Source organism: Bos javanicus, chromosome 4 (genome assembly GCF_032452875.1).
Source record: "Bos javanicus breed banteng chromosome 4, ARS-OSU_banteng_1.0, whole genome shotgun sequence".
Classification (NCBI taxonomy): domain Eukaryota; kingdom Metazoa; phylum Chordata; class Mammalia; order Artiodactyla; family Bovidae; genus Bos; species Bos javanicus.
The window spans coordinates 12,340,493-12,412,581 of NC_083871.1; the positions used below are offsets into that span (position 1 = coordinate 12,340,493).

The 72,089-nt window shown below is 39.7% G+C and overlaps 1 protein-coding gene and 1 long non-coding RNA gene across 2 annotated transcripts; one reads left to right on the top strand and one right to left on the bottom strand.

The window, feature by feature from the left end:
- The first annotated feature begins 14,095 nt into the window (after nucleotides 1-14,095).
- On the top strand, nucleotides 14,096-50,769 carry COL1A2 (collagen type I alpha 2 chain). The gene is made up of 52 exons (XM_061413462.1): nucleotides 14,096-14,340; nucleotides 15,530-15,540; nucleotides 17,371-17,385; nucleotides 18,030-18,065; nucleotides 19,282-19,374; nucleotides 20,657-20,704; nucleotides 23,776-23,820; nucleotides 23,909-23,962; nucleotides 24,054-24,107; nucleotides 24,428-24,481; nucleotides 24,931-24,984; nucleotides 25,520-25,573; nucleotides 27,090-27,134; nucleotides 27,431-27,484; nucleotides 27,587-27,631; nucleotides 27,993-28,046; nucleotides 28,632-28,730; nucleotides 28,852-28,896; nucleotides 28,997-29,095; nucleotides 29,587-29,640; nucleotides 29,795-29,902; nucleotides 30,274-30,327; nucleotides 30,429-30,527; nucleotides 31,451-31,504; nucleotides 31,945-32,043; nucleotides 32,418-32,471; nucleotides 33,170-33,223; nucleotides 33,376-33,429; nucleotides 33,956-34,009; nucleotides 34,994-35,038; nucleotides 36,404-36,502; nucleotides 37,685-37,792; nucleotides 38,556-38,609; nucleotides 39,527-39,580; nucleotides 40,297-40,350; nucleotides 40,452-40,505; nucleotides 40,602-40,709; nucleotides 41,071-41,124; nucleotides 41,962-42,015; nucleotides 43,009-43,170; nucleotides 44,141-44,248; nucleotides 44,914-45,021; nucleotides 45,366-45,419; nucleotides 45,509-45,616; nucleotides 45,763-45,816; nucleotides 46,422-46,529; nucleotides 47,001-47,054; nucleotides 47,177-47,284; nucleotides 47,835-48,093; nucleotides 48,509-48,693; nucleotides 49,355-49,597; nucleotides 50,308-50,769. The coding sequence occupies exons 1-52, from the start codon at nucleotides 14,271-14,273 to the stop codon at nucleotides 50,452-50,454; spliced, it is 4,095 nt and encodes a 1,364-aa protein (XP_061269446.1). The 5' UTR covers nucleotides 14,096-14,270; the 3' UTR covers nucleotides 50,455-50,769.
- LOC133245837 (uncharacterized) lies at nucleotides 24,634-32,344 on the bottom strand. Its single transcript, XR_009735780.1, has 2 exons — nucleotides 32,176-32,344; nucleotides 24,634-25,851 (listed from the first exon to the last, which is right to left on the bottom strand). It is a non-coding gene; the product is annotated as an uncharacterized LOC133245837 (long non-coding RNA).
- Nucleotides 50,770-72,089: the final 21,320 nt, after the last annotated feature.

Here is a 72,089-nt window from a genome sequence, read left to right on the forward strand (position 1 = left end):
TACTTGGGAGTTACTGAAAATATATGTGAAACAACATACTATTTTTTAAAAGGTGTGCAGGAAATAAGAGTATATTTATATATACTATATTTATATAGTAATTTTGCATTAGGAAAATACCTTCAGTTGATTGTGAGATCACTCTGCCAACTCTTTATCGTTCACTACAGTACATCTCTGAGCCCATTCTTTATTTTTAAAAACAACTTAGGTAGTGGAGATTCCTTAATGTTCTTTGGAAAACTGGTCTAAAATGTTTTAAAGGCCATTTGACTTTTGTGTGTCATGAGTCTCCATTAAACTCTCTTGAACAATTATTTTTTTATTTGTAATCCTTCAACTTACCACTGTCATTTTCTAGCTTTATTTTCTACAAATATTTTGGAGATGAAGTCTATAGAAAGAGAAGATTAAAGTTCTAAGAACTGATGAACTGTACAATTTCAGACCTTTGCCACTGACTGGCCACGCGACATTGATGGAACCACTTTATGTCTCTGGAATAACTCCATTACGCCTTACATGAAGTGCAGCAATCAGCACTATAAAAACAGAACAAATGGTCTCTTCAATCCCTCCTTGCTCCCTGCTCCTGCCATGGGCTTTCATAGCCACTGAGGCGTTTTCTGGACAGTTTTGTCCGCTTGAAGAACATTTTGTATCATTTGAGACAATTAAGGATAGCTCTCATTTATTTGCCATATTTTTTTTTCATTAGTCTATCTTTCTCGTGAGACTGTGAGCTTCCTTTAAAAAAAAAAAATTATCGAGGTAAAATTCACATAACATAAAAGCAACCATCTTAAAGTGTAAAATTTAGTCAGTATATCCACAATGTTATGTAACTATAACTATATACTACATAGTTCTGGAACATTTTCATCATCATCAAAGGAGACCCCATACCTGCTAAGAAATCATTCTCCATTGCCACTACTAGTGTGTTTCCGGCCTCTGTGGATTTACCTATTCTGGATATCTCAAATAAATGTAACCAGACATTATACAAATTTTGGTATCTGGCTTCCTTCACTTAGCATATTTTTGAGGTGCATCTTTGTTGAAGAGTGCTGAAGTGGTTTGCATTCCCTTCTCTAGGGGACCACGTTTTGTCAGAACTCTCCACTTTGACCCGTCTGTCTTGGATGGCCCTACATGGCATGGCTCACAGTTTCATTGAGTTTGATCCATGTGATCATTTTGGTTAGGAATAATCCTAGAAAAGACCCTGATGCTGGGGAAGACTGAGAGCAGGAAGAGAAGGGGCGACAGAGGATGAGATGGTTGGGTGGCATCATCGACTCAATGGACATGAGTTTGAGCAAGTTCCAGGAGATGGTGAAGGACAGGGAACCCTGTAGTGCTGCAGTCCATGGGGTCACAGTCAGAAACGACCAAGTGACTGAACAACAACCTTTTAACTATTGTGAATAGTGCCTCTATGAACAAGTTCATTTCTTAAAAACTGGAATTTTTTACCATGACTTCCTTAGTGCCTGGGAAATGGGTTAATCAAAAGTCTGTGGAGTACACAAATATAAGCTAATATTTTAATAGATACACAGAGACAGGCTCACACACACGTATGCCACAAATCTTGCTTCTCCTCCTATCTTCCTCATCTCAGGAAATGATACCAGCATCTACTTCGCAGCCCAAAGCAGAAACTCCTCCCCCATTTTCTATATTTAATTAATCACCAAATGCTAAGGATTCTAAGTCTTAAATCTCTCTTCAATCTGCCCTCTTCTGTCTTCACTGCTTCAGCCTGCGATTAGGCCCCCAGCATCCCTGACCTATTACAATGCTTTTCTAAGTGACTGTCCAGCCTCCAGGCTCTTTCCTCACTGCTTGGTCCTCCTAATAAAACATAAATCAGATGGTGTGAGTCTTCTGCTGAAAACCCTCCATGGAGCAGTTCTCTGCAGACTATACACTAAAAGAAGACTCCTTCAGATAGCACAAGATGCCCTTCATAATTTCTCTTTATCTTATCTATAACCTTATTTTTCCAATACTCTTTAACTCTACTCAAGCTTCTAACTCTGAATATGTATTTTCCCTCCCTAGACGTTCTGTCTTCTCTTTCATGCCTCCATTCACTCAATAAATTTAAAGGATTACCAACTCTGCCTCAAATCATGCGAGGTCCTGTAGTCACAGGGGTGAATAAGACAGGCTAGGTCCCAGCTCTCATGGGACTCACCTTATGGAGAAGAGACCATGATGATTTAAGGTGGATGCTTACATGTTATGGAATCTGTCTTATGTACTATAGGAGATTTAACAGTATCCTTGGCCTCTATCCACTAGGTACCAATAGCACACTCCACACTTTGTTAATTGTTATAGCATTAATTACTTTTAAGTACAAATTATGATAAATGTCACTTACCTCTACACATGTTATACCATCTCCCTGGAAAGGGTTTTCCTTCCTTTTCTGTCTGGTCAATTTCTCGAAGAGTCAGTGCCCACATTCCCTTTCCCTGCTCAAACTTCCCAAGTGGAATCAGTTACTTCATGCTCTTTGATCCTCCTTATCGCCCCTCTTAGACCTTGCTAATACGTTGTTCACTGAATAAATGCAGTAAAAGATCTCTGTTTTCATGAGATAATGCCTTACTTTCTCCAGTTATAAAGTAATTCCTCCCTGTGAGCAGACTGCCCCTACTCCAAATTTTAGTAAACAAGGGATTTCAGTTGATATGGATTGAGTTTTGTATACTTTTCCCCAACCACAAGAATGTTAGTTCCAGTATAGAAGAATTATGAGTTACTCCTGCTGGGGATAATTAGAAAAAGGAGAAATTGGGTGTTGGGACTAAAAAAGTAAAGTAAAGCAGATGGCATGGCAGTCACAGAAGTTTTTGCCCAGAGGCTTTAGGAAAGAAGGGACTCTGAGGAGATATAAAGCAGTACCTTAAAATGGTGCTCCTTCAACTGCAAGGAGGAGGAAGTGATCTCTGTGTGAAGGGCCTGGTGGCATGTGCTGTGGAGAGCTATCCCTGGGACCCAGAATGCAGGAGTCAACAATTCGAAATTATGAAATCTGAAAGGCCTCACACATTTGGATGCAGAAATAGATATGGGGCGGTGGGGGTGGGGAATATCCTTTCATATGCATATTATCTTCAGCAAAGCAAAGCAAATATATGGGCATTTCATTGAAATGGCAGAGGAGAAAGACCCTGAGAAATTTCTACTGAGCAAGAGATGGTAAATGGAAACACACTGTATCATAACCCTTACTAGTAATTTAAGACATGAAGAATGCCACTGATACTCTCTTCATTTAGCATGCTGTCAGCCCAGTCCAGTATTCTTGCCTGGAAAATCCCATGGACCGCGGAGCCTGGTAGGTTACCGTCCATGGGGTCACAAAGAGTCGGACACGACTGAGCGACTTCACTTTCACTTGACGTTTTAGAGATGAGTCAAAGGTTTATAATGGCTTGCCTTTAACCTTACTGTCCCTCTAAAATCTTAAATACCTCAACGAAAATATCTCCTTCCCCTCACAACTGGGGAGGGTCCACTCTATTTGTGATGTTTCCTGAGACTGGCATCTACAGCTTATCCCTTTATCCCTGTATCTGCACCGGGCACAGAACTGAAACTATCACTGATAATCGAGGATGCGATCCAAATCAAGATGTGGTTGGTAAAACCCACCGTCTTCTCTCAGATGGAGATCTAAGAGAAAGGCGGAGATTGGGAGCAGGCGTGACAGCAGTGGGCTCAGCTGCAGGCAATAGCTGGAAGCTGGGAGGCGGGAAAGCACAGAGATAACTATGCCATGCTGGGCCCAGCCAGGCACGCCAACAGTGAGGGGAAGGAACGAGGGTGTTGCAACCGGCGCTAAAGTAGAGAGCCCCGAGGAAGCAGAGCCTGGCAAGCAGGTTTGCCACGGTAACAGACATGAACGTGGAGATGGGTCTGAAGTTCAGGGGCAAGACTCCTGTCTCCAGGGTGTCGGGAAAGGCTGGGTTGCCAAGATCCTAGCCCAAGCCCAGTTTCCAACACTGCATCTTGCCTAGAAAATTGGTTTGTTTTTTTTGAGAGACTTGTCGGTTTTTTTTCTTCTTTCAAACTTTAAACTTTTTATTTTGTATTGGGGTATAGCTGATTAAGAATGTGCGGTAGTCTCAGGTAAAGAGTGAAGGTATACATATATATGGTATATGTGTGTATATATTCATACACATTCTCCCCCAAACCCCACTCCCATCCAGCCTGGCACATAACACTGAGGGTTCCATGTGCTATACAATACATCCTTTCTGACTACCCATTTTGAATACAGCAGTGTGTACATGGCCTTCCCAAGCACAGACAACAGGTTTCTTGAGTGATTGAATGCACGAATGAGTGAATGGAGTGAATAAAGCCAATTAGAGAGGAAATCAGGGGCAAGAAGACAAGATAAGAAGAGGTGTTCTCAGAATGGGCTTACCATGGAGACTGGGTTTCAGATGCATGAAGCTCAGCTAAAAGAGTGCCACAGAGTCAAATCCAATGAATGGTAGTTAGAAAATGCTAGAAATGGAGCTTCTTCAATTCATCATGTGCAGGGACCCGGCCTGTTTCCAGAGTCTGGACAGGACCGGCTTTGCAGTTGTGCCTAAATGGTTACAGCTGTAAAATAAGGAACCTGTCAGAAAACCCAGCAGGGACTCACAGGCAAAAACAATGACTTCCGGGATTGTTTTAGCCCAATATATTGCACATTCTGAAATTCTGAATAGGGAGATCTATCCTCTTAGATACTCTCTTGGGTGCTTAAGAAGGAAAGTCCATTTTTCAAGGCTGTGGAGTGCCATTTTAACTCAAGTATCAAAGCATGACATGGGAAAGAGGGAATAGAAGCATATGTCTATGACGTCAATATAGAAATCAAACATTGCAAAACATCACCTGGGCTTTGTCAGGGTCAGGGGGAGCATTTTCTAGAATGAGTAATGGATTTGCAGTAAACCATGAATCTTTCCTGTCTCACCCGAACTATTTAATTACCCAAGGGATTACACCCCAAGTTCACAGAGTGGTGAATTCCAAGGTACTATAACAGGAGAAGTTAATTGGTCCAGAGATGAACTGATGTTACAAATGAGAACTTCATGTTCTAACCATTAGGCAAATCACACTCAGGTTTCTTGCGTTAAGGTAATATAACCTTTTAGCACAAATTTTTCCACTCTAAATGTTGTGCTACCCAAAGAGCCTTAAAGTTTGGAGCAGAAAAAAAAAGGCTAAACACAGTATTCCTTTGATGTTAACAGTATTGTGAATAAAAAACAATTAATAGCCTTTCAGATACCCATCCTCTTGAACCAAGGAGAATCAAGAAAAGATGCACTGTCAACAGATACATTAGAGAGCAAAAATGGGTGTGGTGGAATACAGTATAATAACGCATATATAGGGAATTTAGAAAGATGGTAACAATGACCCTATATGCGAGACAGCAAAAGAGACACAGATGTAAAGAACAGACTTTTGGACTCTGTGGGAGAAGGTGAGGGTTGGATGATTTGAGAGAATAGCATTGAAACATATGTATTATCATACGTGAAATAGATCACCAGTCCAGGTTTGATGCATGAGACAGGGCGCTCAGGGCCGGTGCTCTGGGATGACCCTGAGGGATCGGATGGGGAGGGAGGTGGGAGGGGGGTTCATGATGAGGAACACATGTACACCCGTGGCTGATTCATGTGAATGTATGGCAAAAACCACTACAATATTGTAAAGTAATTGAGTGAGTGAAGTCGCTCAATTGTGTCCGACTCTTTGCGACCCCATGGACTATAGCCCACCAGGCTCCTCCATCCATGGGATTTTCCAGGCAAGAATACTGGAGTGGGTTGCCATTTCCTTCTCCAGGAGATCTTCCTGACCTAGGGACTGAACCCGGGTCTCCCGCATTGTAGGCAGATGTTTTACCATCTGAGCCACCAAGGAAGTCGTAAAGTAATTAGCTTCCAATTAAAATAAATTAATCAATCAATTTTTTTTAAAGGATGTGGTGGAAGCTCTTTGGAATCTGTCTACAATGCAGGAGACCCCAGTTTGATTCTGGGTTGGGAAGATGCCCTGGAGAAGGGAAAGGCTACCCACTTCAGTATTCTGGCCTGGAGAATTCCATGGACTGTATAGTCCATGGGGTCGCAAAAAGTCAGACACAATTGAGCAACTTCCACTTTCCTTAACTGGACTTTCCTACTTTACTTTCCTGTCATACTCACATCTGTTCTCTACAATACCAGAACTATCTAATTCAAGTTTAGGGGCTTCCCTACTGGCTCAGTGGTAAAGAATCCACCTGCCAGAGCAGGAGATACAGGTTTGATCTGGGTCAGAAAGATACCCTGGAAAAGGAAATGGCAACCCACTCCAGTATTCTTGACTGGGAAATTCCATGGACAGAGGAGCCTGGTGGGCTACAGTCCATAGGTTCACAGAAGAGTGGGACACGACTTAGCAACTGAACAACAACAACAATTCAAGTTTAACCATAACAGTCACATTCCTCAATACTAAATCACCCGGAGGGCTATTAAAACACAGATTGCTGCTAATCCACATCCCAAATTTCTGATTTGGTAGATCTGAGATGAGGCATGCAATTTTTCTAACAAGTTCTAAGGTGATGCTAGTATTATTGATCCAGGGACCACACTTTGAGAACCACTAGCCTGGAGAATATTTTTTTCTTTGTTGAGCCTCAATTTATACTCTGTAAAATAATAAGTAATGTTCAGATTGTTGTAATGGCTAAATATTGCAAAGTATTCCAGACAAACGCTAAATGTGATTTTAATCTGAAGAAAAGAGCAGGAGACTGTGAATCAGGAGACTCCTGGTTACGGGTCTGCCATAGGCTAGCCAGCCACATAACCTCTCTAGGCATGTTTTCTCACTTATAAAATGTGTTAATTCATGCAGCTAAAACTTATGGAACACCCACTGTATAACTGACATCTGCCAGACATTAGAAATATGGTAGAAAAACAAGCCCCTTAATTTGAGAGAACAGCACTGAAACACGTATATTACCATGTGTAAAATAGATGACCAGTGCAATTTTGATGCATGAAGCAGGGAACTAAAGGCCAGTGCTCTGGGACAACCCAGAGGGATGGGGTGGGGAGGAAGGTGAGAGGGAGGTTCAGGATGGGGGACACATGTACACTGATTCATGTCGATATATGGCAAAAACCACCACAATATTGTGAAGTAACTAGCCTCCAATTACAATAAATATTAATTTAAAAAAAAGTCCTGATTCCACACACTATAATTATGATTATGATTTGGATGATATCCAAATTGTCTTCCAACTGTAAAATTGGGTGGCTTTATTATTTTAAAAAAATTAGCTTTTTCCTATTCTTCAATAACTTTGTCCTTCATAAGTCTGACTTAAATAAAAATTTTATAAGCTATCAAGGAGTAATTAGGTGTTACTATCAGGCGAGGTGGCCAAAATATAAATATAAAATATTCATATATTATTCAAGTAAATTTCGCATGTTGATTACCACTCTTACCTATTAATAAAAATAAAATTTTAAGTGTGTGGATTAAGTGGCAAACCATCAGTGAAGAAAACAACTGGAATTTACATTTAGTTCCATATTCTCCAATTCATTTGCATTTTTCAAATGTATATTTCAGTTCAGTTCAGTTCAGTCGCTCAGTCGTGTCCAACTCTTCACGACCCCATGAATAGCAGCACGCCAGGCCTCCCTGTCCATCACCAACTCCCAGAGTTCACTCAGACTCACGTCCATTTGAAAACATACAACAGGCAATGGATCCAAGCCCAAGAATGGATGTGACCCATTCTAGCATATCTGGGAAGGCTTAGACAAGTCTGTTCACCTAAATCTCATTTCTTTTTACTTGTAAACATGGGAATAATAAAACATACCCCACCAAGATTTAGATAATGATTTTTGGAGGTTTGAGATAATTTATGTAAAATTACTAGCACAGTACTTAATGCGCTGTATAATAGGTGGTTATAATGTCACATTAACTAGAAGATTATCTATGCAAGTATAGAATTCCAAAGGGCAAAATCAAGTTTAGACTCTATAAAGAGTCTGTCAGTAATACCAATAACTTTATTTGCTATTTTTAAATGAAATATAAATTATATAAATTCTAAATGTGGTATCGTATATAATTAAGTCTTTATCATTCTTTTCTGTATGTAATATGTCTCAATTCAACTTAATGGGTGAATCAATCAATTAACAACACCCAGAATCTTCCACTGCAACTGAAGTTAAAGTCTCCTTATTTCTTCCAGCCACTAGAAAAGAACTGAAAATTTTAAGTCTGGAAACCAAGATAATCAAAGTCCCAAAAAGCCAGAGTGGACTTTTGGAATGCTCCAGCATTATGGTGCTCTTCAAATTAGGGACGGATTTGGAACTAGCTGAAGAAATGTAACACCTAATTTCTCCTTGATAGCTTATAAGAAACCACCTCAAAGAAAAAGGTGGGCTTAAAAGCTGAAATTTACATAGCCTAATATATTCCTCCGAATTACCAGGCTTGGAATAGTCAATAACAAGATGCCACAAAACACCTACAGCCACACAATCTGTGCATTCCAGAATATGAGTTGTGCTTAAGTAAAGAAGTGATTATTTCATATTTCTAAACGTGAAAAATTGGAGAAGGCAATGGCACCCCACGCCAGTGTTCTTGCCTGGAGAATCCCAGGGATGGTGGAGCCTGGAGGGCTGCTGTCTATGGGGTCACACAGAGTCGGACACGACTGAAGCAACTTAGCAGCAGCAGCAGCAGCAAACATGAAAAATAGGGCACTGAATCCCAAATGAGCCCCTCAGATTAAAGTGGGATTCGAAAACCATGATATAAATTGACTCTGTCTACACATTTTAAAGGGATCTCCTGAAAAAAAAAACAAAAACAAAAACTGATTATTCACTACCAAGTTTAAAAAAAAAACAAAACCCTGCAAGTCCTTAGGTGTTCTTTGCTTCAGTGCTGCTGCTGCTGCTGCTAAGTCGCTTCAGTCGTGTCCGACTCTGTGGGACCCCATAGACAGCAGCCCACCAGGCTCCCCTGTCCCTGGGATTCTCCAGGCAAGAACACTGGAGTGGGTTGCCATTTCCTTCTCCAATGCATGAAAGTGAAAAGTGAAAGGGAAGTCACTCAGTCGTGTCCGACTCTTAGCAACCCCATGGACTGCAGCCTACCAAGCTCCTCCGTCCATAGGATTTTCCAGGCAAGAGTACTGGAGTGGGGTGCCATTGCCTTATCCGAAATTCTACTCTAGATGTATTTATTTCCTCATTCTTCCACATTCTCTCAGTAGGATTTCATTCCATTGGAACCACCCTCACCAAGGACACCAGTGATCTCCAATTTGTTAATTTGTTGTCTTTCTAGCCTTACTTGGCCTTTCTTGCTCTCCTCCCCCAGACAATCTGTTTCCTTTCCTTCTGTGATGGAGACACTATGGTTTTCTTCCATCCTATGTGGATGTTCCTTCTCAGTCACCAGTATGGATATTCCTCTTCTGCTGTTGGCTGCTTACATGCTGGAGCTCTTCAAGCTTTTGTCCTAGGTTTTACTGATGTCAACTTCCATTTGCATGTACAACCTGGGGGATTTCATCCACTCCTGTGACATCAGGAATCTGCTGACTCCCTTATTCATCAGTCTAGGCCATGTACAAGTTTTGGATTTCAGGCCTAAATATCTAACGAACTATGAGACCTATCCACCATTGTGGATAGGACATAATCACCTAAAACTGAACACAGCCAGACTTGACCTCTTTATCTTCCCCCTCCTTCACTCCAAGTCTCCCCACTCAAATGTTTCCCTGCTCAATAGCTGGTACCTCCAAGGCAGTCAGTTGCTCAGGCAAGAGATCTCCTGATGCTCCCCAAATCTGTCTCTCTCACTACCCACAACCAGACATCAGTCTTTTTCTTCTACTCCCAAATGTTTACAGAGCCTGCCAACTTCTCTCCAACTCTGCCAGCCCGACCCCAGGCCACCATGGCTATCCTTCAGAACTCCTCCTGCAGCCTCCTAACTGGCTTCTTTGTCTCCACTGAGTTCTCTTTCTAATCATTTCCCTACACTGCAGCCACAGTCATCCTTCTTAAAAGCACTCTCTACTTACACAAGTTTTCTGCTTAAAAATCATCCAAACACTCTCCATAGCATAGTTGAGAAAACAAACTCCAGAACACAGCTGAAAGGGTGCTTTCTGATCTAGTTCCTGCTGAATCCACTGGTCTCGTTTCCAGCTCCTTCCTCTGCTCTCTCTCCCTTCGCCAACCCACTGTGCTGAGAGGCTTCCATTCCTCAGAACTGCCAATTTTGCTAATCCCTCTGTGACTGGGTCTCTCCCTCATCTCTTCTGATCCTATTCATATTTAAGGCTTGAGCTTCTTGCATCCTCCAAGAAGCCCTCTTTGATTTCACCCACCTAAGTCTGACACTGGTGGAGACTGAGGACAGGAGAAGGGGGCAACAGAAGATCGAGATGGATGAGATGGTTGGATGGCATCACTGACTCAACGGACATGAGTTTGAGCAAACTCCCTGAGATGGTGAAGGACAGGGAAGCCTGGCGTGCTGCAGTCCATGGGTGGCAAAGAATCAGACATGACTGAGCGACTGAACAACAACCACCTAAATCTAGGTTAGGTGTCTATGTAATCCTCCCATAAACACCCGGAAGCACCCTGTGCTTCCCCATCACAGAGGTCCCTGCACTCGCCTCTTGATCTCCAACAGATGTCCTTGCCCCTGAGGGCAGTGACCGTGTTCTGTACCCACCAGTTAGCACAACGCCTGGTTCCAGTACTAAATAGTATTTCAGTGAATACTCCTCTGGTCCTGTGCAAATAACCAAATGTTCCAATTGTTAAGATGTAGGGCAGGAATCTCCATGTCTTCCAAACAAATGTCACAGAGAGAAGTCAGCCCTCAAACCTCTTCAGCTGCCACCTTAATGATTAGCTAATACCTTCTTAGCAAAAGACCATCCTACCTAGAAATAGAATAAGATCGTGTAGTATTGGTGCTTTCCACAGAGTGAATCCTCAGAAATGTTTGTAAGGCAATGTCAGTTTGAAGCTTGATCAAAGGAAAAAAAGGAATAAAAGCATAAGACAGCATGGTCTTATCAGGCTGTTTTACATTTTTTTTTTGCATGTTTTTAAAATTATTTTTAATTGTAAGAAAATTGCTGTACAGTGTTGTGTTGGTTTCTGCCATACAACAGGATCAGCCATGATTATACATCTACCACCTCCCTCCATTCCCTGCATCCTCCCCTTCCAGGTCTGCTCTGGATTTTTTCAATCAGAGGGTCTCTTGACCCTCCTCTTGCCAAACTTTATGGTGTGGCCTGATTTGTAAACTGAGAGCTGTAGGGAGCTGAAGGGATCATCTTATTTTCAATGGAGAACCATTTAGGAATAGGAACCCAGGTGTTAACTGCCTAACAGCAAAATCCAGAGGTCTTTGCTATCTAGCTCCTTTCTTCTTTCTCTCCCCTCCTCTGCTCTCTGCCTGGATCCTGCTTTAGTCTCTTACTATTTTTTTTCCTCCTACTGGTTCTCCAATCCCCCCACCCAGTCACCTAGGCTTCCCTTCACTCAGCCACATCATCACAGCCATCCCCAAGACTCTCAGTTTAGGCTTTGGGTCAGTTTTCTTCCCCGTCCCACCCCACCAGCCCCCACTCCCATTCATTCACAAAGATTCTCCTTTGTTTGGAGGCACAAAATAGTTAACAGACATCTGTTTAGATTACAAATCTGTTTAGATTACAAATGCTTACATTTATAAGCATTAAAGAACTCCTCCAATAACACAAACATTTAATTAGCTATCTTCCTCACTAAGTGGCAAGAAAGAGAAGGTCAAAATAATGTGTAAAAAACTGCTGGAACAAAAATGTCTCCCTCTTTAAAAATTCCCTTTCAGTTTTCTCCATCCTCATTGTTTCCTCTGGATCCACGGCCTCCCACCAAATGGCTGACGACTGCCAGCTTCAAACTCTGCCACATCAACAGGGAGGGAGCCGGGCAGCGTTAGCTATTTGCATCAGGTTCCAGGAATGCTTTTCCAGTTATCAGTTTACTCTGCAGAGAGATTTTTCCTTTAGTTTATAAACGTGTGCTCGAATTTCTCGAATTCTCCAAAACTTGCTGAGAATTTTGTTATCCTAAAAGGTAAATTATAATCACATTTCCCAAACAGTTACTGCAATTTCAAAAAGTCTTCTAAAGTTATCTCCCACATCAGTGCTCTTAATTAGAATAAGAGGTTTTTTGGGGGTTTTTTTTTTTTAGTTTTGGGATTTTTCTCTTTTATTTCCACTAACTTTGTAAGTTTAGAGGAAGCAACTAGTTTAAGCAAAGTTTATTTTATAGCAGCTGCTGATAGAGTTAACTTAGGCAGAAATTCTTCCTTATAGGAGAAGGGTGGAGGAAGGAGAGAAAAGATGGGGGAAAGCAGGGAAAAAAGATTAGAAAGGAACTACAGCCTACTCATTTCTGTTTGGTGGAGACAGAATTGACCTAAAGATGCCCCTTTTGTGCTCCTTTCTGTGAGAGAATGGTCGTCTCATTGGGGGTGCTGAGCAAGCAGGGACGCAGCCCCAGACCAATGGCCTTTCCTCTGGGCCTGAAATGAATCTCAAAAGGGCTGGGGAAAGGGCCGTCTGCTGACGGTGACTGCACTCAGTATTCTGGATTCTCAAGAGTTCCGGTGTCTCACTTCCAGTGCTTCAGGGTCAAGGTCCCACCTCCTCCTCTCCCTGGTGGGTGAAGGGGGTTGGGTGTGGGGGAGAGATCTAACATCCACGCTGGTGGGAGCTTCGCTTGAGGTGTGACCAGAGCAGACAGCCTATATCCCAAACTCAAATTAGAAGTCCCTCTAGATGGCCTAGGCTTTTTCTCCAAGGTGTGGAGAGGAGCTGGGAGGTGCTTGGGCGTTTCCTGGGCAGAGAAGGGAAGAGGGATGGGTGGGTTTGGGGGACTCTGAGTTTGGGCTTGGGATGGAGCTGGTAAATCCAGACAAGGAGTCTGTGGAGAAGAGGAGGGGGACACTGGAAACCTGAAAGGGAGAGGGTGGACTTTCCATGCAACCTCAGGAAGAGACTGCGAGTGAGAGAGGAGTCCAGGTCCGTCAGTTACAATCACTTCGCAGGGTCAGATAATCCCCAAAGCCTCGGTTTAGGATCAGCCTCAGCAAAGAGTGGCCAGGAGGTCTAGGATTTCTCCGATGTGGTCGATCTGGTCTGCTGGCAAAGCCCATTCTCCCCGGTGCGGGAGGCCACGCTGCCACTAGCGCACATCTCTCCCTTTCAACAGTGGGTCTCCTCGGGACTCCAAGTCCACCCTCCAACAAACGGAACCCCCCTCTCATCCTTCCCCGGAGCCAGACGAGAGAGGGAGCGTTACTTCTGAAAAAGTGGGCGCACACACGCCCCAGAGTTGGAGAAAAACGGGGCGGGGGTGAGGGGCAGGGTGGAGGGGGCGGAAGGAGGGCGGCCTCCGGGTGCGCCACGCTGTCGGACCCGTTCTGGGTCCTCTGCCCCCAGGGCCCTCCACCCTGCCGGTGGCCCGCAGGGCACAAGGTAGGCAGGGCTGGACAGCTCCCGCTTTGATCTCTGGGCTCCGGTCCCTTCTCCAGCTGCCGGGCTGCCGCCGAGAGCTGCAAACTCTGCCCACGTCGGTGTCAGCAGAGCCCTCCGACGTGTCCATAAGTGTTTCCAAACTTGGAAAGGGCGGGGAGGTGGGGGGAGTTGGGGGGAGGAAGGCCAGAGCGGGGGATGGGGAGGGCGGAGGTATGCAGACAGCGAGTCAGAGTTTCCCCTTGAAAGCCTCAAAAGTGTCCACGTCCTCAAAAAGAATGGAACCAATTTAAGAAGCCAGCCCCCGTGGCCACGTCCCTCCCCTCGCTGCACTCCCTCCTCGGCGCCCCCGCAGTCTCCTCCCAGCTGTGGCTGCCCGGGCCCCCAGCCCCAGCCCTCTCATTGGTGGAAGCGCTTTTGGAGGCACCCTCGGGCCGGAGAAACTTGGGCCGTATAAATAGGGCAGATCCGGGCTTTATTATTTTAGCACCAAGGCGGCAGGAGGTTTCGGCTAAGTTGGAGGTACTGGCCACGACTGCATGCCTGCGCCCGCCAGGTGATACCTCCGCCGGTGACCCAGGGGCTCTGCGACACAAGGAGTCTGCATGTCTGAGTGGTAGACATGCTCAGCTTTGTGGATACGCGGACTTTGTTGCTGCTTGCAGTAACTTCGTGCCTAGCAACATGCCAATGTAAGTGCCTTCAGCTTGTTTCGGGCAGTCTGGGGAAGAGGTTATAGGGGTGGGCAGGAAAACCTGGTCTGAAATGGAAAACCTCGCCAAGTTCCAGGTACAGCTAGGAGGGCAGGCTCTCTGGCATGTGGAGAAACGCTGGCATATAAGAGAAACGTGGAAAATACTGTAGAAATAAAAATCAAAAGAGGCTCTCGACTCTCGCCAAAAGTTAGGGAACTTTTTCTCTTAACTCGGAGTGAGGCTGTGAACTTCATCTGGATCCTCCAGCTAGTGAAGCTCAAAGGGATCAGAGAATCTTTTTCTTTAAGGATGAGATGTTATCTGACATGACCAAGGAAGCCAAAGGCCTCCACCTAAAAGGCCCCATAACTGCACTGATGCCCACCTCTGTGAAACCTGAGGCCTGGTTTAGAAAACCCTTTAATTAAGTTATTAAAAAAAAAAACTCACGCCCTAAAGACTTTTCTTTTCTGGGTGTTTTAAGACTGGTCTGGATGATGGTGACCATGAGGCGCCCTCTGGAGGGAGGACAAGGAGAGCACAGGGGACCAGGGCTTAAGGCTCGCGGAGTCACCATTTAAAGACTCCACAGGGTTATACAGAGAATGTCTGCATTTCTCCTTGAACCCAGTCCCAAAAGCTAGTCAGTGTTTCCCGGCAAGGAAAATGGATACTTTCTGAAATGTAATTAGCTTCTCATTTCATTACCTGATCATGGAAATGGTAATATGATTTAGCTAAAATCTGCCCTGCCTTTTGTTGAGCCTGAGAGTTATCTCTTTAACATGTTCCCAGTGACAGGCATTCTGAACTTAGCAAGTTGGGAAATTATCAACACTGATCTGGGTCTCAAGAGACCCAGGTTTTTCCCATGACTCTGCCAATAATTTATCATGTGACTGTGGACAAGTCAAACTGAGCCTTTTCTAAAACACGGCATAGAAACTGGATGGACTCCAAGGCTGCTTTCCAGCTGTAGGTTTTATGACCCCATTGGGTATCTGGCCACACCCAACACTCTAAAACTTGGCTCCACCCATATGCCACGGTGTCTACCATTGCATCATTACTGATGCATTTGTGTGTGTGTGTTTTCTCCCTTCATCAGCTTTTAGTATACACACTGTGAATACTAAGGAATAATTGCATTGAACTAATTCACATTACCAGGTGCATTTTTTATGAGATCTGAGGGTGGTAGGGGAAAAGGGTCTTCTCCTAAAGATGAAAATAAACCTCGGGAAGTTTGAAGGTACAAAGGACAATTCAACTTCTCATCAATATCCAACCCCAGTCTGAATAAAAGTTACCCAACACACATTCTTCAAAATGGCTCAGTCTGAATAATTAGAAGGCAAATTTCCAAAACCATGAGGACTTCCGTTAATCAAGCCCAGGCATAATTATTCTTCCTACTGATGAACACAATGAAGTAAACATATCATTTTTCTAATTTAAAAGTAATTCTCATAAATTGCCCTTAAATATCAGGGCTGGATGTGGTCCACCCTCCTGAATTGTGACTGCTACAACAGATGTTCTCACTCCAAATGACACACTTCTTGGCCACCTAATTAAAGCAATTTTTGGGGTGATTCATTTTGTTGCCAGCTTGGCCACATTTATATCCTGTGTTAGCCTGTAATTTTTATACTGTAGGAGCGGAATTCAGTCTTTAAGGACTTAAAGCAATTATGGCAAAGGGGGAGGATACTACTTTGGTGTATTTTTCCCATTATTTTTCTAGATCTTTAATGCAGTTTTTTCCATTTATACAGAGCAATTCTTTCTCAGGGCCAAAAGTGATATATGTTGGTAAAATGTCCTTACCTAATTTAAGTGAACCTATTTAAAGCAAAACTTCAGGTGTATAAATGAATCCATTTTCATGGTGACTAATTCACAAATTAGTCCTTTTGAAAAAGGACATTAAGAATGGTACAAACACTGTAATGTTAATGTTATATAAAAAACCAAAATCTGCTTTAGGTAATGTAGTTTCCTAAATTTCTCCCCTTTTAAATTTCTAAGTATCAAAAATTTTCTAAACTACAAATTATTACTCATCAATCTGCTGGTTTTGCTCACATTCAGTGAGTCACTGTGCAATTTACCATCATAATTACTAAATATTACAAGTATCCTTTAGACACATTAATGTTTCACAGCATTTATAAAATAGTAAATAATTAACAATTTAATTCAAAGTATATTTACACATTAATATTTAAAACAAATGGTCCTGTTGATCCCTGCCATAATTTTGACCTGCATAATTTCCAAGTCATTAGAATATTCTTAATAAAAAATACAACTGGTCCTTTAATTAGGTAAGTCAGTTTTATAGACAAGTATACCCATTTGTTAATCACTGCTGGTGATCAGTGAAATAATACTAATAATTATTTCTTTTTTCCCTTTTTCTCTATAGCCTTACAAGAGGTGAGTACAATTATTTTTAGAATTTTTAATTTTAGACTTTGATTGCCTTGGCCACAGTAGTCGTCTCTGGGGAAAGAAAAGGAAGCTATATTGGTATTGACCAACCTGAATTTCCGAAAAAAATCAAGAGTTAAGGTAGTCCAGCCTTTCTGGTTGCCTTAGCAAGTACCCACCCCAGTTTCCAAAATGGGCGGGGCTACTGAATAAGGCCACCCTAAAACCTACACCCATAAGAAAAGAAGAATAAATAATTCAGTGGAAGGTTGGGTGTTAGCACCAGCTTCCCCGGAGTTAGACTTCATCTAGCTAGAGAATTTTGTCACTCCCTGGAGTCATCTGCAAGATTGTTATGAGCAAATTCTTAGCTCATGAGCTGAATTTGAGGTATAATTATAGATAAGTATATATCTGAGATCTGTACATATTTTTATTGGTAAAATGTAAATTGTACTTTGAAATATTAAGATAATAATAATGTGCAGTATGTATAATTTGTAAGTGTATTTGTATACTACATGGAAATGGGAGCCATTTTTAAATTTATACAGTTTTCCTCATAATAATCTTTTACTTATTCTCTTCTAGGCAACTGCAAGAAAGGTAAGAGTCTAATATTTCTCTGTATCTGAAATGATCAGAGATAACTTAGAGTTTAACTAAACTTATGGTACACTACAGAAGGAATACACCTTGTCAAGATTTTGTGCATATGAATATGCATTAGCTAAACCATAGAATGAAGTAGCTTTGATATGTAAGATAACAAAGTTTTATTATCTTCCAGAGTCATCTCTAATTATATTTATATTATACAACTGGTGACTTACATACTAAAGGAAAAGAAAAGATTTATTTTGTTCTAGAGACGAACTGAGTATCATATTAATTATAGGTAGTAGACAAAAGTTTATTTTAAAGAGCTTTGACTATATAAACATGCTGTTATTGATGTTACAAAATGATAATTTTATCCACAGAAATTATCTTTCTAAAAATAGTGGTTACAATATTGGCCCTAATGCTGGAGACTATAGCCTCCAATCTCCCAGCGTAAAACAAAATTACATGTAATTATAATAAAAACAAAAAACTTTTATCTATTTTATTGTGCTATTTTTATAGCTACTATCTAGTAACATTATGGTTAGATCAGACTCCTGACTAATCATTATCAAGAATGCTTTGCTCATTCACTGGAAATTGCTTAGACATTTATTATTGTGCTGTTTGTATCTTCCTTATAGGGCCCAAGTGGAGATAGAGGACCACGCGGAGAAAGGGTGTGTAATTTTTGAACTATTAAAGAGCTTTGGCCCATATTTTAATAACTACATATTAGAAACTACAGGAGTCTGACAGTTTATAAAAATGTTATGTATCCAGATAATTGCCTACCTTTTAAGCAGATAATGCCTTACAGAAAGTGAATGAGCATTATTCTACATAATCAATATTATTTTTAGGTCAAGATTATCCTTTAAGAAAGCAAACCTATTATAGATAGCCATATTCTTTGCATGGTCTATCTTTCTTTGCTTGAAGTTGACATGTCCAACACATAGATGAGGGAGAGGTGCCTACCCACTACAACATGACCCTTCCCTTTTTCAACATGCTTTGTTTACTTTTCAAGTAAGATCTCTGATGTAGGCTGAATGTAATAGTGAACCAGCAGTCAACAACATGTTTCTGTTTAAATTAATAAATGTATAGGTTAGGCTTGCATTTTTTTCATGGTATTCTTAGATCTTGCTATATTTACGTGGTATCAATATATAAATACCCATACCTTGTAACCATTGAGAAGTGCAGACTTCAATGTATTCCACTCCAGCAATTTATTACAGGTAGGATTATGTCAGTAAATTACTTTAACATAAATAGTATTAATGGTAGGAAAACTGCAGGATTTTCTATACTGTGATGACTATTAAGTATCATTTCATCTACTTTTCACACATAACATACTAAAATAATTGAGTAAATTCATCAATCAGAAATTGACCGTCAATATACATAGTATATCTGGAGAAGGAAATGGCAACCCACTCCAGTATTCTCTTGTCTGGAGAATCCCATGGACAGAGGAGCCTGGCGGGCTACAGTCCATGGGCTTGCAGGGTCGGACACGACTGAGCGACTTCACACATACATAGTATATCACTGTGCACTGTTAACCATATGAATTTATAGCTATAAGTTTTAGCTTTATTTGAATACTGGAGCTCCTTTATGCTTCAATAACAAATGGCTGACATAGTCCTCTTCCAAGAGGAACTATCCTGTCCTGTGTCTTCTTTGGACACCAGCTACTAAACCTCCTTCTAAAACAGACCTGTATCAATAGTGACAAATGTGGCAGTTTAAACGTCCACATCACGTGTACCTTCTGACCAACTTCTGACCTTGTCGCATGGATTCTGAGGGCTCCTTTCTGAAGTACAGGTCTCCATGGAGTTTGTCTAACCCTGAGGTAATTCACTTTTTCCATCACAGGGTCCACCAGGCCCACCAGGCAGAGATGGTGATGACGGCATCCCAGGCCCTCCTGGCCCCCCTGGCCCTCCTGGCCCCCCTGGTCTTGGCGGGGTAAGGTGTCTTTAAGTATCGTTAACTTCAGTTTCTTGTACCTGTATTGGAAGAAGACTCATTGGGGGATTTATTTTTAGTGGTTTTGAGGGAGAGTCTGCTATTTGGATATTAGTATAGTATTTTATTTCATTTCTTTGGTTTCTTCATTCAAGATTCTGCTTTGGCACATCTCTTTGTGCGCCCTTGTCAATTACAGGACAGCTCTTTGTGTTCACTGAAGGTGGCTGCAGCCCTCGCGACCATTATTTAATTTGGGAATTTAATATCTTTTATCAATGGGGCACAAATAAGAGGTGTTGCATAATTAAAAAGTTTGATTAGATTGAATTATAAATGAAATCCCTGATCTTAAGCAATTTCACAAACATCCTACTCTTTTTATTCTCCTTGGCTTGAAGTCTGCAGAACCAACATTCAAAGCCATTTTGGGTTTAATTTGCTTGAAACTAATTTGAGAAAAGTACATTTCCCTTTTTCATTAATATCTTCTTTTAGCTTTATGCTTTAACAATGGTATGAGCGCCAAATGGCCTCACTGCAGGAAGAAAAACATATTTGCTTAATTGGTTAGCACTATGAATCAGAAGCCTGATTCTAATACCCAACTATATGCCAGTAAAATAAGACCTTTCTCCCCCAAAGATCTTATTATGATTGCTTATCTACTGAGTGCATTAAAAAGCACCTTCTTTAATAGATCTACCACTATAAGAGAGATCTTTAACAGTAAAGCTATTACTGTGAACTATTTTTTAAAAGTTTAATCTTCCAAGGGGCATTTTAATTTAATTTTGCTCTAAACTTGAATACTCTTTATACTCTTGTTGAAACTACAGCAAGAAAAAGATCCCTTAGTCGTTTTGTATAGTTCCAGAGGAACAGGGCAACAGGTGGAAATGCAAAGTTGTTCTCTTGGTTTCTGCTTTAATTTATCAGGGGCCCCCACTGACTTTTAAAGTTTAGAAAGCTCTCTTCCTCAATGTACAGGTAGAGGGTGGGGACTGAAGTGAGAAGGTTAACAGGGAAGGAAAAGTTTCAAAATAAAGTAGGGAAGTTCCCTATTTCAAACTTGGGGTGGCCCTAAATTTTAAATTCTTAAAATTTTTTAGGAATTTAGCTCAGTAGGGAAGTCTAAATTAAGAATGATGTAAAAAATACTGCTCCCTTTTAAACATCAACAGAAAAATCTTTAAAAGTAGAATGAGAAAAATGAACTATATGGCCAATAGTTATTTTATATATATATATATATTTTTTTTTTTCTTTTTCTCCCATCTAGAACTTTGCTGCTCAGTTTGATGCAAAAGGAGGTGGTCCTGGACCAATGGTATGTTTATCTCTAATTTTTATCTTAGCCAAAAAATTACTAAATAGGGAATTTACTTTATGTTTAAAGTTCACATAGCCATTTATTTAGCTACTTAGGTTAATAGTACTCAGATCAGATAAAAGCAGTAGGTATTTTTGTATTCTAATCTATAAAAATCTAAGCTTAGGTAAAGGGGTTCCATTTTCTCTACAAACATGCTTCCTTATGATAGATCAGATATTTATTTCCAAGAAATAATCTCTGGAAATAGTAACCGTAATTTAAGCAAACCAATTTAATTTAGAAGAGTGATCACTCTAATTAACTTTCTTATACCCTTTAATATTGCACAGAATTTTAGGCAACCAATAGAGACACAGAACTATTAAGTTCTATGAACTTGCTGGAAAGGATCAGCAAGTTCTAGTCTAGATCAGCAAGTTCTACTCTAGCCCATTCATTTTCTCTGTGTGTGTGTATTAGTCAGTCAGGCGTGTCTGACTCTTTGTGACCGAATGGACTGGGGCCCATCAGGCTCCTCTATCCATGGAATTCTCCAGATAAGATTACTAGAGTGGGTTGCCATTCCCTTCTCCAGGGTATCTTTCCAATCAAGGATTGAACCCAGGTCTCCCGCACTGCAAGTAGAGTCTTTACCATCTGAGTCACCGAGGAAGCTCATTTTCTATTTAGAGAGTTCAAGGTCTTTCCCAAGGACATACATGTGGTTAATGACAGAATGTCAGGCAAGATGTCTGATAGTCAACATCATAGCTTATGTATCTAGTACTTGAATAAAACATTACATCATTCAACAAGTATTTACCAGTTATCTTCGATGAGACCCAAACTCTATTATGCCTTTGGGATACAAACAGTGACTGTGACAGATTCTCACCATCTCTCAAGGAATTAATAACATAGGAAATGTTTCTTTTTATCCATTTTTGATAAAAAATTCTTTTTAAAGTCTGATTAATTATAAATCAGTATAGGAGAGAATATGACTGTGGTGATAAAAGTCTATCTTTTACAAGTAAACCTTCTCACAAGCATTAGTGAGTTTTGTTAGGGAAAAAAAAAACTGATAAGAAAATGCAAAATATATACTCGGATGTATAAAACAGAGGGGGAAATTGCTACAAGTAAAAACATTAAGTTGATTAAACACTGCAGTTTAGTACGTAGCCACACATACTTTAGTGATTTTTTAATTAATTATTTGCAAACAAAAGTATTTATCTGCCCAAAGTTGAGATAGTCCTTAAAATATAAATTTTACCTGGACAATGTATACAACGCTCTGTCTTCAAAAGATGTTCTGCCGTAGCTAATAGTCCGCAATAAACTGATACACCGTAAGGGCAAGACAATATTTTCTGTAAATTAAAACTCTCACTTGAGAAGTAATAGGCCTTTAATTGATGATTTCCAATTTCCTGATTTTGCTGGTAATTTAAAGCATTCATAGCTGAAATGAGGAAGTAGAGATTTTCTCTTGGCTTTGTTTATACTGGATATTTGAAATTAGCCATTTCAGCTAATGCTGGACATTAAAAGCAGTACCCATATCTCAAGAAGAAGCTTAAAAAAAAAAAAAAAACTAACTCATTAATTAAAAAAAAAAAAACACCTACATAAGTCTGGTAAGTTAATATGGATTTCAGATTTCCCTGACTTCGGAACATCTTTCTGGTGGGCAGAAAGCATTATGTTTTACTTTTAAATATCAGTGAAATATAATTTAAGCTTGCACATTGACAGGCATTCACAGATATATGTAATCAACAGATATTTGTTTCACAAACAGACAAGATAGGTAGCAATAAAGCATTAAAATAAATTTCCATGTTGGAAAATCAATAACTATAAAACCCCAAAGGGTTCTTCTCTGAATTAATGAGTAATCATCCTGTACCTAACAGCCTCCACAAAATAAACTACTTTTTATGGAAATGAAATTGTTGCAAATACATGGAAAAATGAATAAATATAATTAAAAATTCATGGTGTCAAGGAAAATTATTTTTTAATATACCCCTGAAAATGTTATTTTGACTGAATAGTGACAGTGTTTCTTTTAACATGGAAGCAATTTCTAAAACCAAAAAAAAATAATTCTTATAATTAAAATGATGTGTTTTTAAAAAAATCCGTATTGTTTCACTCTGGGCATTAATACAGTGGGGCAGACTTGACTGCAGAGTCCCCATAGACAAGTTACCTGAGGCTTGTTTGTGCAGTATTTTCAGCATTAGAGGCACGGCCCCTACAGAAGAAATTGCATGGGCCTTGCAAAGGGGGCTCACAGGCGTATGCAGCTCCCAAACCAGCGACGCTTGGTCTGAATCTGTGTGCTACAGAATGAAGAACCAAGGGGAGAACAGTCCGCTGCCATTTGGGCCATATTTTCAATAATGATAACATATAATAGATTCTTCCAGTAGGACATTTCAATAGTATTTTATTTTTCCTTCACCCCTTACTACAACCACTCTTGTTTGACATTTTCACCAGCCACTAATAGCTTTTAATGGAGCCTTAAGATTATAACAAAGATTACAACATAAGATTATTAAACAAAAGATTATAACCTCCCTCTAATCATTAAGAAAGAGTTTCTATCCTTTGCAATTTATGCCCCTTGTGGCAAGAAAAACACCAGTTTCCTAGCTAGGTATGATATGAGGAGATGACATATGATCAAGGAAATCCAGATGGAAATGCTTCACTGGCTGAATGCACGGTAGTTGTATATTCTGTACCATCCAAAGACCGAGTCACTTCATTTCATTAGAAGAATCTCAGTATGCCCAATTACACACGAATTTAAGGAACTGGTGGCCACGCCATCTAACCAAGTTATGGTCTAGATTAGGAGAAGAGGTGAAAGCAAAGGCAGAGAAACAGTGGAAGAAACTTGGGTCAGTAAATGCTTCCTTGGGAGGGACAAAAACTTATGAAATGAAACCAGGACAGTTCTGTTCATTGGTGCATCACAGACTGTGGCACTGCCGAGCTCGTCCTGTCTAATCCACCCCGAAGCCAGGATGACTTGCCAGTGCTAACTGTGTCTGTCCTCTTCACAGGGGCTGATGGGACCTCGCGGCCCTCCTGGGGCCTCTGGAGCCCCTGTAAGTACTGGGAGCCTGTACTCTATCTTATGTAAAGAAGACAGAATTACATAAAGGCTTGGAGTGTGACTTACTGTGTTTCTTGTAGGGCCCTCAAGGTTTCCAGGGACCTCCGGGTGAGCCTGGTGAACCTGGTCAGACTGTGAGTACTTTTCCCCCTGTGTGATAAGTATTTTTTTCAAGAGGTTTATTAATATAGCATTAACAAAATGAGGGGTCTTCTGTTTTCCCAGGGTCCTGCTGGTGCTCGTGGCCCGCCTGGCCCTCCTGGCAAGGCTGGTGAGGATGTAAGTATTTACTCGTAAGCATTTCTAAGTGTGCCATTTAAATACTCCTGCCTCAAATAGAATTTCTAGATTCAAATGAAGTATTCTGCCAAAAGCTGAATATGCCTGATGTAATTCTCCCCATATGGAAAATAATATTTTAATGAAATAATGATTAATTTTCTTGCATTTAAGGAAATATCATTGTTAATTAGATACGTATCTGGATCCACTTTTTTATATAATGCGTTTTTCCCCCGGTTGTAAAAACCAAGATGTCCCCACTTTGATCTGATAGCTTACTAAGAAAAGGTTGACCCTGTGATGCTCTGATGTTTTAGGGTCACCCTGGAAAACCTGGACGACCTGGTGAGAGAGGGGTTGTTGGACCACAGGTAAGATTCTTTTTTTATAACAGCATTTAGTCCAAACATCGGAGGTATCTCATGTATAAAATAGTTGCTAAAACTAGAATCAGACGAAGTGGCAATGTAGATGTCGTACTTATGACACTCACTGGGGGCATCCAACAAATAAAGGAGCCTAGTTAAGAATGCATAGTTTTTATTAATGCTGATAATGTAACAGTAATGACAGTAAGCCTACTGTAAACAACTAAATTGTGGGTTCTCAGAGTATCATAGGATTAGTTACTCAAATTATAGCATCTTAATCACCTCTCTGTGCTTACACATAGCATCTTAATCACCTCTCTGTGCTTACACATATGCTAGTCTTTGATTCCAAGCTTGGACTTTGATGAGAAGAAACACTTTGGAAGGAAGAAATCAGGATCTTTTTATTTAGGATAAAAATGTCATCTGTCATCTGTGTTTCTTTTTAGGGTGCTCGTGGCTTTCCTGGAACTCCTGGACTCCCTGGCTTCAAGGGCATTAGGGTGAGCACCGTCTTTACCCACGAAAGAGAAAATGTTGATTACTTTTAGTAAACCCCTCAGATACCTTTAAACTTCTGGATAACACATATTGGTTCCAAATTCCTGGAATTTGCCCAAGTGGAGAGAGAGTTAAAGAGTAAGGTGGCCAGAAAGTAAAGTGGAATGTAGCTTTTTTTTTTTTTTTTTAAGTCTGTTCATAGCTTCCAAGAAATGAGGATCCTACAGAGAAAACTGTATAAAACGGGTGCAACTTAAGAGGTATTTAAAGTCGTCCGAAGATCATAAAATTATTAATGATGGAAAGTACGTGAGAGAGCATCTAGTTCTTCATGCTTCTCTTTCAAGTGAGGGAGGTTTAGTGACTTAGCTAGGGCAACAGAGGGAGTTTGTCGGGGGCTGGGGCACTGGGACTTCTTATTCTCCTGAAGCAGTCACAAGGTTCTTAGAGAAACAGTAACTGCGAAGATAAAAGATGTTTGAGTTGACCGATCACTGTAATGAAATAGCATTTTAATAATGAGGATTTGCCTTTCAGGGTCACAATGGTCTGGATGGATTGAAGGGACAGCCTGGTGCTCCAGGTGTGAAGGTAAATACTAAATCAGAAGTCCTGTTTTTAAAACGATTGTCATTTCCTATCACCATCAAACAAATATGTTTTACTGAAGGCTATTCATATTCATAAGTATATCTGATTTCCTCCTCAATACTTTAAATCCCTCAATGGTCAGGACTATGGGATTCTATAACAAAAGGCCAATTATTAATAATATTCATTTAATTTAATACCTATTAAATGATTGAGATAAAAATAATGTCAATAGTTTCTTCCTCCATTTCCTTTCCTCCTGTAATTTCAGTTGTTCTCTGCAGCCTAAATAAAAGTAAATAAACATATAATCAGATATTAGAACACTGTGTTATTTTAAACTGTAAATTCCCCTTTGCCATGCACTAATTAGATAGGTACATTCATGTCACAATACACTTTTCAACCTCTTTCCTGTGATTTATCTGCGCACACTCAAAAAAATTTTAATTAGGTAATTAAAGTCTCAGAAGTGTGTTATCTCTCGGCTGGGCTCTTCTCTGACAGCGTTTTCAACTATAAAATGTTCTCTCTCCTATTAAGGAGATAATGTGATATTAAAGTGAATACCAACGTAATTACAAATTAATGAGTAACGAATACTAGTGGGACCAGAAATGAACATGAATATGGAGAATATGTTCTAACTTTGCAGCTGCCACACAAATGGATAAGGTCAAACTTAGCCTCCCTGGAGCCTAAGATAATAGCTCCGACTACTAATCACAGCACCATCAAATGCTAGGGCTGCGAGGAGCCTTGGAGACGCTCTCATTTTGCAGATGGGGGAAACTGAGGCTTAAAGAGAGTGAGTGACTTGCCCAAAGTCACACATCTAGTAGAAGGGCACAGGCTAGAATTCCTGACTCCCACTCTAGGGCTTACTCACAAAGAACACACTTCAGATAAAAATCCTAGAAATGAAGCCTCTTAAATGGTCTCACAGACCAGGTTTCTTCTATATCTAAATTAGATTATCTTGAAGGAAAGTTCCTTTTCACGTGCCATAGTATTAAATTACCACCACCACCACCACCACCATGGTTTTTACTCAAGAATGTAGCTTGGAAATAATACAGCTCTATAAAATATTAGGAAACTTCAGATTTTCATGCATATTTTATAAAAGTAAAAATATTATGTTCAAAATAACTTTAAAGAGGGTAAATGTGTTGCAAGCAATTTACCGTATTGTCTCTTTTTATGTTATCGTTCTAATATATAAGCCTCGTCTAAATGATATCCAAAATCTAAGGGGAAAACTGGGGAAAGGGTAAATAACACGCGACCACGTCTCCCTAATACTGTGGTATCTTATATTATCTAAATAAAAACCCATATTTTATAAATTTTTAAAACTTACGTGATTGGCATAATTGAGAAACAGTCTATGTAAGAAATGTGACATGAATACATGAATGGTTGAAACTGAAGTGATGGTGTAAAAATTACCCAATCAGAAAAAAGTAATATACATATATAATGAATAAAAACTCAATCCTTCTTTTCCATGTAGGGTGAACCTGGTGCCCCTGGTGAAAATGGAACTCCAGGTCAAACGGTAAGTATTGATTACTTTACTGTAAATAAAAAATGTGTACACTCTTTGCAAGCTGGAACTTCTTTAATGTTTTTGCTAATTACCATTTCCCTTGGCATTGTATTCTTTGATATTTTTCTAATAGGCTTCTGCCTAGTTAATTGAAATCCATTACCTTTTAGTTGGAATTAGAACAAGACCTATTTATTTCCAGTGGATTCTTGCACATGTTAGAAATTGGAAAAAAGCAAATGACGCCTGTGACTTTTCCCTGAGTTAGCAATTCTGGATTTCATTGGAAATATTTCTGCTTCTAGGGAGCCCGTGGTCTTCCTGGTGAGAGAGGACGTGTTGGTGCCCCTGGCCCGGCTGTGAGTGCTTCCAGTTTGGTTCTTTTTTATTCTTTCTTAAAAGCTTCTAATATATGCCATTTAACTTTGCACTTGACTTTTTTTCCTCTCTTTTCTTCATAGGGTGCCCGTGGAAGTGATGGAAGTGTGGGTCCTGTGGGCCCTGCTGTAAGTTTTGACACTGAAGAATTTGGAAGGATTGGGAGCGTGGGATGGAGCTGTCTTCTTTATTAATTCCTTGTGAAATAACGCCATTTTAGACACCTTACCAAATGTTCTCTGAAGGGTCTGTTTATAAGAACTACTATCCTCGAGGCTTGTAATTGGTATGTAAAATAAAATCTACCTCACCTGGGATTCTTGGAATGTCTTCCCTCTGATAATATACCATTGACAACAGACTGGCTGTCAGTTTGCTCTTGGCCAATGTTAACTGTGGCCACACCACTCTAAGCCGCTTCAGTCTTCTCTCAATGTTTTGTGAATTTACTGGGAGGAAACTTCTCAGCACCGTCTCCTGTGATTTCAGGGTCCCATTGGGTCTGCTGGCCCTCCAGGCTTCCCAGGTGCTCCTGGCCCCAAGGTAAGAACGCCGGTGACCACTGTCGTTACCTGAAAACTTTTTATTGTGACGTGAAAGAAAGGGACTATGTTTGCAGGTAGCCGGTTACAGAAGAGCAGCTTAATTAGTCCTTCCTTCAAACTGGATACAGAACAGCTGGTTTTCTCTCTCTAAACCTGAAATAGATTATCTTTCTGTACTCTGAGCACAGTGGGCATAGATAAAGATGGTGGCATGGAAACTGATTCCATAGGGCTCCTCTGGCGTACTCTCTCAGACGAGCTGGAACTGACCAGTTGAGAACCAGAGTCTCTACCAAGAGAGACAGACGTAGATAGCAGATAGCCAAGATGGTCAAACCGGGCCAGGAAAATAGAAATGCAAACCCACAACTGTGGTGCATGCTCAGTCACTCAGTTGTGTCCAGCTCTTCACGACCCCTGCCTGCCAGGCTCCTCTGTTCTTGGAATTATCTGTGGTACCAGACCTCATAAGGGAAATTATTGCAATTCTGAAGAAATGTCATGAAACTTGGTGACCTAAAAGCAGAGATTTGCTGTCTCATTTTTTGCTGACTGATGCCTCGGTGTCTATTCCTGCTTTTAGGGTGAACTTGGACCTGTTGGTAACCCTGGCCCTGCTGGTCCTGCGGGTCCCCGTGGTGAAGTGGGTCTCCCAGGCCTTTCTGGCCCTGTCGGACCTCCTGTAAGTAGCCAGTGTCGTTAATCTAACCGAGCAGGAGGAAGGAAACGAAAGGAGTGAAGGCAGGATCATAGAACGGAAATACCCCTCTGAACCGTATCCTTCTCCCTTCTTTTCCTTACAGGGAAACCCCGGAGCCAATGGGCTTCCTGGCGCTAAGGGTGCTGCTGTGAGTATACGGCTAAAGCGCGCCACTGTGGCTGTCAGTGCGTTTAATGGGCGCTGTCTCTCATTGTCTCGTGATGGACCTTGCTGCCTTTCTTCCCCAGGGCCTTCCTGGTGTTGCTGGGGCTCCCGGCCTCCCTGGACCCCGGGGTATTCCTGGCCCTGTTGGCGCTGCTGGTGCTACTGGCGCCAGAGGACTTGTTGTAAGTGGTCGTGGCTGATGCTCCCCTCATTCTGAAATGCCGTCCCTACCATCCTTTCATCCCCGTCTAGACTTCCACTTGCCTTCTAATCATTCTCTTTCTTCACCAGCATTTTTAATGTGTATTTTTCCTATAAGTTCAGGCACCTGTATGTGTACCGTCTCCCCGCCTCTCTCTCTCACACACACACACACACTGTGTGTCCCCTCTCTCTCTCTCTCACACACACACACACACACACGCAGACACACCCACCCCTCCTGTTCTCCTGGAACATCACCCAGAGGTCAGGGAGGCACATCTCTGTGGTACCCGTCTCATCCTCTCAAGTCAAGACTATTCCCCTGTAGGCCGTTCACATGTGAACTGAGCGTATTTCATAGAGAACTAAAGCTCGCGTCACCTTGACTCGTGAGCAGTCCCGATGTTTGTCTCCCAGAAGACTGTGACAGATGTCTGTCATTTGACCGCTGTTTTGTATTGGACCCTAGGGTGAGCCCGGCCCAGCTGGTTCGAAAGGAGAGAGCGGCAACAAGGGAGAGCCTGTGAGTAGTTCTGTAGTCACAGTTTTAAGTAATTACTACTTTTTCAATCCAAAAAGTAATACTGTTGTTTTTAAGTTATTGCTTTTTCTCTAGCTGGATGTAAAGACAATTTTTATTTTCCTGCGTTTCCTTTTTTTTTTTTTTAATTAAATAGGGTGCTGTTGGGCAGCCAGGTCCTCCTGGCCCCAGTGGTGAAGAAGGAAAGAGAGGCTCCACTGGAGAAATCGGACCCGCTGGCCCCCCAGGACCTCCTGGGCTGAGGGTAGGTTCCAAACACTCTTGACACCCAGACACGCCAGAGGCACTCCTTCACTGGGAATTGGTTAGAATTACCAAGTGCATTTTCTAGATGAAGGAGGCATCTGCTTTCCATCTGCTGTCTTAAATCACTGACTCTCAATTTGATATGTTATAAAATTGGTCTGGAAACAGGGTTGACCTACTTTTGCAGAATGCTTCTCCCACACATTCCTTTGGGGTTTGGAGGAAGTTTTTTGGCTTGGTTTGTTATTGTATCCCCCGCTGAAGGGCATCAAGATTTCTTGCATGCGTGCCATGTTTCAATAAATTCTGTTCTACCTAATGGAAGAATTTTCTCTGATTTTCTTCTGTGTTTTGTGTACTTTCTTACAGGGAAATCCTGGCTCCCGTGGTCTACCTGGAGCTGACGGCAGAGCTGGTGTCATGGTAAGTTGTCCATTATACATATCCTGGAAAGGAACTTGATGCTTCTGGTGGTGGGTATGACACTGGCTTTAACAAGCTCCCCTCCCTCTTCTTTTAAATAGGGTCCTGCTGGTAGCCGTGGTGCAACTGGCCCTGCTGGTGTGCGAGGTCCCAATGGAGATTCTGGTCGCCCTGGAGAGCCTGGCCTCATGGGACCCCGAGTAAGTTTCAGATTGATTCTGAGAAAGTCACACCTGGCACTGTTTCCTTTTTTAAAGGGATGATTAATATTTGAAGACAACAATAATTTTTAAAAAACCAAAAGTTAATTTGTTAGTAAACTTGCTGACAGTTCTTTTTTTAATTTAACTTTATCAAAGCCAAGTAGATATTTTGACGAATTTAGTTAGTTCATAAATGTCCTATTTATTACTTGATACAATGGCTGTGAGGTTTTTGGAAGAATAGATTTATTTTAATATATCCAAATTAGGTTGGTTCTCCTATCAGCATGAATCTTTTATCTCAATTTGTGAGTTTTATATAAGGTGTTCACGAAATGTATTAGGACTATACATTATCAGGTTATTACATTCATAAGTGAGTCATTTTTCTAGCAATCACAAAGTGCTATAATGTATTCAGCATCACACTAGCCATGGAGAAATGACCTTTGGAGCCGTAGACGCTCTAATCCATAGCAATAGAGTAATTTTTTGCCTCCATTATCTCTTATGGATGGGTATCAACTGTAATTGTACCATAAATAAGTAATAAAGACACCAAACATAGCAATAAAAAAAATCCACTTTGAAAACTGCTTACTAAAAGTATTTGTTTTTCTATTACAAGATAGAAAAACATATACGTTTTGCCCATATGGTGTTGTTCAACAGTTTCTTGAGATATCTTTAAATGGGTCAGATGCACGAAAATTCAATAAAAGGAAAGGCATTTAAAATAGAATGAAGAAAGTTTTCAGAGCTTTTTCATACCTCCTGGCTAGGGCTGATATCCCTAATTTTTGCCCTAAGGCAACAAACAAAAATTGGGAGAAAAGTGCTTTTGTGACATTTCAATTCATTGGAACCGTGAGTAGATGTGTGAAAGTGCCAATAGGAAGGCATCCTCATTTGTTTTACAGGGTTTCCCAGGTTCCCCTGGAAATATCGGCCCAGCTGGTAAAGAAGGTCCTGTGGTGAGTATCACTTATATTTTCAAGGACACTTATTGCACCCTTATCAAGTCTATTCTGTAGCTTATTTACACATGAAGACGTTTATACTGAAAATAAGTATCAGCCACACATATGTCTGGGAATGCAAAGTAATAGATTGTAATTACAGAGTCCAAATGAGCACAGGAGGCAAAAGGAAAAAGAAACAGGGCAGGGAAAATGGAAGAGGGTGATAAGGTTTGGAAAAGAAGGAGAAGGGAGGGATTGTGTACAGGGGAGATTGACTTGGGTGCGTGTGTACTGACATCCTATTTGGAAAAGGAAAATGGATTCATGACATCTTCTAGAAGAAGTTCTATGCATTCAGAAGATGATTCTTTTCATCCCATGGCAGAATCATAAGCTTGAGGTTGTGAGATCCTGTAGATGCTGAGTGAACACTAAATAAACTCTGGTTTCAGGGTCTCCCTGGTATTGACGGCAGACCTGGGCCCATTGGCCCAGCGGGAGCAAGAGGAGAGCCTGGCAACATTGGATTCCCTGGACCCAAAGGCCCCAGTGTAAGAATCACCACCACCTCCTCTCCCTCAGCACTTCTTTGCGTCACATTTCATCAAAACTCTCATTTCTGTCTGGCATCAGTCCCCTCTACCTCAAGGGGTCCCTTTCAACACAAGAAAACTGTAACTTACCACTTAGCACATTAAAAGTTGACCTCCAGTATGTCATTGTGAAAACTCACATCCTGAGTTGCTTATGTCTGCGGACACAGCTGGACTTTATTGTAATCTAGATCTGCACAATGATGGGTCGTGCCTTAGATAACAGAATTCAAGGATGAGGAAGCTAAAAAAAAAAAACCAAGATATTCATATTTCAGAATTGTCATGGTTAATTTGACATTAAATGTATGTTTTTTAAATGTTTATTATAGGGTGATCCTGGCAAAGCTGGTGAAAAAGGTCATGCTGGTCTTGCTGGTGCTCGGGTAGGTGTTCATTTCTGTGTGACTCTATCCACGTGGTATTTATTCACACAGGATACACTCCTTGGAAAAGACCCTGATGGCAGGACAGATTGACGGCAGAGGAGAAGGGGGTGACAGAGGATGAGATGGTTGGATGGCATCACTGACTCAATGGACATGAGTTTGAGCAAGCTCTGGGAGATAGTGAAGGACAGGGAGGCCTGGCGTGCTGCAGTGCATGGGGGTCACGAAGACTTGGACATGACTGAACAACTGAACGACCACAACACATCTTTGAGGCCATTACATATCATTCCATCACTTTCTTTCTACAGTGGTACCCCCAAGGTTCCTTTTACAATCAAACAATGTCTTTTCTCTTTAACCACACTTAGAAGGCAGTGAGCTATAGAACAAATCAGAATGTATACTAAGTCAAAAATATTTATGGATGCTTTTGGCTTTTATTTAATTCATTTTGTGATTTAAAAGCTATGAATATGCTAGTAGCATTCTCTAGCCCTTCATCCATGGATTTCCCATAAGCCATATCAAAAAGTCAGTAGGCAGTATTTGGGCCTTGGTTGGGGACCCACAATATATTTAACTCATGCAAAAATGTCAAGCTTTGTTTTGAGGAAGTCACACGTGCTTTAGGGAACCTTATATTGTCTGACTCAGGAGTGACTGACACTGAGCCTTTCTGCTAAACATTTTAGGGCGCTCCAGGTCCCGATGGCAACAACGGTGCTCAGGGACCCCCTGGACTACAGGTGAGTATTCTCCCACTCTTGTCCTATTCTGCCCTAAAATGAATCTAATCCCGCAAAAATGGCCATTTCTGTTTCTTCTCCAGTCTGAAAGTTATGTAGCTAGAAAGCAAGGGTGGCATGTGCCTCTATGTAATCTTTCCTATCACTTTCAGGGTGTCCAAGGTGGAAAAGGTGAACAGGGTCCTGCTGGTCCTCCAGGCTTCCAGGTAAGTCAGCTAAAACATTCAGACTAGGGGTCCGTATGATTACTTTGGTCAGACTGTCCAGTGGTAAATCATTACACCACTCTCCCCTACCACACAGAACATGATTTCAGAACTGAAGCAAATAGATGGCAAGTGAGAAGCTGCTCACAGCTTCTCTGTGTAACACAGGGACCCCCCAGTCTGGTGCTCTGTCATGACCTAGAGGGGTGGGATTGGGGTGGGAGAGGCAGGGTGGCTCAAGGGGGAGAAGACTTGTGTATACTTATGGCTGATTTACAATGTTGGCAGGAACCAACACAGCACTGTAAAGCAATTCTCCAATTAAAAAATTTTTTAAAGAACTGAAGCAAAGAAGGGTACATGTTTTTCAAGGCAAACTTTTCTGTAATCCCTTCATAACAGTTATGAAGGGATTACAATATGGTTAGTGATCATATTGATATTAGATAGTTCCCCCCAAAACCAATTATTAGACAATCCCCCAAATATAGTCATAAAGATGGAGGTTTGTATTTTTTTCATCTAGGGTCTGCCTGGCCCTGCAGGCACAGCTGGTGAAGCTGGCAAACCAGGAGAAAGGGTGAGTAAAACAAGTGATCATAAATTTGCCTAAACTTGGGACTTTTCCTCTGTTTAATATCCTACTGCAGTGCAATTATGACATACAAAAGGAAACTTCATATTTCATATGTTAATGATAGTGTTCCACGTATGTTGGTACTGTTGGAGAGAATGAGCCAAGTTACTCATTTTCATTCAAATTACTTTGTTTTAAGGATTGAATGAAACATCATATTATGGAAGTGAAATATATCATGAACATTCCATTTAATAGCCTTACTTTTTTGTATTGTTCTTGGTAATGTTAAAATACAGATTATTTCCCTCTCCATAGAAAAGAAGTAAATGCACTGATTTTCCATCAAACTAGGCCCTGAAAAATTGCTTTTAATGTTTTTCTTGGCATTCAGACATGACACTGCTATTCACAATCAGGGCATGAGCTCTGAGTCATTTTATCTATAATTGTGATGAATGTGCTTCAATTCAGCTACATTCTGCGGCCTGCTCTCCTTTGTCAACAGTGGGGCACATTAAGGAGACAGCTGGTCAGTAATAAAGGAGATACACTTGGGTATACAATTAACTAGGTAATGGGCAGAATATGATTGTTTCTATTAAGAGAGCAGTCTGTTATATAACTAAAAATAGGCAATGTCTGATACTGTTCATCATCATTATTTATTATATTATCAAAGGAGAAGAGTCTTTTGTCACCTTTAAAGAAGCAATACACTAAATAATGAGAAACTAAAATTTTCTACCAGGTTCTAGGGGAGATCTATCTTTCGTATCAGTGGAATTCTCACTTTTTAAAAAATCTTTCCATACACCACGGAAAGTTTTCTTGTTCCTAACAGCCTGTGTACTTATACACTCATGGAGGTAGAGCCCATTTGGCTTTATTTTACTCTTTCAAAAATTTTCTAAACATCGTAAACATGAGTGGATCTAGAGAAAATACGAAAATGTCATACTTTATTTATTCCCATGTTTTGCCTAGGGTATCCCTGGTGAATTTGGTCTTCCTGGCCCTGCTGGTGCAAGAGTAAGTATTACTTTCATAAACTCCTGGCAATATTTTTAAAAGAAATATTGTGCTTTCTTCTAAAAACTATTGATGACCTTGTAACAACAAATTTCTGATACTCTTCTGTAGTCAAATCAATTTCTAAATTGATAATAGACTTTTGTGTCTAATTGCTCATATTTCTTATTAAAAATCCACAAGGTATAAAGAACAAAAGTGAACTAATATGTGTATTATATTCAGTGACTTATACACACATGTGAGGTATGTTTATATGATAGTGGCTTGACCTGAGCTAAAGAAAAGTAATATCCTATAAGATTTAAAGTCAATTTTTGCAATGCCTGTTGGTACTCAAAGCCTAAAATCTGAAATCATGAGCCTACTCTTATTTAAAAAATTAAATTTATATAATTTGCCTGTGGTCATTAGACTAACTGGAAAGATTGGTTGGCCCCTAAAGTATCCTGTTATGTAGTTAGTTACCATAAAGCTGGGATGCCTGCACAAATGTAGTGACATACGACCATTGGGAAGATCCCCTGGAGAATGAAATGGCAAGCCACTCCAGTCCTTTTGCCTGGAAAATTCCACAAACGGAGGATCCTGCTAAGCTACTATCCATAGGATTGCAAAGAGTCTCACAGGACTGAGCAACTTCATTTCTTCAGGACCATAGAACCAAATTGTAACAAGGGTCTTTGAAGCAGTTACAGTGTGGACTTACATGTTAAATATTCTGAACCATAGAATGCTATGTTGTAGTGATATTTATATGTAAATTGGGACATATTTAGATAGGTAGAAAAATAAATAGACATATATACAAATATACACATTTCATATATATATATATTCTGTTTTATATATATGTATACACACACACACACACATATATATATTATACCTGTTACATCCCTATTGTGTGCAATTGTAAAAAGAGAGCATAGATATGAGGATATATAATCTTATTTAAGATATATAAATCTTATTAAGATTTATAATCTTAATATTCTCACTGAAAATGATACAATCTTTCCCTTTGAATACTGTGTATAACTGGCATCTGTTTTTACCTATGGATCTATTAATATCACAGAAAAAGGCCAAAAAGAGGAAATGAATTCTAAAAGTTGAACATTATACTCGAGAGGCAACAGATTTTGACATTGTAGCCACAGACCACTAGAACTGAATAAGACCTTAGAGATTATCTCATCCCATCCTTTTGTTTTACTAGCAGAGAAATTATGGGAAAGTAATTGTAATTTGCTTGTAAATGGAGAGCTGGGATTCAGAAGCTAAACAAGCATGAACTCTGATGTATAACGTGATATCTCGGAAAATGATGAACAGCACAACACTTCTGCTTCCTTCCCACAGGGGGAGCGGGGGCCCCCAGGTGAAAGTGGTGCTGCTGGGCCTACTGGGCCTATTGGAAGCCGAGGTCCTTCTGGACCCCCAGGGCCTGATGGAAACAAGGTAAAATGTGATCTCTATTGCTGGTTTGGCCCAGTATGCTCTAGAATAAGTAAAATCCTTTACAATAGTAAATGAATTATTTCTCAGATTTTTTAAATTTACTTTCAGTTTGGTAATGATTTCCACCTCAGTAAATAACAGTCTGATTCTAGTAGACCCAAATTATTCCAAAGGAAGCAAAACCCCAGTGTTGTACACACATAAATGAATTAGTATGGGTTTTTACTCTTTTCTCATCACACTATTCATACTTTTGTCTTAATCTAGAAACACCATACATATCTGGACACAATTTTTAGAGAATGAACCTTTATACTTTCCCAACATCCTAGAGTAAAATTTCAAAAAGTAACTCAATTTTAATAAGACAATTTGTGATGATAAAAACTAACTGGACAGTACTTTCATCTCCAAAACCGAAGCCTGAAAACTTGCGTTTCAAAATAGAACCTGTGATTTAGATCTTAAAATAGATGGAATCATACATTTCTGAAAAACAGATTACTTCAACCACGGTAAAAAGAAGGCAATTTATACTACTTCTGATTCTTACCTTTACGGGGTAAAGAGTCACTGTAAAAAGCTATTTTGGTATATGGAAGGATATTGGAAAAAATAACAATACGGTAGGAGGGCGAGAGGAAGGAAGAATGGAAATATTGGTTCTCTGAGAAAGTACTTTCAAAGGGTTTTATCTCGGAAGCCAGTCAACAGATTTTAAGTACATGGAATTGTAAGGTGTTATAGAAAAATGGAAGCTATAGTCCCACTCTTAAGAAGATTAAAATGTAAACATCTCCCTGGTTGATGAGGTCTCTTTCCACATTTCCTGTCTAGGCTAAGAGACTTCACCTTGAAACATGTTTGTGGGCGCACATTCTTCCCTTTCTGCCTCCCATTGTCGTCCTCTCTTCTCCTGCAGGCCTGCCTGCCTTTAAGAGCGGGTTATAGAAAACTTGGCGGGCCCCCGTCCCCACCCCCCACTTCTCTTCGGTCCCCAGGTCATTAACAGCGTCTCCCTCACTTAGAGCCTCCCTCTTTCGGTCAGCCTCCTTTGTGTCTCTCTAGGCAGGAGAGAATGCTATCCATTAAATGTATAAATTGGAAGCCTTCAAGAGTTCGTCTCTCCACTTTCTTCTTTTTACCGCAGCAATAATTGATTTCGCATGTGTTTGATTCAAGGGTGAACCGGGTGTGGTTGGCGCTCCAGGCACTGCTGGTCCATCTGGTCCTAGCGGACTCCCAGGAGAGAGGGGTGCGGCTGGCATTCCTGGAGGCAAGGGAGAAAAGGTACTCTCGGCGCTGGGCCTTAACACATACTGTTGATGAACTCTAGCAAACAAGGCTGCACAAGGTTAACCTTTTTTTTTTAAACGGTTCTTGGCAGGTGGTCTGGTAGCATTTTGATATCTATCTGTATACATTTCCCTCTGCCACCTAGCACCTACGTGTTTCTAAACTCACCAATCTGGCAAAATTCCTTGCTACCATGGAATTTCACGCAAACAGATGGTGTTGAGTAATACATGAGGCTCATTTTAATGCCACTAACAATAATGCCTCCGCCTGCCCTAATTAATGGGAAGAAGCTATATTGAACAGCTGTCAACCGTGCTGCTGCATTAGTTATGCCATAAGAGGGATCGGCCGCTGAAGCCCATTGTGATGTTGCCTTATAATTCTGTCCACATGAGTTTGTACCTCACTTGATTATGCTTCAGGAGGGTGCATGGAAATTAGTAAAGAATAGTTAACACTAATCTGGAAAGGGACTTGAATTTTTTTGTTGTTGTTATTTTTTCCTTCCGTATTTCTATCAAATGAGTATTTCCATTCGAGTTTTTAGAAGATGGTAGGAAATCAAAACATTACTAAAGATCTTAAATGAATTATATTATGAATTATATTAAATTATTTTATAATTTTATTAAATTATATTATGTTATGAATTATATTAAATGAATTATAGCTTCTTCTGTAGAAAAAAAAAACTCAATTTTGATTCAAAAGTTTGGTTGGGAAATAAAAAGTTGCTTTTGCTTTATACTTTTAGGGTGAAACTGGTCTCAGAGGTGACATTGGTAGCCCTGGTAGAGATGGTGCTCGTGTGAGTAGAATTCTATTTGTACTTATATTGGTGTTTTTTTTTTTTAAACATTTCACTCCATTTGAGTTGAGAAGCTTTCCAAAATGGAACTGACAAAAGAGAGAGTCAGGGTTAGTAAAAGGGTATTCCAATCACATCATTTTACATGTTCCAAAAGAAAAATTCAAAAGAGGACTTACTCCCTTGAAAATTATGAAAATTATGAATTTTCTCCCTTCCTTAGTTTTAACTGTACCAAGTGCAAACTACCACCCCAAATCTCTGGGTTTAACAGAACATTAAATTATTGTTTAAACTAACATAGGGCTTTAGGAAAAAAAAAAAAAGCAGTAATTCTTGCATTTTAAGAAGCCATATCCTATAACAAGGTTCTATATACCCTAAGAATTTATCATTCAAGAGCCGCCCCAAGATTAACTGTTAATGGCGTGGAGGTGCCAATGATAGTCCCATCAAGGTATAATAATCCTACTCTAGAATACTGGCCTCATGGCTTTTCCGGGCCATAAGCCCCTTTGGTTCTTCTCACCTCTCCCTCAGTGCTGGGAGCTCCCTGTGACACATTCATCATAGTCCTGTCTCTGAATCACACAGTCCTAACTCTTCTTAACAACGCTAGTCATTTGCTACCCTCCAGGGAATTTTAAAAGAGCAGAGAGTTCAGATCTCTGCAGTTCCTAATCTGGCCATAACCTAGACATTTCCATGACCTTCACCACTGCGGTAACTCTCCTCCTGGGAGTGGCTTCTGATGCCTTGATAATTAGAACTGAAATGCATCAGAGGCTTTCTTGATGTCTATCCCGAGTGTCCAGTGAAAGTGTTCCACCACTGATTAAGCACAGCAAGGGGAGAGGGTAAGTGTCCCTTCTGACGGTACCGGGTGTTATTGACAAGACTTCTCTTTTGGGGTCTAGGGTGCTCCTGGTGCTATTGGTGCTCCTGGCCCTGCTGGAGCCAATGGGGACCGGGTAAGCATGCATTTTCACTGACTTGCAACTCTCTGACTGATAGCAATATCAAAAATTCCCTGCTGCCCTGGTCCCATAGGGCCCCAGCAATTCATTTTTATGCCTTTGTATAAAGCCCATCTATTTAAAAACATACCTGTTAGTGTGGGGCAGCAGAGAACAAATGCTACGTGGTTAAAGTTCTCTTCCTTTTCTATACATGTGCCTGGTATCTGAGCTATATCTTAATCCCTATCATTTGTTTGAAAGTCTTTTGGGGTTGCCCATTAACAATATCCTAATGTACTGAGCTTTGCTGAAGCCTTCAATTGTAAAAAAAAAAAAAAAAAATCAATAAAATACATGTGTTCCCATTTCACATCGAACAGTCCACTTAAAATAGACATTGTTTATTGTATTGTGCAAATTGCCACAAGTAGATCAGCCTCGTGTCCATCTAAAAATTAAAACGTCCTCCTTCTGGTATTGCGGACACTGACTTATAATATTTCTACAAGTGTATGACCAATGCCCCTGCAACCTCCAAAATGAATACAACATTAGGCAGAGTAAGAGTCCATTTCACTTCTATCTGTGAGATGGGGATTAGTCGCCTCTTTGGATGCAGTTGTGAACTCTGACGAGAACCCACTGGCTCCCTCTGTCTCCTTTCCTGCCTACCTCTTTGAGCATCTGTGGGAGGCGCACTGATGCACTCATTTTGGGTCCCTTTGTAGGGTGAAGCTGGTCCCGCTGGCCCTGCTGGCCCTGCTGGTCCTCGTGGTAGCCCTGTAAGTAGATCAATTCTGGATCAATTTGGACCCTCATAACTTTTAGACACCGATGAGTCTGAGGTTTGCTAAGATATTTTGCAATCCCTTCTCCCTCCTAGGGTGAACGTGGTGAGGTCGGTCCTGCTGGCCCCAACGGATTTGCTGGTCCTGCTGTGAGTATCATGTGATGAAAGTTCATCCGGAAACACCCCAAGTGAACAAATAGAGTGCACTGGAACACCTGAACTGTAACTGTTCCTTTCCTACAGGGTGCTGCTGGTCAACCTGGTGCTAAAGGAGAGAGAGGAACCAAAGGACCCAAGGGTGAAAATGGTCCTGTTGGTCCCACAGGCCCCGTTGGAGCTGCCGGTCCGTCTGTAAGTTGAATCCACAAGTGGTCAACACAGCCTGGGCAGTTACCCGTGAAATCTTGTAACAACATATATCGATCAAGTGCCTACTACCCATCAGGGAACATAGCAGACAGAAGACTATTTTTAAAATGAGTTAAAACTTGTGTACCCACTTTACATATTATAAAAGTATCATAAATATTGTTTTATCTCATTTATTGGATAACCCCCTAAAGATGGTAATATTGAAGTGGGGATTTTATGTAACAAAGATAATCTCTAGATTTGCTTCTAACAGACATGGAAATAATCCATTTGAAGAAAAGAGTAACATTTATAAAGGTTGTTCTGTGATTTGACCCCATCTTTCTTTGTTTGCATGTAGGGTCCAAATGGCCCACCTGGTCCTGCTGGAAGTCGTGGTGATGGAGGGCCCCCTGTGAGTACTTACAGTGGATTTGTATCGCTTTTCTTTCTTCAGACGCTATTAGGGACAACTAGAGAGTTTGGGAATTTTTGGTGATTTGGACTATAATAAGGGGAGTCTTGAGGCTCAAGCTAACTCTGGAGAAATTCTGATACTGAAGTTAAGGGTCATGTTCCTGGAATGTTAACTTAAATTCCAGCTGGAACTCAGTGCATTGTATATTCTTACCACTTTACTTGAGGTAGTAATAACAAGGTTAAACCCAGGTAGTTTCATTGTGAAATGGATAAAATATTTCTTTGGTACCTTTTATCCTTCTATTGATACACCCCTCTTCTGCCTGACCAAGTCCCTTCCCTGGGTCACATTGACTCCCTAGAGACCCAGAGCTCCCTAGGAATGAACTCCACTGACTCCTTCCTCCTTTCATTGGACAGCAGTTAACACCTTGGTCTTTTACTGTACCTTCCTCTGAAAACAAAATGACTTACTCCATGTCCATTCCCTTAGCACCTAGCCAGGTGGTTAAGAGTTACTAATATATACACATTGATGTATAATAATATAATAGTGTCTTGCCTTTATAACCATCATATAATCTAATAGCATTTCAGAAAGAACTATCAGAGCCTTAATGCAAAACACGTGCACTGCAATCTGGGCCATGCTGGTCAGGAAGATGTGCGGAGATGGAGGGTCTTTGGGGTCCTGGTTAAAATAAAACCCTCTCCAGGGCTGTCACTCCCTACTCTTTGGTCCGTCCTTGGTCACATGTATTGAGGATTTTCCTTCTTACCCAGATTCCTGGAGTTGGTGCTGACTGGGGAATTTTAATGTGCTTGCTTTTAGGGGGCTACTGGTTTCCCTGGTGCTGCTGGACGGACTGGTCCCCCTGGACCCTCTGTGAGTAAATCACTTCCCAAACGTGTCTTCATTTATTTACTCTGGCCAAAATCCCTAGCCTCTAGAAGGAAACTGTTAAGAAACTCTCTATGAAGAAACATGCTGCTAGCATTTTGCTGTGACTTTCCTAATCTGAAATCAGTTGTTCTGAATCATTAAGGCAAAATCATCAGAAATTATATTTTCTAATATCAGTTTAAGAGGCTTTTATTCATATGAACACAAGTCCCCTTGCCCCTTTTAGGGGCATGGTCTCTGTTTAAAATAAAAAATCAAGACAGTTTTAGTCACTTATCAGTTATTTCTATATCCCATTACCCTTTATGGCCAACATTCTGCCTCCATTGTTAAAGTATAATTGTTCCTGAATTTAAAGGTGGTTTGGCCTCTAATTTAATTTTGATTCGGACTCTCCTGTCAGGACTCAAGAGAATTTAATTAATTACCAAGGATTAAGTCTTCCGGTTAAGGTTTCTGGGGGAAAAAAATAGCAGAGATGTTGATTTCTTGGAATCCTTTCACAGGTTCATAACAGGAAAATCTTCATTCCCTGTAGGCATTTAATTAAACCTAGTTGAGAGCATATGTGATTCCTCAATTATGAACAAAATGCCTGTACTGGCTTTCTTCGAAAAGAAACAAGTGGAGTCCTCCAAAACCCACAGTCCCATTCGTTTACAACTGACTATTACAAGTCAGCATAGCTCTGATTCCAATGTGCTGCAACTGTGGCACAGCACTGCTTCTCCTCACAGATATCTGCCATACCCTCTGCCTCAGTTGTTCAGTTTATTACAGCCTCAGGAAGGAAGAGGAAAATTGCTTCTTTCTACAAGAAAGATTGTTTAAAGGTCTAAACCTTTCTCCAAAATGGCCAGGATATTATTTTGTGGCTTCAAATTGTTGACATCTTAATATTTAAAACCTCAGCTGCTCTCTCCCTGCTCCATGATGATTAACAGAAAGTAAGTGACCTCATACATTTGCTCACAGGGTATCTCTGGCCCCCCTGGCCCCCCTGGTCCTGCTGGTAAAGAAGGGCTTCGTGGGCCTCGTGGTGACCAAGGTCCAGTTGGTCGAAGTGGAGAGACAGGTGCCTCTGGCCCTCCTGGCTTTGTTGGTGAGAAGGGTCCCTCTGGAGAGCCTGGTACTGCTGTAAGTGATTTCAGACTCTTCTTTCTTAATACCTTATGTTGAATTAAAATAAGTCCCATATACAAATCTTCACATGGCATATATTGGTTGATGAGTATTGCAGGTTCTCAAGTAGAACTCAGTTGAGCCAGGAAATCTGTGCAACAGACACTGAGGTGTCAGGGCTTCAGTAGATACTCAAAAGGCACTGGGTGGAGGTAACAATGAGTGAGTGAACTCACTGTTTTATCAACAGAGCCTTTTAAGCTGTTGAGGGTACCTTACTGGTACTGGGATTAGAGCAAAATTCTATTGCTGTGGTCATCCTACTGTAAATTAATCGATCTCAGTAAGCTACCAATTTTTTAAAACATGCAGTGTGCAGTATTATTGCCACTTCTGAAATGTGATTTTACTAGACCTGGTTTAGTTAGAGGCCAAGGTCAAAAATTTTGCTTCCCAGCATAAATTCTATGACTCTATTCCCTCACTCTATGATGACTTCATTAATCCCAACCACGTGTTTTTAAATGTCATTCCACTGGTCTCAAGGAGAAACCAGATACAAAGAAATATACGTGCCAAAATGGAAACTAATTGTCATCACTAGAGAAAAGATAGCCAAAGATATGTCCTACTAATAGGAAGTCACTAGCCTTTTTCCTGGGTTTCCCAGATGGCACTAGGGGTAAAGAACCTACCTGCCAATATGCAGGAGACTTAAAAGACATGGGTTCGATCCCTGGGTCGGGAAGATCCCCTGGAGGAGAGCATGGCAGCCCACTCCCGTATTCTTGCCTGGAGAATCCCATGGATAGAGGAGCCTGGTGGGCTATACTCCATGGGGTCACAAAGAGTCAGACAGGACTGAAGTGACTTCGCACGCACGCAGCCTTTTTCTACACTAAGGATAAACCCATTCTCAGAATCTCAAACCAACCTGTATTATCCTGTAGGGTCTTACAGTAATAGTATTTTTATTGTTGTTTAGGGGCCTCCTGGAACCCCAGGTCCACAAGGCCTTCTTGGTGCTCCTGGTTTTCTGGGTCTCCCAGGCTCTAGAGGTGAGCGTGGTCTACCAGGTGTCGCTGGATCTGTGGTAAGTGTTTGACACCATTCTTATCCTCGTTAACATAATAAAAGATGTTAAAAGCTGCCACTTCAACTGTGACAGATTGATCACTGAATAACTCCACTTAAGATTTTTTATTCATGGCATTTCTTTATACAGATCACATGTCACTTAACTGAGACGCTTTAATACTACCTCCCTTAGACACATGTTAGAAAGACACAGCTTAACATTATGCAGAACAATTTTTGTTCTTTTTTACATGCTTAACAACAATATAAGCTCTAATTGCATTTACTCCTTTGGAGTACGAAATGCTAGCATCATTTATCCTGGAGCAAGAATGAAACTCTGCAAGTTCTGAGTCATTCCATTAAACATAGTATGTGACAGTAACTAGGAGCCATCTAATCTCCATAAACTCTCACCTTGATGAATTCATTTTATCTGGATTATCAGATGAAATGAGGCCCACTTTGTTTAGGACGTTCCCAAAGTACATACAACTGACCATCTCAGTGTACAGGAAGAGGGCAAGGATGACACTAATAACACTTCTTACCATTAGGTGACCCCTCACTTTCCACTTACCTCCTCTCTCAAAACTGGAATCCCCTGACTAGGATGGCTTTGGGAGAGTGAGACTAGCCCTCCATCCAGTGAAAGGAAGTTTGTCTTCTCTGCCTCTTTAGGGTGAACCTGGCCCCCTCGGCATCGCAGGCCCACCTGGGGCCCGTGGTCCCCCTGGTAATGTCGGTAATCCTGGCGTCAATGGTGCTCCTGGTGAAGCCGGTCGTGACGTGAGTCCAACATTTGGCTTGTAAAATCTAACTTAGCAGTACATCACTGTGTGCACCTTTGTAGCCTGAGCTGAAGTCTAGTTGTACTAACCACTGTCAGGACTGAAAATACTAAAGATAACTTGGAATGAGTGTTTAAGTAGCATACTTCAAGGTGGCCGAAATATTAAAAACACCTCTAAGAAAAAAATCTAGGTTTGCAAGTTTCTTGTTCCTGTTTTTGAACAGCCTGAAAGCAGGTTGTCTACTGGGCACTGGGAGTAATGAAGGCAGGTAGCCCAACTGTAAGGGGCCGGTGGGCTACAGTCTCTCTAAGTGCCTTAGCTGGTGTCATGTCTTCACAGGGCAACCCTGGGAATGACGGTCCACCAGGCCGCGATGGTCAACCCGGACACAAGGTCAGTATGCCTCGTCATTGTTCTGTGACTTCAAAGGGGACTACAGTACACGCCAGACTGACGCTGAGCTTCATGTTTGCCTTCCATAGGGGGAGCGTGGTTACCCCGGTAACGCAGGTCCTGTTGGTGCTGCCGGTGCTCCTGGCCCTCAAGGCCCTGTGGGTCCTGTTGGTAAACATGGAAACCGTGGTGAACCGGTGAGTGTGTCAACACCCCTTAATGCTGCCATCCTTATCGGGCTCCACCCCTGGCCTCCCCACGCTTGGGAGCTGGGGAGGGGGCGCCCAGGGAGGAGGATCTCGGGCTTGGCTGCTAAGTTGTGTTTTTCTTTTCTGATTCACAGGGTCCTGCCGGTGCTGTTGGTCCTGCTGGTGCCGTTGGCCCAAGAGGTCCCAGTGTATGTACATGGAGATGGTTTCTGTGCAGCGTTTAGGGAGGATCAGTCTAGACTGTCCATTAAGAAGACAAATAATACATAGACTATATATATATATTTTTAAAATTTAGTCCATGTTGAGAGTTGCTACAGACAGCTTTTAATCTCTTGTATTTCAAATCTCTTCTTATTGGTATTAAATAATCACAAAGATTGGACTTTCTCAGTGGCCCAGAGAATAAAGAATCCGCCTGCATTGCAGGAGACCCGGGTTCGATCCCTAGGTCGGGGAAGATCACCCTGGAGACGGGAATGGCAGCCACCCCAGTGCTCTTGCCTGGAGAATTCCATGGACAGAGGAGCCTGGTGGGCTACAGTCCATAGGGTCGCAAAGAGTTGGACACGACTGAGTGACTAACACTTTGATTTTCAATCACAAAGATGAGCCACTTAACAGAGAGCTGAACTAAAGAAGACTAAGGAAAGCGGTGGGAGTATCACCCCCCTGGCTTTCAGACCTTTCACATATAGAGTTATGTTTGTAAATAGACTGAACAATATTTGTGAAGACCTCAGTGTTGTTTTTTAACGGTAAATGTCCTGTCTGTCCTTCTTTTTCTTCATAGGGCCCACAAGGTATTCGAGGTGACAAGGGAGAGCCTGGTGATAAGGGTCCCAGAGGTCTGCCTGGCTTAAAGGGACACAATGGGTTGCAAGGTCTCCCGGGTCTTGCTGTAAGTACAGTATGGAGAAACAGCTTATATCTGTACAGATCTTAAAGTCCTTCAGCTGAGAATGAACTTCCTCTGAAGTTCACTGCTGTTGTTCTAAAATGTCCTACATCGTATTCATTTCCTGTTCTCTGGCTAACTCCATAGCTCAGAGATAATGCTGTTTCATCCCAACATGGAAGGGTGAGGGTTAGAGGAGGTAGAAATGTACATATACTAAGATCTCCTGGCAACAATGTCCTTCAGCCCCAGTTAAATAAATATAATTAGAGGAATGACTAATACTGCACTGTGAAATAGCTTATAGAAAAAAAAAATAATTGAATAGACATAATGAAAGAAAAGAGGCCCATTTTACAATTTTAATTTTCTCAATCCAGAGTCCATTGAAACTAAAATTTTCTGTTCAGTTTTTTAAAATCTGTTCATCAACACATGTTCTAAAGGTGTGATTTTCCTGTTCTCTCTTTAAAGGGTCATCATGGCGATCAAGGTGCTCCCGGTGCTGTGGGTCCCGCTGGTCCCAGGGTAGGTAAATCTAAGAGATGTTTATCTCTGAAAAGATCCTATGGCAGACAGTGAGTCCCAGACCACTTCTCCCTTGTGAGGTGTTCACTGGCACACACAGACTTGGTGTCCTTCTTTCCTAGGGCCCTGCTGGTCCTTCTGGCCCTGCTGGCAAAGACGGTCGCATTGGACAGCCTGGTGCAGTCGGACCTGCTGGCATTCGTGGCTCTCAGGGTAGCCAAGGTCCTGCTGTAAGTATGATTTGGGGAAATAATAAAGGGCATCACTGACCTATGGGAATATCTTCTTTAGACCAAACCAAGACAGTGAAGGGCTTCCTTGGTGGCTCAGAGCGGTAAAGAATCCGCCTGCAATGTGGGAGACCTAGGTTCGATCCCTGGGTTGGGAAGATCCCCTGGAGGAGGAAACGGCAACTCACTCCAGTATTCTTGCCTGGAGAATTCCCTGGACAGAGGAGCCTGATGAGCTATAGTCCACATGGTCGCAAAGAGTCGGAAACGACAGAGTGACTAAAGCATACAAGACAGTGATAACAACACATTAAAGTAGTCCCCCATTTCCCTGCTTTCTAAAATATATAAAAATTATCTGTACCTGATGAACTCTTTAAGCCCATCCCTGCAAGTATGCCTTGGAGCAAGTTGTTATTACATGAATTTGATTCTGTTTTACTTGTTAGGGCATGCTTTTGTGTGAATCTCCATGGAAAACCTGTTACCATTGGTGTCCCTCACTGTGACCAAACCCAGAGCCTCTTGTCTCTCACTTCCACCTCTGCAGGGCCCTCCTGGTCCCCCTGGCCCTCCTGGACCTCCCGGCCCAAGTGGTGGTGGTTACGAGTTTGGTTTTGATGGAGACTTCTACAGGGCTGACCAGCCTCGCTCACCAACTTCTCTCAGACCCAAGGATTATGAAGTTGATGCTACTCTGAAATCTCTCAACAACCAGATTGAGACCCTTCTTACTCCAGAAGGCTCTAGGAAGAACCCAGCTCGCACATGCCGAGACTTGAGACTCAGCCACCCAGAATGGAGCAGTGGTAGGTTGAGATATCCAATTAGAATGACCCTTCTCACAAGTTAGGCCTTTCAAAGCCATCTCCCACTGATATGAAAGGGTATTTGAGTCAAAATGGCATTATGTGAAATCCTACTCAGTTAATAAAGTATTTTCTTTTTCCAACCAGCACCCATTTTCAAGATTGTATTGATTCGTATTTCTACCCTTTTCATGGTAATACATACCCTGCTTTTGATTTTCATGGAGAGGAGAGGAAGAACTGTCTGATTTTGAAAATAGTCACCCTCTTCCTGTTAATGTAGAGTAGACAATGTATAACTGTATGATAAAAAATGCTACTTTTGGGAATCAGAATTTCTCAGTAGTAATTTTTAGAACCTATGCTCCTGTCACTCAATGAGAGGTTTTATGATCTAGGTCTTTTTCTTTTAAAGGTTACTACTGGATTGACCCTAACCAAGGATGTACTATGGATGCTATCAAAGTATACTGTGATTTCTCTACTGGCGAAACCTGCATCCGGGCTCAACCTGAAGACATCCCAGTCAAGAACTGGTACAGAAATTCCAAGGCCAAGAAGCATGTCTGGGTAGGAGAAACTATCAATGGTGGTACCCAGGTAAGGAATTTTATAAACATTCCTTTTCCTACTAAATACTATCTAGCACTATTTGCTTTTTAATTATCCTCATTTTGGCCTTTTACCAAAATGGGCTTTTTAAAAGAACCTGCTCTGTTCTTGGGTTCTGTTACTTCCTGGATTGCATATTACAGATAGATTGATTGGACATGTCCATACAATCCAAAAGTTATTATTCAGATATGACTTAACTGATAGTCACTGGAGAAAGTGACAATGTCACATAGTGTGAAGGAGTACAAGCCATCATCTAGTCCGGTATCCATGAACATATGTTTTCAAGATGTGAGCTTTTCTGAATTTCTAATTAAAAGTTTTCATTAATTTTATTGGTGGAAAATAAAAGGGTCTAAATCTCTACCTTCTTGTTCTTATTTTTAAAAGGAAACATATATGTAGAGAGAGAGGAGCTTTATCTGAAATAGGTCACTTTTTGAGATGACTTGCCTCGGCATGGTAGTTCCTGTGTTCCTTCTAGGTAGCTGCTACTTCAAAGACGAGTGAATTGAGTCTCCTTTAAAAGTTCAGGTTCATACCTGAGTCCATTATTCTTCTCTATACCAGACTATTTTTTTAAATTTGACTTTTAGTATCTGAGTCCTTCTTCATTTAACTGGAATTCCCATATTACTCTCTGTAGTTTGAATATAATGTTGAAGGAGTAACCACCAAGGAAATGGCTACCCAACTTGCCTTCATGCGTCTGCTGGCCAACCATGCCTCTCAGAACATCACCTACCATTGCAAGAACAGCATTGCATACATGGATGAGGAAACTGGCAACCTGAAAAAGGCTGTCATTCTGCAAGGATCCAATGATGTCGAACTTGTTGCCGAGGGCAACAGCAGATTCACTTACACTGTTCTTGTAGATGGCTGCTCTGTAAGTAATAGTGGAATATGGGAATAACAGTAATTTGGGAAGTGGGATAGTGGAGCTTAGACCATTAAATGAACAGATGAATGAGAGACCTAACTTATTTTTCTGTCATAAATACATTTGTTTAAATTCAGATGGTAAATCCAGAGCATTCTTAACAGATCTTGCCTTCTGAAATTCTCTGAAATACTGAACTATATACTATGTTCCATGTATTATTTTTCTTTTAACATGTTTTTTAAATGATGACGTAAAGCCATAACTTACAATTACTTGAGGTTAAAAAGGCCCAGGCTGTAATTTATAATATAGTACATAAGGGGCTTCCCAGGTGGTGCTACTGGTAAAGAACCCGCCTGCCTATGCAGGAGACATAAGAGATGTGGGTTTGATCCCTGGGTCGGGAAGATCCCCTGGAGAAGGGCATGGCAACCCACTCCAGTATTCTTACCTAGAGGAGCCTGGAGGGCTACGGTCCATAGAGTTGCAAAGAGTCAGACATGACTGAAGCAAATTAGCACACATACTACATAATAAAATAATTCTATATGAATAATATCTGATATATATTTCTATATAAATGTGTGTTCTATATAATTATATATTATACAATATAATTGTATGTAATATATCTAATTATAATATGATACAAGATGATTAGATTCCATAACAGTGCTGCTTTATGTATATTCCTGTCTTCTCTTTTTAAACAGAAAAAGACAAATGAATGGCAGAAGACAATCATTGAATATAAAACAAACAAGCCATCTCGCCTGCCTATCCTTGATATTGCACCTTTGGACATCGGTGGCGCTGACCAAGAAATCAGATTGAACATTGGCCCAGTCTGTTTCAAATAAACGAACTCAACCTAAATTAAAGAAAAAGGAAATCTTAAACATTTCTCTTGGCCATTTCTTTTTCTTCTTTCCTAACTGAAAGCTGAATCCTTCCATTTCTTCTGCACATCTACTTGCTTAAATTGTGGGCAAAAGAGGAGAAGGATTGATCAGAGCATTGTGCAATACAATTTAATTCACTCCCCCTCCCTTTCCCCCTCTCCAAAAGATTTGGAATTTTTTTTTTTCAACACTCTTACACCTGTTGTGGAAAATGTCAACCTTTGTAAGAAAACCAAAATAAAAATTGAAAAATAAAAACCATGAACATTTGCACCACTTGTGGCTTTTGAATATCTTCCACGGAGGGAAGTTTAAAACCCAAACTTCCAAAGGTTTAAACTACCTCAAAACACTTTCCTGTGAGTGTGATCCACACCGTGAGGTGCTGACCAGAGATGAGCTGAGGTATTTGTGTTTTTTTGTTCAAAATACGAAGGTGCTAATTAACAGTATTTCAGATACTTGAAGAATGTTGATGGTGCTAGGAGAATTTGAGGAGAGATACTCCTCTGCTGTTGAGCTGTATTGTGTATTTTTTTTCATTTGACTTAACATCAGTACTTTACATCTTATTCCCACAAAGTAAGTGGATCATTTGCCCAACATTGTCCTCTTCTTTAAATTCAGCATTTGTTCTTTGCCAGTCTCATTTTCATCCTCTCCCACGGTTCCAAAGAAGTCTTGTTTCTCGGACAAGCAGAAAAATTAAATTGTACCTATTTTGTATATGTGAGATGTTTAAATAAATTGTGAAAAAAATGAAATAAAGCATGTTTGGTTTTCCAAAGAAAATATTGAGTAGAATTCCTTGCTTCAGTGCTCTTCTCAATATAAATATAGATTATAGCAGCTCCACCAGCCATAATACCAAGTATTTCTCATTAGATAGAAACTCTGCAAAAAGGGCAGTTTGGTATGGTAGAAAGAGCAGAGAACAAGGACCCTGGGGATCTGAGCTCCAATTCTGGCTCAGCTCCTTCCGGCTAACTGACCTTGGGCATTTCACCTTCCTGAGTTTCGCTATTTATCTATAGTATAGGGAAGATTCCTTCTCTGAACTAACATTTGCCCTACTCAAAATACATAATACTTAAGCAACATGGCAGAGGTTGACCCACGTTTATGCTAAGTAGAGGTCCATAGAACCTTTGGTTTATTATCCATTAAGCACTTTGAAACAGTGGCTGCAAGTTGGTCTATGCACAATTAATACTATTAACTAAAACCGTTTCAAATATTCAGTGAAAAACGCCACACATTTGCATCTGCTGCAGCTGAGTACAGTGCCTGTTAAGAGGCAACGTGTGTGCTGTCAGTCAGCACAGACTCTTGTGGATAATAGTACCGTGAACACCCACCTGCCAAATCAAGTTCGTTCTCCTCCCCTGCACCTTTCAACGACATCTTTAACACACTTAAACATAGTACGTGTCAAGGAAAATGTTCAGATTCATTTAGGACTTATTTCCTGTTGCAGAACATAATTGCGATTGTAATATTTGCCTCCTGCTATAAAATCATCAAGATTCAATTAATTTTAAAAGCAAAAGAGTGAACATGATAAAAATCTAAAATTAACTCTGGAAAGTTAGCAAGGTCTACTAACCAAATGATAAGTTCAAATTATGGTCCCTCTACCACCAAAATCAGATCCCTGGGATGCTTATTGAAATGCAGATTCCCAATCCTCAGCCACCAAATTAAGACTTAGTAAGGAATTAGTATTCTTTTAAGCACCTTGAAAACTTCTGACAGCGCACCAATTGGGATACCATTGGATAAAGTGATTTCAAACAATCCTTTGTAGCTTTAACATTTTATGTCTGGCAAGAAAGAATCAATACCCTTGACCAAGTAACATAAAGAAAAACTGAACCTTTGGGATCATAGTATGAGTACTCCCCACAAATTGCTAATTGAAATAACAAAGGTAAATTTACATAATAACCAGTTAGAAATCTCTGGATTAAAAATACGCTATGCTCAGGCTTGCAGTATAAGAAACAACCATAAAGATAGCATAAAGAAGGGAGAAAGAAGCAGGAATAAAACCAACATTTATTGACTACCAACTATGAGCCTAAACTACGCTATATGATAATGACTGGTCAAACTATATCCAAATAGGGAGATTTCCTAATGACTTAATAGTCATTTACTCATCTATCTGTGACTAGTATAGTGAAATAGTTAAATAATGGTAAACCTGATAGATAACAATAAGGAAACAAATGATGGCGTATCTAATAAATACCAATGAGGAAAAAATGATATATCTAACAGATATTAATGAGAAAACAGTGAAATAAAATTTTATATCCCAGTAACATTTATGAGGATAATTAAAAGTAAAAAGATAATAGAATGTCACAGTCTTTAAAATATATTCAGGTACACTGTCATTAAAAATATTTTAAATGCATATAAAAATACTAAGAGTAGGGATATTCATGTATTAACAATAGAAATGATTTTATTTATAAATTATCCAAATTTTCTGCAATGTAGTTATATTACTTTTGTCATTTATAACAAATTTAAAATATCACGAAAAGAAATACACAGTCACAAGTGAAAACGATCCTGGTTGAGGAGTGACCAACCCCAGGGGAAGGGTGGTCATCCTCCCCCTCACCCCCCACCTTCTGAAAAAGAAGGAAAATCCTGACCTACAGTGTCATTATTCATCACATCCCAGCTACTCTGGGGGACACTGGGGAGAGGAGTACAAAGCCATACCGCAGCAGCGTCCTCAGGGATCTCGCAGTTCAGTTGCAGAGAGAGAATAAAATAACGTGTATACACAATTTTAAATGAAGTGTCCTCCAACAGTAGCAGAGGACTCCATTAATTAATGAGATGAAGTGTCAAGAAACTGACCCTAGCCTCATGCAACAACAGTGATCCTGGGACTGGCCGGCTAGCTCTTGCCAGAGATCTCACTTCACCTTCTAGCCTCTGCCTAGCTAAACGTTTCTTCTCTGGAGGCCACACAGTAGAACAGTCTGGTACTTACCAAGCCAGAAGGTCCACTGTTTCTGTTCCCAGTGCTGGGCAATGGCCTGAAGGCTTGGCCCTTGGACGGTAGATCCCCTCTTTAAAGGCTAATCACCAGACTCCAGGGACCCTCCTCACAACATCTCCTGACCTTTGGTCATACAAAGGTCAGCCGCCTCGAATTTGTGCTGGTATGAGAGGAAAGAAGATGGCACAGGAGAGAGTGAAGGAGCTAGGTAGCTAAGAAGAGGGAAGGAGATATTAATCAAGTCTGGTAAAAAGTGTCATTTAAAATTCTAAAATCAATACAGCTAATACATGGGCAAAAAGCAGAGACACCTGAGCAATGCTGAACACATCTATATCTTTAATGCCCAAAGACTTTTTTAACCTATTCCACTTAATATCACTGAAAAGGAAGTTCAGAAATTGAATTATATATAAGGAAAGTTGGAAATGTCATTTGGGGTCAGAACTATGATCCATCTAGTTGAGTGCTTTGCCTTTGACAGTGGCACCTGGGGAAATTTGGGAGAAAAGTGGTTGGCACTTCCCATGAAGCCAGCCTCAAAACCCCCATTTAATAACCCATTGTAAATCTTCTTTGTACATAGATGTATCTAAACCCTTGAAGAGCCCTCTATCCATTTTGAAATATGTTGGTATTACAGTACCAAAAGGAGAGAGCTAATGCTGAATTGTGAGCTCAGCTTCCTGGCCCTCTGATCAAGCAACTAAAATAGGCTTTGTGTGCCTATGCCTGGATCAGCCAGGGAGCCAACAACTCAGTGTCCTCAGGGAGCACCAGTAACACAGCAAGGGGGCCACAGGCAGCCCAAATGACTGGCTTATCCCCACAGTTCAGTCAAACGAGCACGTAATTTGTGGTCAGCAGCCAAGGTCATGAGCACCAGCTCCACTACTGACCAACCAAGGGCCCTTGGGAGAGTCTCTAAAGTTTTCTGAGAACTTGGTTAACGAATCTCTGCTCTCAGAGATTTCCATGAGCACACCTGCTCTGCCTGTCTCACAGAACCACTGGGAGAAGCAAAGGGGGCAAGTGTGAAACTGCTTAATGAAGTGTAGACAAATGGTACTTGTCACGTTAGGTTCAAAACTTCCAGTCACTTGCAGTCACCTCTTGACTTAAGGTCCTATCCGTGGCCCTCCAATTTAGGGGGAGCAGAGATTAGAATTTAAATTTAGTTAGCACCATTCTCTAAATTGGTAGTCAATCAATTTTGAGTTGTGCCTTCCTATCGGTAAAAATGTAAGTTCTTACAATTAATTTTGTTAGCCTCTTTATATACTAATGTTATATATATACTATAACATTATGTGTACTAATATATTATGTGCAATATAAAACCTAAATGGAAAAAAATTTTAGAGAAAAAATAAAAACAAAGAGAAAACTCCACACTTCTCTGGATCATTTGGCACATCCCTTGGTGTGCACCACCTGTCCACTCCACATCTCTGAGACCATTGTTCTAAACAAGGATTTGTGGTAGGCTCCAGGGGAGGGCAGAATATGAATAAATTCCTGAAACAGAGGGCTAAATTTTGTGCACATATGCATATTTATTGGAAAAGGGTCCACACCTTTCTTCAGCTACTCCAAGGGGTCTAAGACCAAAAATGATGTCATAAACCACCAACCAGAAGAAATACTACTCACTTCATTAAACTTGGACTTTTCTGAACTATGACTCTCATATCTCATCTTGGGTCTCATACTCAACATGCTGCTTCTCCTATCCTAAGACCCAAGAGAACAAACCAATGGCCTAAATTAAAATGGAGGTTTGTCATTCACTCTTCCACTTTCCTCCTATAGACCCTCTAGCCTATGTTCAACAAGTCTCAGCATATGCTTTATGACCTACCTTATACTCTGCAACATCAGAATACACCAGTCCACAAAACCTCTTCAAATGAGAACAAAGTCAATCATGGAGAACAATTAATGAGCTATTCTCTTTATGTAAAATATGCAGATGCTGGTTATATATATTTTTTTTAAAAAAAGAAGTTTTAACCTAAAAGGGAGTAAAACCTGGCCACTGTTAGAGATTGTAAAGACAATAATAGGAACATGATTTTCAGGGACCCTCAAGTCACTTCATAGAACCAAATATCTCTTCTTCATCTGCCTGTCCTCAAGCAGATATATTATTCTGAGTCCAAGGTATAAGAATAATCTTGGACAGAATTAGCAATCCTAATGGATTCTAGAAAGATATCTTTAAAACTGCAATTCACTACATATTTATAGATGTTCTCTACTACTGAACATACACATGAAATGTATTTTTCTACTAAAGTAAATTTTTTTTTCTGCTGCAGCATTGATGTTGGTGTCCAATGACTTAATTATCCATAAACAGCATGGAAGAAAATGAAATTAATTTTTTTCATGGAACCTGTTAATGCCAGGCAGGATAAGAACACTTAATTCACACCACTGTGCTAAGTGGATTGCCTTTCTCTCCCTACAGGATGTCACTTCAAGTTCGCTGCTCCCCCTGCTGATGGGATAACAGAACATCCCAGCCTTTTAACACTGCCATATGGACATCACCAGAGAATGAACACTCAGATTTGGGAGAAAATAGAACAACTTCCTGTACTTATTTCCTGCCTGCCCCAGACACATAGCCTTCTCTCCAGATGGTGGAGAGACAGTGTCCATAGGGGTCTACCTTTATGTCCTTAATGCTCTCTTTTCCTTCTTCCCCTCTATCTTAAAGAGATGGGAATACCAGACCACCTTACCTGCCTCCTGAGAAATCTGTCTGCAAGTCAAGAAGCAACAGTTAGAACTAGACATGGAAGGATGGACTAGTTCAAAACTGGGAAAGGAGTATGTCAAGGCTATATATTGTTACCCTGTTTATTTAACTTATATGCAGAGTACATCATGCAAAATGCCGGGCTGGATGAAGCACAAGCTGGAATCAAGATCGCTGGGAGAAATATCAATAACTTCAGATATGTAGATGATGCCTCCCTAATGGCAGAAAATGAAGAGGATCTAAAGAGCCTCCTGATGAAGGTAAAAGAGGAGAGTGAAAAAGCTGGCATAAAATTCAATTTACCCTTCTAATCTATCCTTAATCTCTCTCCCATGGAGCTATTAAGTGGAAATCCCAAGGAGACAAACATAAAGCTCAAAAGGAGAATGGTCTTTTAGGTAAGCAGAGCTGTCCCATGCTAGAAATTCTGCCCCCCCCCCCAATACAGTGAGTAACCCTTCAGGGTTTAAGCAAGAGGGTTTAAAGATTATATGGACAGAGAGAAGATGGTGTGAGAGAAAGAACAGGGGCTTCGTAAGCAGAGCTGTCTGGATTTAAATCCTGTTTCCACCATTTCCATACAACGGTGATAATGATGATACCACCCATTGGACTGTTAGGGTTGGAAATACGAATGCAGAGCAGCTTGTAAGGTTGGTGTAGAGCAAGTTCCCAGCAACCACTGTTATCATTATCCTACAAGGCTGGATCTTCTCTGAAAGCCCTTAACTGCATTGCTAACAAAAGCAATCACCTTTCTACAGGTACCATCTTCTGTGACAGCAGCAGCCTAAAACAACAGTACCACTGCACTTTAATTTTTTCTACCACAAATGGATTCCAGCAAACTTCCAAACCCTCACAATTTTGGTGAATACCACTCCACAATCCAACTTTAAGAAGTACTTTTATTAAAAGCTTGGAAATCTTTTCAATTTTTTACAACAAAAAACAATAATGATTCCACGTTGACAGTTAAAAAAAAAGAACATTTCTGACAAATAGAACAAATTTGCACTTAACTGGTCTCTGCCCTATGCCATTAGGAGCTTCCAACTTTTGAGAGAAAGTTTCTGAGCATAGAAATGGTCCTTTTGCTTACTTGGAAGCCAGTTTTTCTATACAAATGGGCTATAATTCATACATTTTGAATAATCTAGACTTCTGATACTTAATTTTCACAATTTGATTTTTTAAAATTTTGTCTCTGGCACTAGTAATCCTATCTCAAGAGTTACCAGTATAAGAAATGATCATAATTATTAAATTCATGTCCTCTGGGAAATTTCTTGTCCTGTATAAATTTATTCAAGGGTTTTAAACATCATTAAATCACCTATTATTGCCAGTGCTTTGAATGTCTATATGAGTAATATCATAAGTAGATCCACTTCAAAGAAACATAGAAGAAGCTTTGATTAGAGTTATTTCCAACATGGTTTTTCTATTACTGATTATCAGTCTCCTTTCCTTTGTAATATAGAAGTCTAAAATAATTTCAAGAACTTTATCAATGTAGTGAAAGTTTCCATCTACCACTTTGTTCATTATGATATGCTCCTAATTAAAAAAAAATTGTTAAAAACCTTCTTCAGATTACATCTAGAAAATTGCCCATTTAACCATTTTTCTAGATTTTTCACAACAAATATTTACCTTGGGCATGTTATTAAAATACAGTGAACTTACGGTCAATTTGAAGCACCATATGTTTTCTTAGCTTTTTCTTCAACTAAAATAATACAATAAACACTCACCTTGCCATCATAAATTATAAAAAGAGCTGTGCTGTTCTTCTCTCAAGCTTAGGAAGACTATCTATCAAAACAGAGGACAAAGCCCACTAAATCCTTTGAACCTCTGAAGAGAGAAAGACAAATCAATGCCAAAAATGATGTGCCTTCTCACCAATACACAAATTAAACTCTGTATTTTGTAAGATTTATAGGGTAACTGAGCTCTTTTTATTATCATTTTTGCTAGGTATCTGTCAAGTGAGTCTAATTTAGCAAAACAAATTAATATGTTGGGGAAAATCTCTAGTCTCCATTCTCAGTTGGTAAAAAAAAACCATGCAGACAGTTTAGTCACCCTACACCACTCATATTATGATTTAATTGGTCTGAAATATTGTTTTAAAACTCCCTCAGTGATTGTAATATGCAATGAGTCTCCAGAAAATTTGTACTAAAGTCACAGTAAAATCACTGGTAAAGTTGGAAGTGCTTTTTTCTAGAAAGAAAGTGTGCAATGCTCCTCCAAGATTTTCCAGACCCCACATAATAACTCCCTAATCAGAACTGCTAGGGATGGAGCCAAGGGATCTGTATTTTCAGTAAGTAGTGAGGTGATTCTCATGTCCTCTCAAAGTTCGGGAACCACTGGTTTATTGCTCTCATCGTATTATTGACGTATTCTTAGATGATTCTGTTCCCCTTTCCCCAGAATGTTTAGGACTACAGCTTTAAAATCATGGGCTCTTTAAGCTGCTTTAAATGAGAACATGTAATGGCTCATTGAACACACGAGCAATTAATTTGGGAACAGTTGCAATATTACAAATGTGATTACTTATTGCAAACCCAATTAATCTGGTCGGGAGGAATGTTAATTACAAAGGAGTTTGGAAATTAGCATGAGTGCATGACTAAATGCCTATATCTCGACCTTATTGTATTGTCTGTCTGCTAATTTATTTTAAAAATACTTCTACAGGAGGGCTCATGTATATATATGCATATATGTAATAAGGTAACATTACCCCACATTCCAGGCCCAAATAAATAATCTTGGAATGACCCTAACTATGAAAATTCACAGTTGGAGAGGTGGCTACTCTGGTATTTCAAACAGCATTATTGAAATCTACACCAGAATATATATATTAATTAGCATGAAAGATGTTAAAAATAAATTTTCCTGGTTGACATAATGGCTTGATATTTTGACTAATAAATATTTAATATTAACAAAATTTGGGCTAAACCTTGCTCTGCTTATTGCATACCACTTGACAACAAGATTGATAAGAAAAGACATATAGTCCAATCTATTTTCAACCACCAAACACTACCTGTACTTACTCCAAACTCTTGAATCACTAAATTGGCTTAGATCAGTCCCCAAAATTGAGAAACATCAGGAGATGACCAAGAAAATGACAAAAATAAAGCAAAAATATATTTGATTAAAAACTAGAATAAAACAATGACTAGCATAAAACAATAAATGTATTTTTCTATGAGCAGTGGAATATCAATCAAAACAAATTCAGATATAGAAGAAAGCAATCAGGAGGTTTCCAAAGCTGCCAAGAAATTCTCTCCTAATTTGGGAACAACAAAGTTTTACTAGGTCTGTGCACTTTTTTCGGTCCCTCCCCCTTGGGCGTAATTGAAAAGATAGAGGCAGAGTCTTAGCCAAGCTGGGCCATTCCACTCCTCTCCTCTGAGAATTTAAAACTTGGAGTGGAGAATGACAGAGACTGAGAGCCACTGAAGTTGAGGCATCCTAATGACAATACTCCAGAGACCACAATGAACTTCTGTTGATGAGGTGCCAGAATAGCACTAGCTAGGGGTTGTTCTTTGAATTATGAAATAATCCAGTGTCCTTCTACTAACTTTCTTTTTTAAGTTAGAGAAAATTGGTTTCTGTTAAATAAAACAAGCGAAAAAAAAAATACAGTTTTGGTAAATACACCTACTTAAAAGAATATACTAAAAATGGGAAAATACAGGACAATTTCAGAATAAGTAGATACTTAGAGTTAACAGAAATAAGAACCAACATTTGAACTGTTTTATAAAGTATCCAGAGAAAGAATATTGTTGGAACACAATTCTCTATGGATTTATAAAATTTCTGTAAAGTGTCTTGCAAGCAGAAGTATGTTAGTCACTCAGGAGTGTCCACCACTTTGCGACCTGATGGACTGTAACCTGCCAGGCTACTCTGTCCATGGCAAGAATCCTGGAGTGGGTTGCCATACACTGACTATCTATGTTTTGGGCTACCTTTTCAAGGATGTTTGTTTAGTAGCCTTGGAAGACAGAGGCAGTGTCTCCCTCCACAGTGGAGGGCAAGCTACTGTCCAGTATAATAAAGATGTTTCCCTACAGGGTAAATGTCAGGCAGGTCTGATTACAATTCACTGTAAAAGATTGGGGTTCCCTGTACTTGGTGTTCCTCATTTGTGACACATTCATGGAGTTGCCCTCAATGCCCCTGTGAGACCTGGGGGCAAGAGGACCAGAAGGAAACAGAAAGCTCATGTGACTTGCCTTGCTGTGAGTAATAAAGTCCTTTTCTGACTTGGAAGTCACGTGTCTTCTGCCAGCATCTATTAAACTGTGGCAAGGTAATATCATAGCTTTAAAGGAGAGGAAAATTTCAGACCCTTCACAATTCTTGACAAACATTTCAGAGATGAATTCATATCATAATGAAGCTGCATCAGTTCTGTATTCCTGTATTTCAAGTTGCCTAGCAACTAGTTGGTCACCACTGATCTGACAATCCGTAGTAATGAAAGAGCACGCTACATAGAAAAGCATGATTGAACTATGTGCTTCTAGGTGACAGATTGCCTGATTCGTCTCTGTATCTCCTTTACCACCTAGCCCAACCCCTGATATAGACAGCGTGCTCAATGATTTTATGTTGAACAAATTGTTAAATGAAAGAATTGTTGACTATTCAAATAACTCTGCTGGGACAAATATAACATTGTAGGAAATAAGATAGTTTTAAAATCTGTGTTACTTTTCCTCAGAATCATTCTGTTTCTTCAGGGTCACTTAAATGTAAATAATAGAGGTCCATTCAAGGAAGCTTAAGAGACAGGGAGGTGTATAGGGGAATAAGAGCAGGAAAGGTAAACAGCTTTGCTGAAACTGGAGCTGGAACGTGGCTATTTAAGGTGGCTTTAGAGATCTCAGGAGCAGGAATTTGTGACTCTTTTCTCTACAGCTCCACCACTAATCTGGTTCATTCATATTCTGCATGTTTGTCCTTTCAGATCTGCTATTAATTGGCAATCTTTTTTTTTTTTAACTTGCTATTCTAGTTCCCTAGGGAGACATTGCAGTGCAGTTCATAAATCCCTTGGCAGCCTATTAACTCATGACCTTTGAGTCGACATCCCATCAGCTCTGATCATTAAAGTCATGTGGTATAACACGTGGCCATCAGAAGCCATGGATGGGGCAATTTTTAAAGAGGGTGAGAGCCTAAAGGCCATGAAAGGCCATTCTGTTTGAATGTATGTTGTCTCCATCCTCACACTCTTCCTATCCCATCTTTCTCTTGATAAATACATGTCTTATTTCACCAGGTTTGAGCATTATTTTTAAATACCAAGTGCTCTTACACATGAGCTTTTATTTTAAAAATGCTTGCACCAAAAACCTTGTGAGAGAGGGGACAAAGAACACAAATTAAAAAATACAAAATGAAAGGTCATTAAACAGACAAAAAACAGTTCAATTCCTCTAACAATTAAAGAAATATGAAGTAAAACTTCACCTGATCTATGGCTAGGCTTCTTTTGAAAATAATGTTTTAGACAAAAGATCAGCCCCATGTATAGTTGGCATGATGTGTGTGTGTGTGTGTGTATGTAGTGACATTATATGACTATGACATATAGTCTCATACATAAACGGGTACAAAATTTCTGGAAAGCAGTTGATCAGTATGTATCAAAAGAATTTAAAATGTTTATACTTTTGACAAGTTACTCTTCCTCACCTAGGAATGTATCCTAGGAGATGAATCCTTGATTTTCCTAAAGATTTTTGGATGAGTGTCTACATGAAGAGTTTCCCAAAAAGCTGTGAAACCCTGGTTTTCTACTGCCCAAGTCACAGCAACACACAGCTATCCTCCAATGAAACTGTTTAGAGCAACCTAAGCTTTGAAGGACAGCCATGCCAGTCTGAAGGACAAGCACGTGAATCACAGAAGTCTGAGAAAATGCCAGAGTGTTTGCAGAATTAAGCCAACAGAAAGAACCAGAACACCGCAACTCTCAAAAAACGTCACAGCAAATACATTCTGTGAACCGGCTCATGTGACTGAGTGCTAATCTCTCTGAACAGGAGGTGTTGTGGCAAGAAGTCCCCCCAAAATATCAAAGATTGTATTTAAAATATATGTCATATTGCCTCCTCTTCCATTAAAGGCAATCTCCCATTGGTTATTGTGAAGTCACATTCCCCTAGCTTCTATACTTTAAGAGTACGAAATGTTAAAAATTGCCTGAAGGAAAGATACCACAACAGCATCTTGGACAACCATGTGCAAAAATAATGGTTGATCATCACGTCGTATCTTGGGTGCAACAGCTGTCCTAGCCTTACTTAACACCAAGCATTGGAAAGCAATCAAATATCTAAAAAATAGTGGATTGGTTAAAGCAGTTATGTTCTCAAAGAGTACTTAATGATATGAGAAAAAATTCATAACTAGATACAACACGTTGATTACAGTGAAGTTGCATCTCATGCACTGGATTTTAAAATCAGCACATGATTTTAAAAATCTCATATGGCTAAGACTGCCCATGAAAATCTCCAGTTTGGACCCCAAATACCATAACTTCAAGACAGGTTTTCTTTTTAGTATTAGAATAGATAGCTGTTTCTGTGACTGAACATCAAAGCTGTTGGCTTAAGTTTTGACCATGTTGTAGGAAAAATATGTATTTTTGCCATTAGAATCATAGTCAGTGTAGCAAGATGCAGAGAACTGAGACACACTGAAGAAACAGCAGATACCTTTCCCCTGTCTCATGCTTATTCCATGTACTCACAAACTAAATGAACAGGAAATTTTTAAAATCTATTTAAATTGTTCTCTCTCACACACACACATGCAGAATAAAATTCACATAAGTTAAAAGTAATGTCTGTCTACATAAATCATTATAAAAGTTCAAGTTTGTTTAAATTTTTTCATTTTATAAACATATGTATAAAAAATCCAGAAAGGATCTATGTAAAAATTTTAATAACCATCACCTTTAATGAGAAATGAGTATTGTCAGGTTTCTTTCCTGTATCCTTCTTAATTTTCCAAAAAAAAAAATGTAAGTGAACATTTAATATTTCTATTACCAGAAGAAAACTGATTATTCTAAGTGATATTAAAAAATATAGATGATATCTTTAAAACTAAGCTTTATGACAAATGCTTACCGATATGTAGTTTTTGGTGTGTAATTTCTGTGTCTAGGGAACAAGCATTTGGTTAAACATACTACTGCTAAACATGACAGAAACACGCGGATACATTTGTAAGGCAGGAATTTCAATCAACAGAATTCTATTAGGTTACCCCCGTAAAGCAGGGCTATTAGGGACTATTGAACACGAAAACAGCCTCCTTACATTGAACTGGACATATAAACATACCTGTCAAAGGAAAAGAAAGGTTTTATCTAGACATGGATTATATAAATACACATAGTCTACAGTACATTACCTCAGAAGTGTCCATAAATTCCTACCCTTTATGCATTTCCTTAAAATATCATTAAAATACCTATTACACAATACTTTCTCTCCCTCATTCACAAAAGATGCATTCATGTAATAAAGGAAATTTCTCACTAAAACACATATATCACTCTAGTAAGGCTATTTCAGTGATTGAAAAAAATACATGTCTGATGAGAAGGGTTCAAAAGACAGGTCAATTAAAATAGTTCTTTGATTGCATAAAATTACTGGTGGTTGATCCATTGTGTCAGATGTGAAGTGAATCAAACAGTCAGTTTTAAATTCTTAACATTAAATTGAATTAATAAATTGAGAAAAGACATGGTTCAAGCAGGATTGAAAGGTTTTCTGCTACAACCAGGCTGTTTAGATACATTAGCAACACAGATACTAAGACCGAATATCTCATCAGAAAGCAGTATAGGCTGCAGAAAATTAACAGAGTGCTAGACCCAGTCTTGGTGTAGAATTACATGGAAGGGATTAGGAAGTGAGGGGAAGGTAATTAAGTAGAAAGAACAGCCGGAAAGAACTGAAAACCAAAAGATCAGATGGTCTGAGTTTGAGCCCCTCACCATCTGTTGGCAATCATCAAAATTTATTTGATCTTATTGTGTATTTACTTTGTAAAAGGGGGGAAAAAATAAAACCTCATTCTAATAAATGAATAGGTGGGATACAAGGCGAATGTCTATTATAGCAGAGCTCATTATGACAGCAAGCAAAATCATTCCCATTGCAACATAACAAATACAATTAATGCGATTTAATTGTTCCATCTTTGTCCACGTCCCTAACATCAGCATCATAAAAAGGTTCTTATGTTTTCCAGGCTTTTTGTGATTTAGTCGGAGGGCTTTGTCTGTAATTTTACTGTCATTGTTTATTGTATGTCTGTCCATACAATTTGCTCTTGTAAAATTTCTGAATGATTGCATGTATCCATTAGGAAAGTAGCTCAACCAGCCACTTATGTTTCCCCTTTCTAATCAGCACCAGCACCTGTCATTTCAGTACCATTTAAGGATGTTACCATCTACCCAGTTATACAAGGAAGAAAATTCATTCTTTCTTCTGCTTTACCTCTGGCCTCCATATTCACTCAACTACTAAATCCTTCTAAATGTTCTTCCTACATGCTTTATCTTTTAAATATTTTGGTGCTTCCTCTTATCTGTGGTCTGGCCTTTCGTGGTCTTTCACCTTAAAGACTACCTGCCTCTTTTCCTGACTCCCTCAAATCCATTCTCCATCATACAGAGAAAATACAAATCTGACCTTTTAGTTTCCCTTTAAAAGATTTCTATTTTCACGGTTATTTACAGGATAAAGTAAAAAGGCATCTGTGTGGTATATGAAACCCTTAACCACAGATTCCCCTGACAATTTCACCTCTCTAGCTCTTTACTCCCATCTCACAGTTTATACCCTTCAGCAAAACCAGAGTGAGTAATTTATAAAGCAACTAGTAATAAATAATTAAGCAATTTTTATTATAATCAACTCATGAGATGCCTTGGGGATGAGTATTTTCATTCATTCTTTAGGTCTATGCCATGCGTTACTATTTTAATATTAGCTGGTAGGGCTTCAGAGTGAGACAGCCTTGCAAGTAAGGTGGAACAGACTACACACCCAGCTGTCCCACAGGAGAGTCTGAGCAAAAGATCTCCAAACAGCTCAGCAAGCCTGGCAGATAACACTGTTGTACCTCTGGACACATATTAGTGTTACCTGCCAGTCAGGCGGTGTGCAGTTACAGGAGAGCTGTATATTTTCCTTTATTAAAAAATGATTGAGACCGTATTTTCCTTTGTATCAGCTTTCACGTACCTAGCAACACACTTTCAGGATGCCAGATATTTGGAAGCTTTATCAGAAAAGAATGGCTGCATCGAATCAAGAGTTTTATTTTAATTCTGAAGTTGCTTGATGAAAATTCATTGATGTCAGGTGTCTAGGGTTATATTTGCATTGCAGATGGACTATTTAACAGTCCACATAATCAGTAATATTACTGCTGAAGCCAAGTTTGTATTAATGAGATATTTTAATATCTGGGTAAGAAGTTTGCTTCTGAAAAGTCATATCATATTTGCTTGCTTAAGTTTGTTAATCATAAGAAACTACTTTTTTTTTGATGAAATAATAGTTGAATATTTCCACAAAGCAGTCAGCTCCTTGTACATGATGCTAATTTCCTTTTAGGGACTAACCTATCTTGATAAATGGAAATATTCTACTCTACTCCCCCCACCATCCCACTATAGAAAATAATGTACAGATCCAAATCTGTGTAGACTGGTTTAAAATGCTGATTCATTGCAGTGCCAAATGCCAATGAGGGGATATTTTAAATATCTTGAGTATTCTATATATCAATAAATGGATGAAATAAATATTGAGCTAGTAAAAGGTAAACACTGAATGTTTTAAATGTTAAATTTTCTTTTTAGAAAGAAAGAACAAGAGTTGTATGTATTCTTTTTTTAACAGTTTTACTGAGGTATAATGGTGGTTTAGTCGCTAAATCATGTCTGACTCTTGCAACCCCATGGACTGTAGTCCACCATGTTCCATTGTCTATCAGATTTCCCAAGCAAGATTATTGGAGTGGGTTGCCATTTCCTTCTCCAAGAGATCTTCCCGACCCAGGGATTGGACTCACATCTCTTGCATCTCCTGCATTGCCAGGTGGATTCTTTACCATTGCTCCACCTGGGAAGATCAAAGATTATATATATATATATATATATATATATATATATATATATATAAACGCACATCTTTGTTTATCAGAAGTAAAATATTTACAAAATGAATGATAAAATAATCACCTCTAACTAGGAATATAATTATACAAATAACCATACAAATAACCACTATTAAACTCTCAAATAATTTTAATCTATAGTTATGAATGTACATAGGTACATATAACATATATTTTTATTAAACTAGTAATCAAAGTACATGTATTATTTCACACCCTAATTTTAAAGGAACTTTACTAAGCATTTTATGTATTTGCAATTTTACTGTTTTCAAAAAAATTTTTTAATACAGAATAAATAAAGAAGGAAATTATCACCAATAACTCTGGTAGTATGATAATCACTATTAAAACTCTGAAATAATATCCTTATGGAGAGATAGATATAAATAAAACTGTGTTATTACTTAAACCCTATTTGTAATCTAAATTCTAGATGAGTGTTTTTCCATATTATTAAATATATTTTAAGGAATAATTTTAAACAGCAGTAGAGTTTTATAATATGGAGTACTTTTGTCTGTATCATCTTTCATCTACCAAGCAACACACTTTCAACATGTCAGATATTTGAAAGCTTTATCAGAAAAGGAAAACATTTATCAGAAAACACTAAGTATAATAACATTTTTTAAATCTTGGCCAATTTTATAGTTAAATTTTTCAGTTTTCAAAACATATGTAATCCTTTGATTAGTAATGAGGTTAATATTCTTTTCAAATGCTCACAGGCCTTTTTTTAAAAGTCTTATTTCACTTGTCAGTTCTATAAGCTCTAAATATTTTTCCTAAATATTTTATCATTTGTTTTTCTGGTGATACTTATACACAAACATTTTCAACATTCTCCTTTATAATTTGTCCTTTGTTTTTTGCTTAGCCTAAATATTAATTTATATTTTTTAATTTATTTCATTGCATATTTTTAATTTTTCACATCTGGAATATATTCGGTAAATGATGTGAGGTACCCTTGCACATGAATTTGAAATGGCATCTTTATCACATAATAAATTCTTATGTATGCATTTGAATTTAAAATTTGTGCTAGTGGAGTGATGAAAGCTGCAGTTCAACCTCCAGGCTTTTGTTCCTTTTGTATCTTTTTAGTTAAACGTGGCATTGATTTAGGGTGGCGCTTTTTTTTTTTAAACACTCTATCAAGTGCCCTTGTGAAACTTACATTTAGATTTATGTACACTAGCATATAGCTATTTTTCTTCTTCAGATTTATATTTTTCTTTTAAAGCAATATAAGGTTTGCATAGGGGGAGAAAATATAACTCCATACAAATGTAAAGAAGCAATAAAATTTATTTTATTCCCTCAATCTTAGTAGTCAACAGCAACCACTGATAACGCTTAGGCATATTCTGAGTTTTTTTTTTTTCTCTCTTCTCCCTTTCGTAGGGGCCACAAGAGATATAAATAAAGATTTTTAAATGGTTGCAAATGATAGAGTTTTTAATTTTTTCCAGTAGATCTTTAAAGTGTTCCAGAATAATAAAAATCTTTATTCTTCTAGAAAAGTTTAAAATATATATTTTTAAACCTAAACATATAAATTCATACTCCAGAAACAGAAAACAAATATGTTTTCCTAAATTACTCATTAAAATGGAAATTCTCTATTTTCACCAGCGGGTGGCAATCTCAACATATACACAATTTAGTATTTTCAACAGAACTGTTTCATGCAAAAGGAAAAACTACTTAAAATGTCTGACAACCCTAACTCCAGCAGCTGTTTGTTGCCCTTTAGTTGTTGTGATTAAAAAAACAAAATGAGAAAACTGCAGGAATAATCACAAGTGAGAACGTTACACAACATGGAAAAAAATTACCTTAGCTTAATGTCAGCTCAGTGAATAAAAGCGATGTGTTAAAATATTATTCCTCGTGTGCTTCCAAAGAATACAGTGTTTTAAATATTTGATATTTCAAGGCAGGACTAAGAGTTTACATCTAACAAATATCCTACAATTACATGAGTTACAACTATTGCTAAAAAACAAGACAAAATGAAAAATAATGGAGAATATAATTGTGATGGGAAAACAACAAGTTTGAATTGTTAGCAAAACATCCAAAACAGAGCTGAGCCACCATCATAGTCACAGTCAGTCAGGACAGTAGAAAGCTTGCAGGGCCAAGAAAACTGGGGGGAAATGCTTGCCAACAACAGTCTGAAATGGCACCTATCTCTGATCTTATTTTATTTTATTTTAATTTAATTTTATTTTTAAACTTTACATAATTGTATTAGTTTTGCCAAATATAAAAATGAGTCTGCCACAGGTATACATGTGTTCCCCATCCTGAACCCTCCTCCCTTAAACCAAAATGAACAGAAAATCAAAGTAATTGCTTTCTACGTGCAAAATTCAGTAATGCCCAACATCAGATCATGAGAAAAAGCAGTTTGGGGTGCTTTCATGGACAGTTTTGATCCACGTATTTATACACTCAGTCTCCAAACCAAATATAGTATAAATGTGGCAGTTTTTTATTTTACGGAAAAACCACAGTCTTTCCCACTGGTAAGTTAAAGTAATTTGAATTTTAAAAATCACTTGAGAGATAGCCAGAGTGAATCCTCAACGTCCAGGGCAGTCTAAAATTGAGGGCAGGGTTAGCAGTACAGCTGTAGAGTTGGTCTTCAAACCAAGTTCATGCTCCAGACGGGGCCCCTTGTCTCTCTACAGTTAGTTCCCATTTCCTGCTTGTTTCTATTCCACTGCTAGAGCCTAGTAAGCCTGGGGGAAAGGGCAGAGAGTTTGACTCAGGATTTAGCAACACTGAAGCCCTCTGGCAAACTGGTCGGCACTCTCAAGAAGCTCATAAAAACTTAGGAACCTCTAGGGAGAACTCTTTGAGGGGGAAAAAATGGCAAGGACGGTAAAACTGACTTAGGAAAAAAGCCACAGGAGCTGCGAGAGTAAGGGCTTCGAAAATGGGTAACTCTTGATGGTAACTAACCCCAGACCAGCCTCGGGAGCTCAAGGATTAAAACTTGACTATGAACAGAAATCTAAAAAGAGCAAAGCTCTCCAATAGTGCCTAACATCAAAGAAAAATTCTTACCTGCTGTACCACCCAGTCCTCGCCACAATTTCTCACAATGCGTAAGGTTTCCAGACTCTTCTATACTTACTTTCTGTTATCTGTGTCATTCTCAGGGTGCAGGTTCCCATAATTAAGCCAGATATTCTAGTAATGAGGAAGAAAGCAGGGCTTCCATAAGCTAGACACGTCTTCTTCGTGAACAGGGTGCCACGTTCCTTTAGCTTTTTTACTATTGACCTTGTTGTTGTTCGGTCACTAAGTCATGTCCGACTCTTTGCAACCCCATGGAATGCAGCACACCAGACCTCCCTGTCCCTCACTCTCTCTCAGATTTTGCCCAAGTTCATGTCCATTGACTCAGTGATGCCATCCAACCATCCCATCCTCATCTAGGATTGACCCAGAGCTGCAAGTAAATATTTGTCAGAGATTAGTTTAACCTGAGCAGCACCACTAGGCAATCTGCTATCTTGAACACTGTGAGCCATGTTCAGCAATCTAAGGGGGATTAAAACCACTCACTAGATGGTGATGGATGAATTAATGCATGATCAAGTGCCAAAACGAGCACTGCAGATTCCAAGACCTTTAGTATTTCAGAGTCAAGGAGTAGTTGCGGCAGACAGGACTTAACAGCTAACATTTGTTGAGTATTCATTTAGTGCCAGACTCTGTTCTGTGTCCTTTAGTAGCATGATTTCATTTAATCCTCATATCAACCCTATGAGTTAAATACTACTATTATCTCCATTTTACAAGCAAGGAAACTAAGGCCTAGAGACGTTAAAGAATTTATCCAAAAGTACACAGTGGTAATTGGGAAGACCTGGTTCTTAAACCTAGATAACCTGACTCCATTCTGCTGAACATTCTCCCTACAAAACGGTGGTATCTCTGGTTTTACAGTCATGCCCAAAAAAATCAGAGGTGTCTCATTTAGCTTAGTTCATGGTGACTGCTTTCTGATCTTCAGGGACTTACACTTCTAGGCTCCCTTTTTAATGTGAAACCAGGCAAACTGGCTGTAATGAAACAGTCTGAAGCTTTGTCACATCTGAGTCCGCTGCATTCATGAGAATCTAGCCCATGCCGATGGGTTAGGGCTCTGAAAATGAGCAGCGAAAGCATCAAAATAACCCATAATAGAAGATTTATGAAGAGCACTGATATTATGATTTGAGGATAGTTACACAGATAACTCAAACTATTTACATCTTTTTCACTCAAACAACAAGCAAGGCAGAATGCAAATTATGTGCAAGGCCCTGCAATAGACATTATGGGTATTCACTGCAGGGTTTGGAAAACCTCTGCACCTCTTCAGAAACAAGTGTACTTAATATTTTTTATTACAACTTAAGGTTTTAATTCTAAGCACTCTCATCTTAGTAGGTAAGTTGAGTGTGGAAAGTACTACATACCAATAAGGGGAAATACACCAAAAGGAAACCCCCCCAAAAAGAAAAATTAGTTGAGAATACTTATATTAAATAAACGCCAATAACTCTAGACCTACTGTGATCATATTCACAGCTGCAAGAGGACAGTGCTACAAATACTAATGAAGTAGAAAGAATTCCTTCTACAGTAATAAAATATTTAGTCTTTTTAATACTGTTCCTGGGGGAACAAAACCAAATAATTTTGTCAACAAACACAAATGATCTCTATTAGAGTAATGAAAAGTGGAAAAAAACTATCAGGAAAAGGTGGGGTTTTATGTCCTTTGTTAAATAACTTAAACATTTATCTAGATAAGTATCATATTTAAGGAGCCAAAGTCACCCTCAAAGGGAACCAGCTGGCCATGAAATACAATCTCTTTAGCTGGATGGAAGATAAGGATAAACAAAGTTCAGTCCTTCGTGCAGAACATGGAGTGAAGATAGAAAGCACATTGCCCTGGGATTTGTCCGGAGCAGGTGTCAGCAGCCTCTGTGAGATGGCTGCCAAGCCTTTATTTATTCACTTCTCGTGAACTGGAAGAGGGAAGGGCTCTAGTATCTTTAGGTCTCTCTCTCTCTCTCTCTCTCTCTCTCTCACACACACACACACACACACACACATGCCCAGGATGCACTTGGAGACAGCTAAGTTAATCTAGAAGCAGAAACACTGAAAAAAGCACCTGCTTTACGTTTTCTGCTCCACCAAAAATGTGGGGATAGGACATTTCCCCTCACTCTCAAAGAATTCCTGTTCCCACAATTCCAGTTACTGCTCCTAGGGCTTCTCTAGAGCCCTCAAGAATTTCCTTCCATACTACAAATAGCTTTAAGACAGACCACACCTTACATTCATCATTGCAAAAGCCTTTGTGAAGCTGAAAGACAGATAACGTTCAAGCACAGTTATGACATTATGACCCAAGCGGAGAACAATTCACTTCTATGTGTTTATCTGGTCCCACTGGTGTGGATCCAGGAGGCAGAAAGGGTAACCCTGTCGCTGGTTAAG

Excerpts from the sequence above, each read along its gene's own strand:
- COL1A2 (XM_061413462.1), top strand. The coding sequence starts at position 14,271 with ATGCTCAGCTTTGTGGATACGCGGACTTTGTTGCTGCTTGCAGTAACT. Across the intron at positions 25,574-27,089 it reads CTGGTGCTCCAGGTGTGAAG|GGTGAACCTGGTGCCCCTGG; the intron begins GTAAATACTAAA and ends TTTTCCATGTAG. Across the intron at positions 34,010-34,993 it reads CTGGCAAACCAGGAGAAAGG|GGTATCCCTGGTGAATTTGG; the intron begins GTGAGTAAAACA and ends TGTTTTGCCTAG.